Raw genomic sequence first — 72089 nt, 5'->3', positions numbered from 1 at the left:
TAGAGATGCTGGTGCTTGGGCTCAAAAGGAGGTCTCAGCGTCTGCATAAAGACACTGACGGAACAAAAGCTCGTGCCAGGATCCTTCGACAGATGAGGAAGGAGAAGGAGATCCTAGCTTCTGTTGTAGAACAGTACAACAGGTTGGTTCCTAGCGCAGAACACCTGAGCATGGAAACCATCATATCTGTTGATACAGCATGGCCATGGCAGCTTCATCACAGTGGTATGTACACTAGTCTGTTGACTGCTTCCAACAAATCTGACCCATAATTCCACATAATATACACACTTGCTTGTTGAGTTTGGGAGAGGCAACTTTGAGTGGTGTGTTTACAAGTGTCTAAGTGGCTAACACTGCTCATTTTCCCTGTGAATCTTTGTCATAAATGCATTCCAGATTCTGTCGATCTCAGAACAAAGAGACGGGCGTTATGACGTCATCATGGCAGGAAGGCGACTCACAGAGGAGAAGAAAATCCTGGTGACTGAGATGGAACATCACTGGAAAAGTCTTTCAGCGTATGACCATGACCTGAAGGAGCTGTCGTGCAGTTTTTCTTCTGGGCCAATGAGTATGTATTTGCAATAAATTATTTTTGTAACAACTGCTATGCATTCCATGTCTATAATTCATTATAAACATACTTCTAATATATTCTAATCTGCGTATAACACTGTATAATTATAATAATAAACACCCACAAAATAATCTTAATGCATTTTAACAGTTATCATAACACAAATAGCATTACATGATGACTTGGGGCTGATGCATATTCCACTTTTAGAGCCGAGTTTAAATCGGTTCGTTTCGGGTGTCACAACATCTCGGCAGCACCCTTCGAACCTCTGAATGACGTTGTTTGGACAGAGCCAAACCGATTTTAACTCTGCTCTAAAAGTGGAGTACGCATCGGCCCTTATAAGGTGACTTAAGGTCAAGTATTATAGGTCTCTATGATCTTGCATAGACAGTTATGACAGTATAATGGATTTTAACAAATATTATAATGCATTATAAGCGTGATTATAAAGCATTACTACTATGAGAATTAAGATGGGATTCTTAGGAAGTGTCATCATACAATGGTTTATGATTGCAGTTATGATTGCTTATAACTGTAACTATAGTTTTAGAAGCTTACTCCAATTAATTTTACATGGCCTTATACGTCATTATACAAATCTCTAATGTGTTATTGTTATTGTTATAAGGCATTATTCATGAGTGCTATACTTACAACTGTATAAGTATGTTTATAACACATTATAGGCATGGGATGCATAGCAAGTGTTACAATATTTCATGAATATAATACATACCACTGATGACTGTTACTAACACAGGTTTTGTCTTGTGTTCTACCCCAAGGCTCACCGTGGAAACTAAGTTTCGAGGGTCTGAAAGGACTGCAGTGCATAATCCTCCGTAAGCAGTGGGAAAACCGAAAAGGGATGATGCTGGCATGGGAACATTACATGCAAGTTGATGAACTGATGCAGAGAACGTCACCTTTTTGGACAACACAGATGATGCTGATGATGATGACAGTGACTCAGACATGTCTGAGGACGAATTGGAATAGGCAACCATTGCAGACCATTTCATTTGGCTCTCCTCTGGTCATGTCTATCTCGCTCTCTCTCAACCACTCCTACCTACAGGCCTTTTTTTACAGCCACACTGGACCACTTTGATGGACTACTTTCCCAATGTTGGATTACCACGATTTGTGTGGATTGTTCCCCTTTGCGGACTACTAAACTGCCCCTGGCAGGTAAATAAAACTTTCTGTCAGGTGGAGTTTGCTTTCAGGTTGCCCGACTGGGGACAGCAGGGCTGTGTTGTGTCAGATGGAGCATGGGGTAGGAGAAGGAGAGAGGAGGCCATTGACTCTGGCCCTCAGCAAGGAACACAATCCAACCATTTATGAAGAACGTATGAGGATGCAGAGAGCACGTCCCCTCTCCGCTGTTTGAGAGCGGACGCCAACGGAATCATCACAATATCTGCCTAAACACCTGAACGTGGCCAGAGCACTCTTTCTTCTGGTCTGTGGAATGTAAAATAAGAGCACTGTTTGCCTATAATGTGCTGTTCTCACTGTTGCTACACTTAAAAATATAAAATGGCAAGTGTGAACCCATAGTCATAGCTATGTATGTATTTTGCTTAAAGATTGAGGTATGACATTTGTTATCGCACAGCCCCAGAAAGTAAAAAATGAACGGTAATCAAAATGTTACGTATCATTCCATAATGACCTTTGGGAAAGTAGAACATGACCTGTCCTTGCCCGACAGGCAAATGCCTCTGACACCTTAGTGTCAACCCCTGAAATAAGATATATATTTCAAGAGCATGATATCATAGTAAACATCCATCTAAACCAGTGATATAGACGGATTTCCGCGCGACGTCATCACAGAGCAGAATGCGCAATCTGCGCATGCCTGGGGGAAAGGCGCGTTCGAAAATACAGCCCTGAGCGGCAGTGAGCGCACTGGCCAATACAAACTAATAGGCGAGTGTGCTCCGGTGCGTAATTTCCAAACGCACCCATAGGCTTACCCCCTCCTCTGCGCGGTCATATCCTCTCAATGTTTACAAACATGAAACCCGTCTATAGAACTGGAGTCCTGTGGGCCAAATGTGTAGTTTTCTTGTGGCCCTGGAACACATTCCATATACCCAAAATATATTTTGGATGGTTGGTTGTACAGGATGACAACGTTTTTTTGCTTTCCGTAACCGTTCACCAAAACTTGTTACATCAGCTTGCATGCTGACCACTGACCAGTGTTTTGTGCTATAGTACAAACGTATGTCGATTGCACAGTGTGTGCTGCAGGTAGGCCACTATATGACCATAATGGACATGGTTACATCCTGACTGCTTCATACATTTACGCATTTGATGTTTGAGAGGATAATGTCTGTGCCAGACCTTTTTAGTGCACAGGCTTAGAATTTGAGAAAATGGGAAGTATGCATTTGAATGTGTTCTGTGTGCGGGTCCCTTTGTGTCTTTGTGAGAACAGTAGCGGGGGCAGGTGAAATGCTTCTGAAGTGTTTGTATGTTTGTATGAATGGGTGAAGTGGTCCCTTTTCCTGTTAATACTTTTAACAGTACAGGCAGTACAGTACGTTTATGCTAATGTAATGACAAAAAAATAAAATAAAAAGGCCCAGGGGCTTCTTTTCCATTGTGCGAATGTGATCTGTGTTTTGCAGGGTACATGTTTGTATATATTGTATACTGTTTATTATTGATGGTACTTCTGGACCATATGAAGGTGTGATTCACACGGAAATGCTGTCTGATATATAGTTCTCTGCACCTTAATAAAAGGCAGTTAAACCTTCCTTGTTATTCCATTGCCTCCTCCTTATATTGGTCCTTCTGGAATGTATTCATCTCTATTGCTGTATCTGACAGTCCTTGTTGTGTATCTGTCATCTTGTAACTGCTGGCTGACTGTGCTGCCTCTGGGCAACTGACGTAATGATGTAACTGATGTAATGTGCCAATAACACTGATTCTGATTAAAAGATAGTTAAAGCTACTTATAGAACACCAGGAAATGCCTTCGTGTATTGTTTGTATTCTATGCAAGTAATACATTTTTCAGTAAATGTCCGTTGAATGTTCTTATGAAGCATTTTGTTCACAGAACATTTTTGTTCATACAAAACCGCAAGTCATGCTTTCATTCCCACTAGCTGAAGGACAAAATGTGTGGACATTCAAGGTGGAGAGTTGGGACATTTCTGGAGCACAATAAACATATTTTATGTGAATCATTGTAGACCAGCCTATTACCACATGATGCCAAAATATTACATTTAAAGGTGATTACTGGCTTTAGCTGGCAGTGGGAATATACTACAACAATACATTCCATGAATCTGTAATAGTACAGTGTAATAGTATAGTAGCACTCATAAGCAGATTATAATGCATTATAACTATGCTTATAAGACAGGGGTCTTATAAAGGGGCCCGGGACCCCTAGTGTGTCCTCAGAGTTACTCCAGGGGGTCCGGCAAATCTTTGTGATAGGATCTTTTTTTTTTACATTAATAACCTGAACCCTAGCATCTCTATTCTTATGAACATTAGCTGAAAATAGCAGATCTACATGCTCACAACGCCTCACGCTGCAAGGCGTTGTGAGCTTGTAGATCGGCTATTTTCGGCAAAGTGGTTTGGTGTCGAGGGCAAAAGAAGCAAATCAAGTACCAAGTATTGAATGTTTAAGTGGTTAAATGTATGAAATGAACCAAAAATATTAATTTACACAGCACTGATGATAGTCAATGAAGCTATCTATGAAATCTATGAAAACGTTTAATCTGCAACACAATTGTATGCAATGTATGGAGGTCCCTGCTTCATCTCTCTCTCAGCTAGGGGGTCCTTGGGATGAAAACGTTGAAGACCCCTGTTATAAGACATTATGCATAGCAAGTGTTACCAAGGTGGGTGTATATGAAAGTAATGAGTATCAGAAAGCTGGCCACATGGGGCCTGGGAATGTCAAAATACAGCTCTGTGTCAAACATGACACCAAGGTTAGTGTAATAGTGTAATAGTGTAGTAGTGTAATAGTGTAATAGACTAATAAAGTAATAGAGGGTATGGGGTGCGTGCTGGCTTAGCGGTCCAGGTGCATACCACATAGGCTCTGATGCCTGGCAGCGTGTCGCGGGTTGGAGTCCCGATCCTGGCGGCCTTTGCTGTGTGTCGCCCCCCATCTCTCTCCCCATTTCCTGTCAGCCTATACTGTCCTATCAATAAAGGCATAAAAGCCCAAAAACAAATAATTTTTTAAAAAGTAATAAAGGGTAGGCATCATATGCCACTCATCTACACTGAGTGCCAAAACATAAAGCATCATGAAGCATTGGAGTTTGGAAGAGCTCATTGGGAAACTCCTACTGACGCTGTATTTTGCCACTCAATAGACGTTCATGCATAACTTCCAGGTACAATGATGTCACAAGCATACCCTTGACCTGCACCTTAACCCTTAACCTCAGTAAGACTATGCCTAAACCTTACCATAACCCTAACCTCAGTACAACTAGGCCTGCCAAGGAGCCAATCAAGACACAGGTGAGGCGGGTCTATCCTATAACGTTGATGGGATCCATAATAACACATAGGACTGTGCCTGAAATAACCGATTCACACAAGCTCAAATGAGTAGCATCGGCAACCCGTTGTGATCTTGTAGATCGTCTATTGCCCTTTGAACAATGTTCAAAGGGCACCTGTGATGAGCAGGAACAACCCATAATATTTACAATGAAATATGTTTCTATGTAGGGCAAGGCCTTTCAAATTATGGATTTGCTGTTGACCTATGACAAAGTTTAATGTCCATCTCCTTCCAAGCTATGAGTCTAACAGTCATACATTCTCAGACCATTTCAGAGCCATCCTAGATAAAATCAGTCAAACAGATGTTTCAGGAATTATTTAGTAACCAAATGTGTTTGAGATATTGATGTGTGCCTTACTTACATAGTCATCCATTACAATTAGGAAAACTACATGTTGGAGCTGATACGTAGTTTAGGGTTAGGTTAGGGTTACCTAAGCCTAAGCCTCATTCCCCTGGCTAGCATGATGCAACTCCTTGCAACCAAACGGTTTCATGCAACTACTTGCAACTGCTCGCAACCATTATCCCCAATGGCAGTTCCAAGGAGTTGCATTGGTGTGACATGTCCATAAAACTGTTTAGTTGCAAGTTGCATCGCAAATCATTGGTGTGGTTTGGGCTTTAAAATGACAATCATTTTACCTTTTATCAAAAAGGTCCGAACACCTCTCAGTCTGTTCCTTGTTTGTTTGTGGGCTATGATGCAAAACAAATCTGTCAAACAGGTCATTCTCTGTAACACTTGTTGAGGCATCTTCCTCTTCTCCAGGCTTCAAATCCTGGATCCCATTCAGTTTATTGTCTACACGTTAACCCCTCAGGAATATAGAAATAACATTGATTTTCATGCATGGCTAGCAGTCTACACACAAAAGAGGGTATGAGGAGTCAGTAGGAGTGAGGAGTTAGGAGGATTTTCCAAACAAGCGCTTCCAAACTCCAGCTTCATGATGCTTTGTTTTGCCACAGTCTAGATGAGTGGCATATGATGCATAGCCTCTTATAGATAACTATCATCATTGTCTGAACCATTAAGTTATTGGGTGTATGGCTTTAAATTCTCATTGTTTCCATGGTTGGCAAATGATGTATTATCAAAAGTGTGTATCTCCTTGCATCACCTTCATTTCATTTTGTAAAACATATGTTTTCTTGGATAATGAGTCTGAATAAACAACTGTCCATACAGTTGTATAGTCTATCTGCAGCTGACACTGTATTGCCTACATACAGTATCTGGCTCATATCCAGTATATCTAGGATACATTCATTCATTGACAAAAGACAGTTAATATCACTGTTGATTGGTATAGATTGACATCTTGGAAGAAACAACATTCAAAGTGCAAAAGGCTTTTAATGACACCAAAGAAAGAAACAAAGAAAACATATTGCACAGAACAAAATAGGCAGTGGAAGAACTCACGTTTCACTTAAGTAAAAGAATCAATACAGCAATGTAGAAATATACTCTGTTAAATGTGACTTGAGTAATAGTGCAAAAGCATTGGCATGTATTCCAAAGTATTCCAAAACTAAAAGTGCTCATCTTGCAGAATGTCCCATTTCAAGTTTCCAAATGTAATATGAAAATAGCAGATCTACAAGACAGATCACAATGTGTCGCATCGCAACCCATTGTGAGCTTGTAGATCGACTATTTTCAAATGGCCGAAATAAGGCTGAAGTGGTTAATGTATGTTTTCTAATAATAAACAAAATCTCCAAAATAAATATTAACACAAAGTAAAAGTACAATATTGTCCTCTGAGATGTAGTGGTTTCAAAGTATGGCGTAGATGCTGGTTTTCCACCTCTGTCCAATCGGGTGAGACGAAGGCGGATACGGGGAGGGTTATCAGCTGGCAGCCATACTTTCATCGGACCGTACCCTTTAGGCGTGAGGTTACTGGTTGGCCCTGTCCTCTGGAAACTTCTTGGCTGGTTCCCATGTGTCTTCCCAGATTTTGTCACTGTAAAGTATAAATACATTATTTAGAGAAATTCATTTATCCCATGGGTCTTCAAAAGGGGCACTGGGACACCTTTTATTTTTATATTAACCACCTGAAACATTCTAAGAGAAGATCTACAACCTCACAATGCCTCGCACTGAGACGTGACGTGAGTTTGTAGATTATCAATTTTTGGTGACGAGATTTGGTGTCGAGGGGAAAAAGTGTTTGCATCAGTATCATGCAGCCCTAATGCACATGTATGTCTATTGCCTAATGCCTACATGTAAAAAAGATAAGACAAGAAGCATAGCGGCCAACATTCCACTTCTGGTAATTTCATTATTTTGATTTTGACTGATGTGAATTTAGATTAGTTCCTCATAAAACAATTTACTCTAGTACTGGTGACAGACAGTCCATATCTGAAGTCTGAAAGAGAAGTCATTAACAACATTAGTCGACTAACAGTCATTAATTACTAGAATCCAACAATGTGAATTTTGTAACCTTCCTGTACATTCAAGCTGTACAAGCAAATTACACAGAAGCTTCCAATTCAACTGCTGAGGCCGGTGGACTGCAGCTGCCAATCAAGCCCATACGCTGAGCTAGAGCTTTAATCGGGCCTAAATATGTGAGCCCAGCCCAACCCAGCCCGACAGAAACGATACATAATTGACAATTGGAGCCCAACACAGCCCGAAGCCTGACATTCTAAAGAAGTATAATTGTTGCATGCAGCCTTATATTTTTGTCATTACATATTGGTGATTCGAAGAACAGAGTCATTCTACCCTTTTCCAACTGTCTTTATATATAAACAAAAACCCAGCTTGTAGCAAGCACCGTCCTAATTAAGGAACAATAAACATCGGAGCCTCGCTGGAGAACACGGCTGACGGCCGCCGCTAAATCAGGCAACAGGTGTACAGGCTATTATAGCTACAAAGTTCACACGTCTATAATATTATTAGGATATACAAAAGTGACCGTGGATGGTTTCAACAATGTCCTCCGCTCCACTTGGGCACTGCATGCATGCAGACGCCACAGCGGCCACCACCACATACACACACGCTCAACTGTTGCGCCACAGCACACACAGTCACACATGCTCAACTGTATCAAGTAGCTCATAACTCACAGCCACAGTTATGAGCGCAGCTTACATAGTCACAGAGACATCATGATACCGCGCTGCGCTTGCCTGCCTGATAAAAACAAGACCAGGAGACCTGGTTCTGCCAGACCTAAGCCGGACTTCACATAAGGTGCTTTTCGTTAGTGAGGGAGACGAAAGTCTCCCTCAAGACGAAAGTGAAGTCTCCCTCACTTTCGTCTTTCCGTCTTTCGCCTTTCATCTCAGAGAAATCAAGGTGCTTTTCCTTGACGTTAGGGAGGTAGACCAAATCAACATCAACATCAGTCAAGGAGGTACCCTGTTCTATCTCTCTTTTCCTCTTCCTCTTAATGGACTCCATCGGCAAGGTTTGCTAAATGAATCGAACTTTGTTCGATATACTGATAGGGGGAACCCTAATTTATGGATAATAAAATGTAATTGATCGATATTTCAGGATATTTGACATTGAAGGTCTAATTGAAATATTTGTCTTACGTTTTATATATACCATCTGTATTTATACTTGTAACATAATAGTGATGTCATGAGTAGTCTGTGCCTATTTATTCATGCAGATGAAACCTAACCACAACCCGACAAAGAAACCTAACCACAACCAGACATACCATGTAGTCTGTGCCTATTTATTCATGCAGAAGAAACATAACCACAACCAGACATACCATGTATGGACAAAATGGTGACAAAGGCTCGTGTAGGCCATACCTTTCAGATCTGGCAAAAAGTGACCCAACCCAATGCCCGACAAATACGTGACCAATTGGGCCCGGCCCAGCCCTCGCCGCGCAGACCCGTCGGCCTCGGGCTGAGATCTTAAGCTCTACGCTGAACAGCACACAGCTGCACACAGCAGAGAGTGAGGGAGAGAGATAAAAGCACCTGGAAGTTAGGTCGTCAGCTTTTCATTTTGCCTACTTTAACTGGACACGTTGTACCAGCGTACTTTGATGTGAAAATGTGGGCCATCGGCAGGTCTGCAACACCACACAGATGAGGTGTAACCTTCCTAAATAGTAAGGCAAATTTGAGAGGGAAGAAAGAATTGTGGGATCAACCAGAAACAACTGCCTCTGGTAGGGCAAATAGTGTCAATTGAATAATATCAAAAATGTCTTACCATGCAGGACAAGGCGCCCAATGCACCAACACTTCTTTGTTGCCCTAAAAAACACACACACACACACACACACACACACACACACACACACACACACACACACACACACACACACACACACACACACACACACACACACACACACAGTATAAGAAATCACTGGGTAAGGTATACCATTATTTTTAGTACCTTTGCTTGTCTCAGTCATGATCAGCCTTAAGACAAATATACAAATTAACATGGTTCTGTGGGGCCGACAGCCAAGTGGTTATGGGAAATACTACCGCCTGACACTGAGTCCCCAGGTTGATTCCTGGGCAGGTCAGACCTTTGCTCCAATACTCTCCCTGCTTCCTTTATCTATACACTGTGAGACTATTAGCCTTGGACGATGTCTATTAAATCGCCATCTGCACATCAAACCATTGTGATGTGCGATAGCATCAGGACTTTTTGGAGTCTAGAGCGGGTACAGAAACGGCCTCTCTTTGTGTAGAACTGGTTTGTGCAAATTACTGGTTAAAGTAGTCTGAACAGGATCTGAGCACTGAGCAGTAAAATGACCTCACAGTTCCTCACACTATTGAAAAGCAGAAAGCCTGGTGACGTGAAGTTAACTTACTGGAACAGTGGGTTGTTTTAATAAACCCTTGTAGGAACCCTGACCCCCTGACTGATTTGTCACATTTTTAGTGGCCACAACCCATAAATGCTCATCCCATAATTGCATCTTCACTACAAATGGGGAACCATTTAAATAGTAAATAAACATGCGTCCCAACGGTATAACAGTTATTGCCAAGAACCTTTGTTACAATAGAGCAATAATCGACCAAACAGAAATGTCCCCTATGTGTGTGTATGTAGCCTGTGTGTGTGTGTGTGTGTGTGTGTGTGTGTGTGTGTGTGTGTGTGTGTGTGTGTGTGTGTGTGTGTGTGTGTGTGTGTGTGTGTGTGTGTGTGTGTGTGTGTGTGTGTGTGTGTGTAGAGAGAGAGAGAGAGAGACACACACAGACAGATAGGGTTCTATATTTTTTTACCTCATTTGTCCTTCTCCCTGTTATCTCCTTATATGGGTAGACCTGGGACCTTTTCATCTGGGAACATTTCTTGTAAACTTGAAGGATGAAAAGACAAGTTCATTAAGCCATGATGCTTTGTAAATGTCAGCAGTATTTTACATCTATCTATACATTTTCTGAATCTCTATGCATCTGTGTTTATGCCCATAGCCAATCAGAGAGGGGCTGTTTATGCCCATAGCCCATCAGAGGGGAAAAGGGTGGTGTCTCCTAGCCTGGTATCCAGCCTGCTTCGCTACGTTCGGCGGACTTTTTTTTCTCTCTTCGCTTCTCAGTCTGGAACGCACCCCATTGACTCGTTTTGCAGAACTACACTGGAACTACATATGTTACGTTAGGCAACGTCGTTGCTGATTGGATGTTGTTCAAACGAATGACGAATCACAACGATCCCACTGTTTTTTTTGTCCCGCCCCGCACCACAGACCAATCAGAAGCCACGGCACGACTCGAAACGTTTGTCATGTCCCGCCTCCCTTGGAGATAGGAGGCATTCCAGACTGATAAGCGGAGAGAGAGAAAAAAGTCCGCCGAACGTAGCGAATCAGGCTGGATCCCAGGCTAGGTGTCTCCATGATTGGTCAAGCCTTCACGTGACATCATAATGTCTTACTATAAAACAATGACAATGTGGGGTAATGCTGTTAAGTTGTACAACTATGCCAGAGTCACAACAAGCAGCACAAGATAAACGCCTAGCTGTGGACAAAAATTGGGCAAATTAGCCAAATCTATGTGTCTTTAGTGATGCTGTAGTGATTGGGTGTAAAGGGAACAAGTACAAATCCATGGGGGACTCCAGTCAACAAAGTATATAGGGTTTAAGTGCCTAACCACTTAAAACCTATACTTAGTTGATTCCAAAGTGCTCTATACTAGGCCCCCTCCTGTTGCCACTCTACACTACAAATCTTCGCTGACAATAATTATAGTTTGGCTAATTTCAATGAATGTACACAACCCATTCAGACCGGGATAACCTATATGTTCTCTGGGAACACGTCTAAGTCATTCATTTCTGAAACTCTTAAAAGCCTCATTTATACTACAACATATGACATACTTGGATGCAGAAAATACCAGATCTGCAAGCTCACAAAAACAAATAAAATAAAAACATTTAAAAGCCAATGTGGATGACACTAACACATTCATTTATATTCACATAAAAACAAACATTTAACACAGAATAGCAATATACAGGACAGCCAAGTATATAAGTCCAGCAACTTGTCCTTTGCAGAAATATGCAGAATATGATTCAGCTATTGTGGCATGTGTCAGTAGAGGTTAAGAGATGGAGTACAGAGGACTGGTGAACAGCTTTGTCAGGTGGTGCAAACAGAACCACCTGTTACTAAAATTGCCAAATAAAGCAGATGGTGGTGCATTTTAGGAAGATGGTGGCTCCCCCATTGTCTCCCATTTCCATCGAGGGAGATGTGGAGGTAGTCCAGAGCATCTGGGCATGCAATTGGACAATAAACTTGACTGTACTGGGAACACAGATGTCCTATACAAGAAGGGCGGGGGGCAGATTTACTTCCTGAGGTGGCTCAGCTCCCTGAGGTGGCTCAGCTCCTTTGGTGTGTAGGACTCTGCTGAACATGTTCTATCAATCAGTAGTGGCCAGCGCAGTACTGTATGCGGCGGTATGTTGGAGGGGTAGTATCAAGGAAGGCGACAGCAGGAGGCTGAATCAAGCTGGTTCTGTCCTCGGTACCACTTTGGATACTGTGGCCATCATGGACAATCCCTCTCCTTCCCTACTACTGTGGCAGGGCAGAAAAGCTCCTTCAGCAACAGACTGTTACATGTAACAGTCAGTCCCAAGCTGCAAGAAGGAGCGCTATAGGAGATATTTTCTGCCTGCAGCAATAAGACTGTACAAGTCCTCATCTGGTTGGCTTGATCAGGCTGATTAGGATGGGGGATGTGGGATGCAAGCCATCGGACTCTTGAGTAGTGTTTGGTCTGTCTTCTTAATATTGTAGGTTGACGATGCTTAGATGCATATTTATTTATTATTCATTTTTTTTGTTTCATCTAATGTGTTTTTATTGATGTCTCTATGAGAGCTGCCTTTCCCCTCGGGGAAGAATAAAGTACCTACCTACCTAGCTAAGACCATGTAATAAGCTGACAGCTGGGGGGGGGGGACACTATAAAGGCCACTGCACACAGGATGCGATTATTCACATGGAAAAAAGGCACCCTGTCTGAGCCAACCTAAAAATACTGTATTGAGTCCATAAATTAACATACCTTGAAGATGGTTGATATTTCTATATTATAAATTGTTTATATGATTGGTCTTATGTAATATTCTAATATTTTGAGATTTATTCATGAGCTGTATTGATATAATAATCATCAAGGTAAAAATATATATTTTCTTACAACTTTTACATGTTTTTTAGAAGGATCTACGTATAGTTTTACTTACTGCACATATTGTCCACTTGGCGAGACACATTCTTGTCTTTAACAATTCTTTTGGCCCACTCTGGGCCATACTTGAGTACTTTGGCAGCCACTGCTGGTTTTGATTGGAGAGAATAACATGTCCCACAGGACATCCTCCTGGCCTCCATATTGGCTTGGCATTTGGGACATGTCTTTTTCTTCGGTCGTGTCATTTTTGGAACTGTTGAGACAAAGAAAATAACCAGAATTTTACACAATGTATTTATTCATAATAATTGTAAGAATGTACAGAAGGAACCAAATACACTCTTCTGGCTGTGGCACCGTAAATGTTTAATGTCAAGGACCCCAAATTATATTAATTTGCTATTCAGAAATAGCAGATCGTCAAGCTCACAACATGTTGCATAGCAATGTGTTGTGAGCTTTTAGATCAGCTATTTAAGATAAAACCCTACAATAAAATTGGGTAAAGTGTTAATTCTCATTAAGTTAAAAACTTTTAATCCCTATCTAGATTGGATTTTGGGTAGTTCAAAACCAAAAAACAGGATTGGGAGCACTCTGATATCTGATGAGATCAGGAAAACCTACTCAAATCTGGATCAAAACAAAAAACAGGATTGGGATCAGTTTGATTAGAAAATAATAATAAATAAAATTAAAATAAATGCTGTTATTTGATTTGCTCATATAGCGTGCAACACCTACAGTACCATCAGCTCCCAGTACTTAACAGGTTGCAGAACAATGGCTGCACAAAACAAAACACTTTGTATGACAATGGGACTAAACTTGAAAGCAGGGTGTGTAGAACCAGTGGTGGATAAAGTACTCAAATGTTTTAATTAAAAACATATGTAAGTGAGAGTCTGGCATTCAAAACCTTTACAACTATTTTCAGAATGATGTAGCTTTCAAGTTTCTATCTATTTTCTTCACCAGGTTGACAAAAGCTACATCAATACATCTTCAACAGCACACCAAATGAGTTGAGTACAGTTGGTATTCATAGAGAATTATCCACGTGCATCCATTTGTAGCATTTACATTTCTGTGTTTCATTCAATCACTCAGAGTCAAATAGAAGTGTAGCTACTTATTTTGTAAGAGAGCTTTAATAAAGAATAACTTAGTAGAATAGAGTGCTACATTTGTTTAGTTTGTCCAACACTGAACACACATTATTCCAATTTCTGTCATGTATTTGCTGTGAGTTAAAGATGTGTGGTTGTGTTATTGTGTTTTAAGTTGTTGGTACTCACTGGAACAAGGTGATGAATGACAAAGAAAGAAACCTGTAAAGGGGGGAGGGAAATGAAGATATAAATGCATAATACTTAAGATCAAATATTCCAGTGGCCACCAAATGGACCCTTACAGTTCTGTAACTAAACAATATAAGCACTGATATTCAGGATCTCTTGGTCTTTATTGATTGATTGATTGATTGATTGATTGATGTACTTTATTTAGTAAGACATGAGAACAGTACATGGCAGTACATAACAGTACATGGAAGTACAAATTCGCAATACAAGGTCTACTAAACTGGATAGCTCAGTTAAGCACGTAGCTTGTTTATAAACAAACTTAGCACAGGGTATATGAAAAATGGCCAAACCCTTAAACCACAAGAAAGCACTATGGCTCAATAGGATCCTTTTGTATTCTATTCATAATAAAACATCCATTTGTACACTCAGAATGGGAAACACAAACAATGATTACATTTCGTTTTGCCTTTAGTGTTGTGCAAACAAACATGGCATATAGAATACATAACTAAACACAAATGAAGAGGGACACACACAAATAGCCGAGCTCATGTTGTTGTGTTTGTTTGTTATGGCTTGTTAGCTTAGGGATATGTCCACTGTAAAACAGTTTTAAACTTATACAGACCAACCAACTTGCTACTGTACACACCCTAACATGTTAGCAACAACCCTGTGTTGTGGTTCTATGATTTAGTGGTGGTGGGGGTGCAGATTTAACATGTATTTCTATTAAATAAATGAAAAAGTAACAAGACTTCACTTACCGCGATGTAGTTGAAAAACAATGCAATGCATCATGGGAGGCATAGACGCACATATGCATACCAGTGTTGCCAGGTATGCTTATTATAATTTCCCCCAAAAATGAATTTGAAAATAGCAGATCTACAAGCTCACAACGCGTCGCATCACGACACGTTGTGAGCTTGTAGATCTGCTATTTTCAAGCAGCTGACGTATATGTTTGAAGTGCTCATGAGTCATGTGGCCCATAGTTGCTTCTTTTGGGCTTGTTTTCCTAGACCAGTGGTTGCTTGTTTCTCTCACAGAATCTGGCAACGCTGGTAATGACGTTTTTGCTGCACAACTGCCCCTCAATATGATTGTTTACGTCCTAAATGTTACAAAAAACATGAAATCGTTTTGAGAAAAAATAAATGCTGCTATTTGTTCCTAAGCGACTGCAAAAGACTGCTGCTATTTGTTTCAAAAAGCTTTAAAAGAAGGCCAGAACCTTTACAGAACGTGAAATGTGCCTATAACCACATTTCCGGTTCAGAACGGATACGGAAACGTTATGTTTGTTTTCATGTATGTGGACGTGGTGAACATCCGGATGCAGTAGGCGGGATTTTATGAGTGCTAGGAATCAAGAAATTACAAATAATTATTTATTGCTAGAATTGTTCATACATTAGGCATTTAAGTGCCAGAATAATTGATTAGTGGACAAGCAGATCATTTATATAGATCTATTAGATTAAAATAAATAGTTTTGATCGGATCTTTACTACTGTCAATCAAGTCATACGGAAGTAATCTGACGTGACGTCACGGGTATACAAAAGTTAAATAAAAGTGTCGTTCTCAACAAATACTCATCGAAAAATGACCAAACTAGTATGTAAATACTCAGAATATTTACAGGTTTTTGTGGGTGGTGGCGTGTGGTCTGGTGCATTTCAAACAAGCTTCTTAGCGCACGTTTTGAAATGCCAATGCATTATCAATGGCCCGCCTGTGACGGCGCAATGTGTCGTCTTTGGACCTCAATGAATGTCTATGAGTGACCGTGGAAGGCACATAATTACGTCGCTGGCGTCCAGCGACGGCATTCGGCTCCGTCGCGGGGTTCTGACAAAAAGGCAACCGGCTACGTTTTCGGAGTGAGACCGTGTTGTTTACAACATGTACAGTACCAGTATGTACAATTTTAAAATATTTACAACTATGTACAATTTTAAAATATTTACAACTATGTACAATTTTACAATATTTACAACTATGTACAATTTTAAAATATTTACAACTATGTACAATTTATAATATGTACAAGTATGTACAATGTAGAATATTTACAAGTATGTACAACTGAAAATATGTACAACCCCTGGGGCGGCAGGACAGCCAGACGCCATCCGCCGCTAAATGCCCGGGCGCAAGGCGCTACCCAGAGCCCGGCCCCGCAAGACGCTAAGGCCAGTGACCACAGGGGTGAAGGGCCGCTCAAGCCGGCCCGCCAGACGCAAGGCCGACTTGACTGGTGAAGGTGACAGTGACACCTACCGCTGAGCCGTACGCAAGACCGACTCCCCAAAGGGAGCGGATGCCGCCACGTTCAGCCGGTAGAACCGGGTGAATGTCGATGGAGTCGACCATGTTGCTGCTGTGCAGATCTCTGACAGCGACGCACCATTCCATAGAGCCCAGGAGGCCGCCATCCCACGGGTGGAGTGTGCCCGCACACCAAGCGGCACTGGTACTCCTGCCTGCGTGTATGCCTGCTGGATCACTTCTGTGATCCAGTGGGACAGTCTGGCCTTCGACAGCGGTCTACCCATGCACTCCTGCTTAAAGCACACGAAGAGCTGGTCCGTTACTCTGTGGGCACGTGTGGCCCTGATGTATGACTCCAGTGCCCTAACAGGGCAGAGAGGGGACCGATTCTGTCCCCGTACTCCATCTGTCTGTATGTCAAAGAGAGGACCGAGCTCGATCACCTGGTTGAGATGTGCCTCTGAGATTACTTTGGGGAGAAAGGCCGGGTTGGGACGTAACACTACTCCTCCATCGTCTGGCCTAAACCTGCAAAGCTCCTCATGGACTGACAGAGCTTGCAACTCCCCTATTCTTTTTGCCGACGTGACCGCCAACAAGAATGCTGTCTTGAGTGACAGCCATTTTAGACTCGCTGACTCCAGGGGTTCGAAGGGGGCTTGTTGTAGAGCCTCCAGGACCAATCCCAAGTCCCAAGGTGGAACCAGTGGGGCCCTAGCCCGAGCTCTGAGTCTCCGGGCGCCCTTCAGGAAGAGTGTAACCAGGTTACAGCATTCTGCAGAAAGCCTGCACTCCCCTACACGGGCAGCCTTGATGGCAGCCACCATACCCCTAAGGGTTGAAAAAGCTTTTCCTTTGTCCAACTGATCCTGCAGGAAAAGCAGGATCTCTCGTGACCCACACAAGAGTGGGTCTGCTTGGTGCTCCCGACACCATAGCTCAAATAGCCCCCATCTGTATGAGTATATGGCCCTTGTAGATGGAGCTCTTGCCCCTTGCAGGGTTCGCACCACCGTGTGTGGCAGACCCATTGCCAGAAGGCCGGCCCTCTCAGGGTCCAGGCCCAGAGCCGAAGTCCCTGCTTCCTGGGAAAGGGGTGACAGGCTCTGTGACGGGCTGAGGGGACAAGGGGGAGAGCCGGATTCCTGCTGGCGTCAGGACGAAGGCGACGTCCCTCGGGGGCCTCTGCCCCGAGCTCTGCCACCACGCCGACCGCCGCGCCTCCGACTACTCTGCCTAGAGGCATCCAATATAGTCCTCAGGTCGTCCGAGAGCCCCTGAGGGTTCCCATCCTGCTCCCTGCCCGCAGCCGCTGGTGTCCTACGCACACCCCTGCGGCGGCCGAAGGAACCGGAGACTTCCTGTGCACATCTACGGGCTTCCTGAGCCCGTTGCAGCAAGACACTGGCTCCTTCGCCAAACATGGCCGATGGCTCAACGGGCAGCTTCATCAGACAGGCTCGGTCCTCCTGCTGCAGCCTGGACTGGGACAGCAGCAGATGGCGCCTCACCGACCAGAGAGCAGCCAGCGCCTTGCCCGCTGCCGCTGCCTGTTCTTTGAACAGCTTGGGGAGTATGCCTGCTAGTTGCTGTAGCTCTTCAATAAGGTCGGGGCTATTCTCGTCCCCCAAGCGCCGTGTGAGCTGGCGCTGGTATAGTGACAGAATAGCCCCTGTGTTAGCTAGCCGCGTCTGGACCGCCATGGCTCCGTGCATCTTGGCCAGTAAGGCCTCCATCACCCTACAGTTCTTACTGGGGGCACCTGCCACGCCCAGAATAGATTTTGAGGGCAAGATCAATGCGGCCAAGGTCCTGTCCACAGGGGGCAGCCGGTCACAACCGATGTTCCCCCCATCCTTGGTAGCAGCAAGTAGCCTGCCCTCTTTGGAGAGGCGGAAGGGCCGGGAGGGGTCAGCCCACTGCCCCCGGATCAACCTCTCGAAATCTTCAAGGATAGGCACTGAGAAGGGAGGTGCTGCAGCCTCCCCGATGTCGTCGAAGAGGGAGGGGGCAGAGACTTCTGCTGAGGTAACGATCCCCAGGGTCCTCGATGCCCTTTCTACCAGACCCTGAATGATGGGGGACAACGGAGTGCGCTCATCGCCCTCTTCATCCTCTGTATCCTGTGGCTGGGCAGAGGGAATGGCCTCCTCATCTAGGACTGATACGACATCAATCTCCTCATCCTCGTCGTCTTCGTCAGCCTCTTCCGACCAACCTACACCAGGCAGGGCGAGTAACTGGGGGGGGGCATAGCCCGAGCTTGGCTCCCCCAGCTCTGTCTCCCTGGGACGCTTAGTCTGCCGGGCTGGAGTGGGCACGGCTGGCTTTTGTCCTCCAAACAATAGGCACCTAGCCTCCCTAGCCCTAGCTGGTAAAATGAAGCAATTCATACAGGAGGCGGGATCCTTACGAGCTGCTATGGCGTGGCCAGGTCCCAGGCAGGGCGCACACTGGTCATGGCCATCCTCCGGGGGCATACGCACCCCACATGCAGCACAAGAGAAGCCGCCTGCTGTCGCCATCTCCAGCCTCTTTATTTATTTATTTATAAAGAAATATATCTATATGTATATATGTATATAAGTAAATGTATATACATATATATCTACACATACATATATATATATATATACTTCTGTTTGGCCGTGCTTAGAATAGGGATTTATAGGAATTGAGCAATTTGCCACAATGCAGAGTCGCACCTATGTGTAGCCGGCTCCGCCGTACAACACACCATATATGGTGCGCCCCGCTTGGCCCCCGGCAGTATGAATGCTCTCCGCTGGTATCACCAGCGAAACTACGCCACAGCCGCGTAAACCGACACAGTCGGCGATACACTGTATAGCGCGCAATGACTGTCCAGGGGACCCCTGGCCAACCAGCGTGTTCTGCCTAGTGCCACTGCCACCAGCTCCACAGACAGAACTCCGCCACGAACGCGTGAACCGACACGATCGGTAATACGCCGTATAGCGGGCTATAATGGCCACCCAGGATATATTTTGGCAGACCACCAGCGCGCCCCGTCAAGTGTTCCCACTGACGAGACTCCGCCACGAGCGCGTGAACCGGCCTCGCCGGTAATGCGCCGTATAGCGGGTATAATGGCTGCCCCGTTTGTTATGTTTACAAACAGACCACCAGCGCGCCCCGTCAAGTGTTCCCACTGACGAGACTCCGCCACGAACGCGTGAACCGGCCTCGCCGGTAATACGCCGTATAGCGGGTATAATGGCTGTTTTAAGTGTGTTTAATCAGACCACCAGCGCGCCCCGTCAAGTGTTCCCACTGACGAGACTCCGCCACGAACGCGTGAACCGACCTAGCCGGTGATACGCCGTATAGCAGGCTATTAGTGACTGCACACTTACTTACTTTGTTTGTTTGGACTACACACGAGCGGTGACAGCAACCCCGAGAGGAGCGCCTTGACACCGGCTCTCTGACTGCACCTTGCAGTGGATTTCAGCGGCTGCCAACCCGTGAGTAGTCTCTACTAAAAATGTGATAATAATATATTGTTTTACAAAGATACTGTTGTTAATGTTTTCTGCTCCTAAGACCACGCTCTTGACTGCTTGGTGGAGATCAAAAAATCAGTGCAATCACGCACAGCCGGGCCTTATATAGGGCTGGGCGTGCCAGTAGGACTGGTGTGTCTTAAAGAAATATCCACGTTCTATGCGAGGTGGGGTCATTCCCCATACATATGAAATATGTTGGGTGGAGAGATAGTCTCGATACGATAGAGAACACTTAGACCCTCTATATACTTATAAAATAAGCTACAATACAAAAGTATGGTAGTTATAATATGCTGTTCTTCTAAGCATAATGTAATTTGACCAACACTGAAAATACTTCATACACCTTGTTATAAGTTGTTATGTATCATTATAAACATGTATAATGAGTGTAGGAAGCCTTATAATGCATTGTAAATATCATTATAATGAATTATTGACCCAACCTTTAAGTAAAGCATTACACAATACACCTTGCTTTGTCTTTGCATGCATCTCTTTATTCATAACGATGTTTACAACATCTTGGATTATGTATTCATTTAAAAGCCCTGACAGGTCACCACTGTAATAATATGTGATACAATACAGATATCTATTGTATGAGTTTAGGATTAAACAGAGTCCCAAAGAGAGAAAAAATTAAAACTATGAAAAAGAGTAAATATTGCATCATGCCTTTTACACCACGGCTGTGCTTTTCAAAAATACATGCATGCAAACCTAAACATGTTTAATGAACACGTCTGATCTTCATCGCTACAGCCTTCAGGGAGTATTTATCACCCTTCCAGTGGTACCAGATTACACCTGTTCCATAATGAGCCGTCTTTCCCCAAAGGTAAACACCATTGGGACTAGCATAGAAACAGGCCTTGTGCCAAAATGCACCGTAAAACTGACTTGCACAGTTCAATCTCGACGTGTCCTGATCTTTGTCAAAGGTTGAGAATTTCATTCCATGGGAGCGTGGGGTCAGTGAGTCTCCTGCTCCTCCATTCTTGAAGCCAGCAACATGCAGCTTGTAGCCATCAGCCTCAGAACCCACAGAGAAAGAGGAGTAAGAGGCAAACGCTGTGTTTCCCTCAAAGTCTTCCATGTCCACCCTCAGCTGATACTTTTTGTTCTTGGTAAGGAGATGCATGTTCTCCAGTCCCAGCCAGTACTCGCCTGATGCGTCTCCAAACCCAGCTTGGTACTCTGCCCAGGGTCTGTAGAAGTTCACAGAGCCGTCCACTCTTCTCTGGATGATTGTCCACTTCCCTCCATCGGTGTGCATGTCACAGTAGACCTTCGCAGGTAAATTACTGGGGTAGATGGTGTACACACCACTCTCTGTGGGGACAGGCCTTTTGTAGATTTCGTCACAGTCCAGAACCAGGCCGAGATCACAACGAGGAGCAGAGTGGACTGTTACAGCCAGAAACAGAATTGCAACGACAAGTATCATCTTGAAGTCTTTAAGTCGCACCTTGTAGTTCAGATTAAAGGACGTCTGAGTGTGTTGAGTGTGTGTTCAGCTCCAGTAGAAGGTTCAATGCAGTCTGAGTTTGAGACCCTTCTTTTATAGTTAAGAATGATGACGTGTTGATACTGAAGAGATCGTACGATAGCTAAAAGTAATCCGCCACCAGACCAGTCTGAGCATTGTGGCTGCCATTTGCCAATAGACACACACGCGTACACACACACACACACACACACACACACACACACACACACACACACACACACACACACACACACACACACACACACACACACACACACACACACACACACACACACCAACCAACCGTATCATTCAAAGCATGCGCGGCACAAGGTGCGGCCATAGTTGAATGATTAGAGAATGATTTTATCGCCTTGGGTTCCTTTTATCGCCTTGGAACCCATAGGTCTCAGGTTCAATTCCAGGCCCCAGCAATATGTTGAATTGTCCCTGAGCAAGACACTTGACCCCCAACTGCTCCCCAAGACACTGCCCCCTAGGGTTAAATGCAGATACTGTTTTACAATATATCTAGTGACAAATACCACAAATGTGTGTGGACTGCATTATTATTATTATTATTAAATATGTTCTGAATAAACATAAAAATGCAACAATGCATGACCGTCTGCCTAGGATTCTGTTTAAACAGTCTCTCAGTAATAAAGCTATGCACGATTATGCATTATGTGAATTTATTTTGAAAATGAGCTTGGTGAAAAGAAAAACATCCTTCAACTTGTTAAAACCGGATAAGCATCTGTGTCATTTGAACGATTTTATCTTTGGCTAATACAAAATAGCAGATATACAAGCTCACAGCGCGTCACTTCGTGCCACGCTGTGAGCCTGTATATCTGCTATTATTGAACATTTTTGAAATTTTTATATATATTTTTTTAACACAAATCTTCTCTTCTGGGGGTCCCTGGTAAAAAACATTTTCAGATGGGGGGTCCGCGTCCAAATACATATAATTGTGGGGGTCCTTGGCACGAACACGTTTGAGAACTATACTGATTCAGAAGGCATTTGTAGAATCAACCTCAAGTCTTAAAGGGTTAATAGTTCCTGGCAACACAACATGTTTAATATATTTAATGAACTTCCTTACTGGAAACTAGCTGCTGTGTTTGGAATGTGAACTGACAGAGGATTCCTGTAGACTGACAGGAACCAGGATTGACAGCTCATCACGTTGCATTGTGACTCGTTGTGAGTTTGTAAATCGACTATTTTTCAGCAAAGATACAAGTACAGACCCCTGGGGAACTCCGGTCAACCAAGTATATACAGTAGGGTTTAAATGGTTATAAAGAAAACATCACATGGATGCACCTGGGACGTGTCATCAGTGTTGTAGCCTGGGGTCATCGGGTGTTTGGGGTCAAGCAACAACATACACCCTCGCCCAGTGTCGTCACTCTCATAGTTATATCACGCTGAGTATGATCAAGTAGGGCGTTAATATACGCAAAAACATAAAAAGTTATTGTCTATGGAATATGGAGTCAAGCATTTTCTGCCCGACAACAGTGACATCATATTTCACTGCCTATCATGACTGTTGAAAAAGCACTGAGCCTTCCTGTCACCAGGCTGTCCTGAAGACACAGGATTAGGTACTACACACACACACACACACGCACGCACGCGCGCGCGCACGCACGCACGCGCGCGCGCACGCACACACACACACACACACACACACACACACACACTGTAAATATGTGTTGTTATGGTGCTTGTGTGCACATGAGTGTTGCATGTCTAATTGTCTATCCAAAACTAGATATTCAACTTGATGGAATGATGGATATTCACACGTGGAACAAGATGCAACTTTTGGCAAATGTATTTGTTTCCTTGTCACGCAACCTCCTCAACATTCTACTGTCAATCATGGCTCACACAGATCAAGTTCTCTCTCTTGACAGACTGGCTATTCAACATGATGTTCAGTTGATAGATAGAGACAGAGGGGGAATTACATTTTATTTTTTGCAAACTTGTTTCCTTGTCATTCAACCTCCACCATCAGTTTGATATTCTTCCTCATACCTTCACCTTTTGTTCACCTCAAACTGTGATGTATTTATCAATGCCAGTTTACGTCTCTTTTCCACCAGCTATAAAACACCAGTTTATTGTCTCCGCCAGGCCGAAAGGCATGGCGAGAGAGTATGTTTTCCACCCCGTCCGTCCGTCCGTCCGTCCGTGTGTGTGTGTGTCCGTCCGTCTGTGACCAGCTAATCTCCGGCACCGTTGTCTTGATCGCAGCGAAACTGTGCACACACACTCCCTGGATGCCAATTCAGAACCTTTACCCCACTTTTTTCTCATGGGCCTTTTATAGCGCCACCAGGAGGCCGATTTGTGCAAAACATATTTTTTGACAGTACTCCTACAGATTTTGTCCAAAGATCACGCAAATCGGTACACAGTATCTCTATTGTCATTAAATAAAACGGGTCTTTCAGATTTCTCATATTCCATCCTGATTGGCTAAAAATGTCTTCCAAAGTTTGCAGGAGTGCTCTGTTTTGAACAAAATGCCTCAAATCATGAACACAAAATGCAATTTCCGTGAAATGTTGCACGCTCATTCCCATTAGGCCAAGGAAGAACTACCATTTGAACATTTTCAAATCAGCCTCATGGTGGCGCTATAACAGGCCGATTTGTGTTTTTACCTATAATTGCACCGATCTGTGTAAAACTTTGTATGCACACTCCCTAAAGGTCAAGGAAAAACCTTTGCCCTGCATCTGCCTTTTATAGCGCCACCAGGAGGCCGACTTATGTAAAACACATTATTTTATACTACTCCTTTTTTTGAACAACATTCCGCAAATCATGAACGCACCGTCCAATTGTGCTCAAACTTTGCACGCACATTCACACTATGTTGAGGAACAAATGCCACCCTTTTAACATTGGCCTGTTATAGCGCCACCAGCAGGTCTAATTTAGCAAAACCAATGTTTTTAACAAAATGCCTCAAATCATGAATGCTGTCAGGGTCCAATTGTCGTGCAAGGCCTAAGAACAAATGGCACCCTTTCCACATTGGCCTATTATAGCGCCACCAGGAGGCCACAATAGCTTACCTGACCTGGCGGAGACCTGTGCTCCGAGGAGCACTTTTTCTAGTTTTATTTTATTTTATTTTATTTGATGGAGGTACAGGACAACAGCTGTAGCAAAACAGCAGATATTTACTTGACAATTGGAAAATCAAAGCACAGTGCCAGAACCGGCTACAGTATGTCTGTTGTGGCCACCTTGCAACACACACACGCACGCACGCACGCACGCACGCACGCACGCACGCACGCACACACACACACACACACACACACACACACACACACACACACACACACACACACACACACACACACCAACCGACCACATCATTCAAAACATGCACGGCACAAGGTGCGGCCATAGTTGAATGATTATAGAGATAAACATGCCACCATGTTTAAACACATACCACACAAACTGGCACGACACTTTGAATATCAAGACTGCACACACAACCATATGCACACATACATGTACATACTCATATATTAATGCACACAGAGTGCGCACATGCACATGCTATTTGCATCCATATTCATATTATCTATATAATACCAGTACGTGCTATTTTTCTTTACCTTCTAGTTTACTATTGACTTTTGTCTTGTATTTTTGCTATTGCTGCTACAATGTTACTCTCCTGTACTCGTATAGAAGACGTAATACAAATCTTGAATCTAATAAGCTGATGAAGACAAAAACAACACAGTTGTTTGGCAGTTGTTCAGATCTTTTGAATTGCATCAAAATAGTAGCCTGACACTCAGCCTGAATTTTCATTTTGTTTCACTCCATTATTCAGTCTGAAAGCCCTCTCAGTGCAGCCGATATCTGAGGTGGGGGCGTGGCCAAAGTTGGACTCTTTGGCCATTGGTTCATACTGGATTATCCCGATCCCGATTTGTCGTACAGATTTTCAACCGAGAAACCCCCACCTTCGACAGTCACCAGACCCTGAATGCGAGGCAAGCGATTCAGGGGGTGGAGCCAGGCTATCAAAATAAAGCTTTATAAGCTGAAACCATAAGAGTAGGCTATACGTAAAGCCAACTATAAGTTGGTCAAATAATCATTTGATTAAAGTAAATAGCAGCTCATATTGTACCTCAGTGGTTCCCAAACTGAGGGTCCGGATCCCCAGGGGGTCCCCCAAATTATGTTGTGGGGATCCTGCCAGATGATCATCATAGTTTTCATTCAACATACAGTGTAAGTGTATACAGGGTATCTGCATATCTCTAAAGTTACAATGTAATGACTGTTAAGACCTGCTGTTTGATACCAAATTGGCCAAGTTGTCAAATATTACGTAAGAAAGAGGCATACGTTATGCATTATGTGAAATAATATTTTGAATATGAGCTTGGTGAAAAGAAAAACATCCTTCAACTCGTTAAAACCGGATAAGCTTCTGCGTTATTTTAACTATTTTATCGTTGGCTATTACAAAATAGCAGATAAACAAGATCACAGCGCGTCACTTCGTGCCACGCTGTGAGCTTGTATATCTGCTATTATTTAACATGTTTGAAATTCTGATGTCTTTTTTTTTAACACAAATCTTCTCTTCTTGGGGTCCCTGGCACAAAAAAAAATCATATGGGGGGTCCACGTCCAAATACATATAATGTTGGGGGTCTTTGGCACGAACACGTTTGAGAACTATACTGATTCAGAAGGCATTTGTACACACACACACACACACACACACACACACACACACACACACACACACACACACACACACACACACACACACACACACACACACACACACACACATCATTCAAAACATGCACGGCACAAGGCGCAGCCATAGTTGAATGATTAGAGATAAGCATGCCTCCATGTTTAAACACATACCACACAAACTGACACATGACACTTTGAATATCAAGACTGCACACACAACCATATGCACACATACATGTACATACTCATATATTATTGCACACAGAGTGCGCACATGCACATACTATTTACATCCATATTCATATTATCTATATAATACCAGTACGTGCTATTTTTCTTTACCTTCTAGTTTACTATTGACTTTTGTCATGTATTTTTGCTATTGCATTCAACATACAGTGTAAGTGTATACAGGGTATCTGAATATCTCTAAAGTTACAATGTAATGACTGTTAAGACCTGTTTGATACCAAATTGGCCAAATTGTCAAATATTACGTAAGAAAGAGGCACACGTTGTGAAAATAGCCGTAATACAAGCTCACAGCGGAGGTTGTAGTTCGGCTATTTCGATCGATCTGCTACTTTCAGCGAAAGCCATTAAGAGCTGGAACGCATCTGTGTCACTAAAAAGCATTATTTTACACTTTGGCTATTCAAAAATAGCAGATCTACAAGCTCATAGCTTGCAGATCTGCTATTTTTTGTGCCCAGGATAGGTGTCCCTTGTTTCAATCTCTGGGAGTTGGCATCCCTAACCTTGCCGTACCTTAGCTTTTGCTGACGCCACTGGACATACACACAAAATAAACAGGTACAGTGAAAAGAATATGATGTAAAAATGTCCATTTTCTTATAACAATAACAATGTGTAGTGTGTTACAAAATCGAATCGGCCCTTGGACTTTTTGGTATTTTGCTGAGTGGCCCCTGAGCCATCTTAAGTTGAGTAGCCCTGCTCTAGAACGATCCATAGCTCACAATGCTTGCATCTGCTATTGTCTGTGATCAACAATAATAGCTACAACTAGAAAATGTTATCCTCGGAGCACAGGCCTCCGCCAGGTCAGGTAGGTTAGTGTGGGCCAGAAATGTTGGGAATTGGCAAATCAGGCTGGAATGTGAAAAATCTGAGGGATCGGACGGATCCGTCTTGATCACTTGACTAAAGATATAATACCGATTCGCGTGATGTTTGGACAACATTTTCAGGAGTAATATAAAAAAAACATCGGCCTCCTGGTGGCGCTATAATAGGGCAATGTAGAAAGGGTGGCATTTGTTCCTCAACGTAGTGGGAATGTGGTGCAAAGATTCACCGCAATCGGACGCTGCGTTCATGATTTGCGGCATTTTGTTCAAAACGGACCACTCCTGCAAACTTTAGATGTCAATCTTAGCCAATCAGGATGGAATATGAAAAATCAAACAGATCAAACTGTCTCGATCACATGACTATAGTATCATGTGTATCATGTGTCTCGTCCTCTCTCTTCTCATTCTCCCTTTGGTTGTGTGGGTTTGTGTCCCAATGGTACAATGGTACAATCGTAATTAACCCTGTACGGATTCACGCTTTAGTAAGGCCTGCCACTAATTCTACAACCGGGGACCCGCTCCCCGGAGTTTCTTTTATTTCCCACGTCGCAGGTCCATGGACTGTCACTACGGACCCCCAGCTGCGGCTCAAGACTGTGACTGCGGACCGGGCCTCTCCATGGAGCACGACCGTGGATTTCGACTACACTGCACTATACCACTATACTATATATACTGTATATTATCTTAACATTCTTATATTATACCATTATATACTACATACACATTACTGCTGTACTATATCATACTATCATATATATCTTACACTATTATATGTGCTACTACTGTTGCTGTTACTACCTGCACTGTATCTCTTTCTGTCTCTCCTCTGTCTCTGTATCTCTCTCTCTCTCTCTCTCTCTATCTCTCTCTCTCTCTTTCTCCTTTCCCCCGACACGGTCGAGGCAGAAGGCCGCCACCCTAGAGCCTAGGGCCTGCCTGACGTTTCTTCCAGTTAAGAGGGAGTTTTTCGTTGCCACTGTCGCAAAAATTGCTTGTTCAGGGTGGGATTGTCGGGTCTCTTCTCTACATGTAAAGTGTCTTGAGACAACTTGTTGTGATTTGACACTTTAATAAAATTGAATTGAATTGAATTGAATTACCGATTTGCATGAAATTTGGATAAAATCTATAGGAGTAATATCCAAAAATCAGTTTTACAGAAGTCGGCCTCCTGGTGGCGCTATAAAAGGCAGTGAAAAATGCAGGGCAAAGTTTTTTTCTGGTTCTCTAAGGAGTGCACATACAAAGTTTTACACAGATCAGTGCAGTTATAGGTAAAAACAACGAACCTGTTATAGCGCCGCCATGAGGCTGATTTGAAAATGTTCAAGTGACATTTCTTCCTCGGCCTAGTGACAACGTGTGTGCACAATTTCACGGAAATTGCATGCTGTGTTCATGATTTGAGGCATTTTGTTCAAAACGGAGCACTCCTGCACATTTTGGAGTCCATTAGTCAATCAGGATGGAATATGCAAAATCTGAAAGACCAGTTTCGTGTAATGACTATAGATATACTACATGATGTTTGGATACAATCTGTAGGAGTACTGTCAAAAAATGTGTTTAGCAAAAAGCGGCCTCCTGGTGGCGCTATAAGAGGCCCATATAAAAACTTGGGGCAGAGGTTCTGAATTGGCATCCAGGGTGTGTGTGTGTGCACAGTTTCACTGCGATCAAGCCAACAGTGCCGGAGATAGACGGAGGGCGCGACAGACACACACTCACACGGACGGACGGACAGGGTGCAAAACATAGTCTCGGCCATGCCTTTCGGCCTGGCGGAGACAATATTCTACCCGCTCACAACAATAATATGAAGCAACGTTTTGGACTGCCTCCAAACAGAAAAGGCCTCACAAGTGTGGGACTGATAGAAAAACAGGCATATTGCTCTTCATTTGGGGATAAAACATGTTGCAGTTGTGGAGTTTTTTTAGGATTTGGGGATTTTAGAAAGCTGGTTTGTTTGGGCATTGCTTCACAATGTGCGTTACATTCACACATTCACACTCCGGCGGTGGAGGAAACCATGCAAGACACCATGCACAGTTGGGGGCAGTTAGGGGTTCAGTGTCGTGTCAAGGACACTTCGACACTAACCTGAGTGTTGTATGTCTATCCAACCGAGCAAGACAGGTTTCTACAACTGCATGACTTTATCAACCAACAATGAGAGCATGAACGCCCAGACTAGATATTTAACTTGATGTCGAAAAATATAGAGAGAGGGATTTTTTTCTGCAAATGTATTAGTTTCCTTGTCACGCAACCTCCAATACCCAGGGGGCAAAACCCACCTTTTTTTAGGGCGCTGCATTTGCCCTGCCATAAAAGGTTGGCCACCAGAAATAATATCTATGACCCTCTAGGATCACAATCTATATGGACAACCCGGTCAATTTTCCAGGAGGGGCGAGATCCAAATGTGGCAGTGGCGTGCGCCGCGGCGGCCGCCGCGTCCGCCACGACCGCCACGGCGGGTGGCGGCCGTCGTGGCGGCCGCCACAACCGCCGTCACGACCGCCACGGCGGGTGGCGGCCGTCGTGGCGGCCGCCACAACCGCCGTGGCAACCGCCGCGTCCGCCAGATCCTCCGCCAAATGCACGGGAACAGTTTTTTTTGGCAGCCTTTGATACAGCTGCATGATATTGCCTTGTTCATTGACACAGGCCAGGCTGGCTCGGTAGATGCAAGGGGGACTGCATTGCTAGCACTGAGAGACAGCTCTTCTCAGGTGCAGGTCAAAGGCATTCTCTGTCGGGGGCAGCAGCTTTAAGAGGGTTGATCTATTATTGAGGAACTTGTACACTCTAAGCTTACTCAGGTCAAAATCCTCCTGGTGGTCCTCTTTGGATGTATATACAGCAATTGTGAGGTCTCGTGCCGGATTTATGGACGTCATCTGAGAGGGAATCATAAGAGTTTTCACCAAACTCCTCAAGTGCAGAGATCCAGACGCATGATGGCCTTGAACCATGCCTTCTTCCCAGTGAAGAAGGGATAGCTGGTGGTACAGTATCTCTGCCACTTAAACTATGGATAAAGGGCAGGGCACGACACTGTGCGAGCCCCAGTGCTGATACCATTTGATGGAGAGGAAGGTATGAATTTTGCTCTGTTCTCACCCACAGCTCTGGAAGACATCTGAGATGGGTTGCTGCATAGTAAAGGCACATGATGATGTTGTCTGTGTCATTGGCATGGATGAGAACTCTGTCAACTTTGTCATTCTGGACGCTGTACAGGGTGTGGAGTATTATTCTTCTATCAGCCTCCTGTTGTGTGGATTCTAGTGCAGGGACATCTTCAATAGACCCCTCATTGATCACCACACTCCTTGTCTCTTCTTTAACCCCCCCACCCAGGTAAAGATGTGTTGGACCAAGGGCCGCCTTAGGTTTCTCATTTTCACACCATTCGTCACAGAGGAAACTCAATAGGTTTGCCTTGTTAGCTGACACAGCAAAAAACTCCTGAGGATCTGGAGCTGTGTAATGCATACTGACTTCATATTCTTTGGCAGGTTTTGGTCAAGCATATCTGTGTTCTTGCTCAGCTGTCTTAAGACTAGGTCCACTGTACCGGTCAAAACAGAAGTGAATGATCTCTGTGCCAGCAGGCACATCATTCAACAGCAGACGTTGGTATCGTTCAGCGATTGTTCCAAATGCTTCACCTTTCAGGAACGACCAATGGCGCATGGCATACATGGCATCAATAACTACTGCTGTTTTTATGTCTTCTGTAGGCAGGTCAGGGATGCATGCAACTTTGGTCTCCTCTTTCAGGACCTTAACAAGGCTTGCCTTGGTACCTGTTCTCATCCTGCCATCTTCCTGGAAGAGGGAAGGGGGGAAGTCACTGCACTCGTGGTTGCCTATAAAGACAAGGTTGAGTTCTCCACCACTGGCTATGATTTGGGTCATGCGCAGGAGGGCAGTAATTTCATTGCTCTTGCCAGGTGCTGAGGTTTTCCCCTTAGATATTTTAGATGATGTGTTTTGAGTGTAGAAAGTGTTAAGCTTCATTATGCTTGTCTTCTTCTGTTCACTGGACAGTGACTCACACAGTGCCTTCAGTGCCTCCCAGTTCTTTCACACTCATCAAGTTGTCCTTGACTGTGGAATCAGCACACTGTCCTGTAGATATGTTGATCATGGGTTAGTCTCCACTGCTGCCATGACCTTGACTACCATCTCTGTGTCCCGGATTACACGACTCTGACCAGACTCATGGTGTGGGTCTGCCATATTGACAACATATAAATTAAAGCTCAAACTGACCAAATGTGTTCATATTGCTTAAAAAGCAGACTTGTTGCCATAACAGTCAGCTGTCACTGTAAAAGTTATAGTAAAACTCATTTTCGCGTGGCGTCCATCTTGGAAATATGCAAATGAAAGGTCCAGACACACCCAATCATAAAGATAAGTATTCCATTGAGTTTCTCATGCTCTGAAACCATGAAATAGACACCAAGTTTTTATTTCTAGCCCATCTGGTTCAAAAGTTATTGCCAAAGCTACTTTCTGATAATATTGAGGCGGCCATATTGGATTTCCAGCAGCAAGGTGACCGGGTTGTCCATATAGGTTGTGATCCTACTGGGTCATAGATATTATTTCTGGTGGCCAACCTTTTATGGCAGGGCAAATGCAGCATACCCCCCTTTGCCCCCTGGGTATAAGTTTTTACTCTACTGGATGTCGGCCATCTTGAATTTCGGAGTCAAAACAAGGTCTTACAATTAAAATTGTGTCAGATTTGGAATCCTCATGGTTGACTTGTATGGAAAAGTGCCTTCATACATGATTCTAGGTCATTCAGATCAAAAGTTAATTTTTAGAGATGGCGCCGGGCGCCATTTTGAATTTGGCTGTCTAGCAAAAAATGCCAGGATTTTTGGGAGGGACCTGGGGGCTAAATCTTTTCTAAATGGTCCATAGAGGTCAAATCAATCGTCAAACCTTACTTGCCAAAGGATGGTCACGGAACCTCCATTTTTGACTCTACTAATATAGTCAATAAGATGGTTATTATTATTCATATTATTATTAGAATGACAAACAGTGAATGTCTGACGGACAGAAAGCCTTCTCGAATGATGCCCCGTGAAAATAGCCGATCTCCAAGCTCACAACGCCTCACGCTGCAAGGCGGTCTGTCTGTCTGTCTGTCTGTCTGTCTGTCTGTCTGTCTGTCTGTCTGTAAGTCTATCTATCTATCTATCTATCTATCTATCTATCTATCTATCTATCTACAGTGTCGGCCCTATGGGGGGGCATTGGGGGGCAATGCCCCCCGCAGGTTAGACTTTGTGCACCCCCAGTTGCACCCCATTTTTTTTTAAGCAGCGCAGCGCAGCGCAGCGCAGTATAGCCTGCCTTTTTTTTCTCCCGCTGTGGAGTCTGTGCCTGTGGAGATGCAATGCCGACATTACATTAAAGACATTATAATGCTATAATTGTATTTGTTGTTGGTGCATATAGGGGCAAGGTAAATTAACTGAATTAACCGAAATAGAGTTACAAAGCACCCCAAAAATAAAATATCCATCCAATAACCGAAACAAATCGCGGACAGACAGGTGCCCCCCCTAGAATAATTAATGCCCCCCTGCTTATTACTGTCTGCAGCCGGCACTGCCCGTGATAACTCTTTTCCCAAAATAGCCGATCTCCAAGCTCACACTCCGCGCATATAGTCAATAAGATGGTTATTATTATTCATATTATTATTAGAATGACAAACTGATGCCCCGTTGAAATTATATCAAAACGAATTCATGAGTGTGCTCCAACGGCCTGGTTCGGTCTGTCTGTCTGTCTGTCTGTCTGTCTGTCTGTCTGTGGGTAAGTCTATCTATCTATCTATCTATCTATCTATCTATCTATCTATCTATCTATCTATCTATCTATCTATCTATCTATCTATCTATCTATCTATCTATCGAGTTCATGTCGGAATTAAATGATCATATTATTATCTATAATATTATAATTATTAATCAGTACTGATAAATGTGCTACGTTTCTCTGAACCAACTAAGATCTAAATATCAATCTAGCAGCTAGGGGATACATTAAATTCACGTTAATTTAGTCACTTTACCCAAATAGCTTTCTCTCTCTCTCTGTACAGACACATGCTCGCTCTACCCTAGTGCGCTCTCTCTCTGTGTAGAGACACATGCTCGCTCTATCCCAGTGCGCTCTCTCTCTCTGTACAGACACATGCTCGCTCTACCCTAGTGCGCTCTCTCTCTCTGTACAGACACATGCTCGCTCTACCCTAGTGTGCGCTCTCTCTCTGTGTAGAGACACATGCTCGCTCTATCCCAGTGCGCTCTCTCTCTCTGTACAGACACATGCTCGCTCTACCCTAGTGCGCTCTCTCTCTCTGTACAGACACATGCTCGCTCTACCCTAGTGCGCTCTCTCTCTCTCTGTAGAGACACAACTAAGATCTAAATATCAATCTAGCAGCTAGGCAGTGGTGTGTTCTACCGTCAGATGCTGTGTACGGCGTATACCTTGAGATTTTTTTCCGTCGCCACCGTATACCTTCAAAAACTGTTCAAAACAGCGTATCTGATATGTTGATACGCATCTGATACGCTGCACCCAGGAGTGGCTGCTGGCTGGGCTGGGGGGCGCAGCAATACAAACAGCAAAAGTGTGGTCTGACCATCTGACTAGTCTAACTCTGAGGTGATGGCTTATCATGTGCGTGGCTATTGTTCTTGAGGTGATAATTAATGGCTACTGGCGAAGGAATTCACACATTTCAACGACCTGCCATTCACTTAATTGAATAGGTCACTGAATTGAGTACTTCATTAGCATTCAAATTGCGCGTCATAGCACAGCAAAACACAGTTTTGTCAATACAGTTTGTGTCTTCAATGCCAAGTTAATTCTGTAATAGATACAGGAAGGCTCGCTGTTAACACTGCTATTATATTTGATAAGCCTAACCATCATTTATTTATAACAATCATTGCACTTCTATGGTAATATATATGTATTTTTTAAATGCATCCAAGGCTAAAAGCAGCTCCGAAGTGGTTGAGTTACAGGGTGATTAACATTAGAAACAGTAGAAAATCAGTACAAAGCATATTGTAAGTGTAGGCTACTCAGTGTTACTGTGAAACTGGGCCTGAGTGGGCCTGGCCGAGTTTGTTGCATTGAAAATGCATCTAAGCTTGGAAGTGGTTGAGCTCAGGTGATCAGACATCAGTAAGAAAAATCAGTACAAAGCATATTGCGTGTGGGGAAAATTTTCACATTAAATATTTTTGGGCCACACGCGCGTGCACATTTTTTACATTTAATTAATTATAGACGCGCGCATGCCGTGCGTGTGGGAGGCAGGGAATAATCATATATATATTACTAGAGTTTCGGGGGGCTACGCCCCCCTCAACCCCAGCCGCGCACGGGGCCCAGCGTGGCCGTGTGTATATTGGGGGACCCAAATCGCCGGAGTGAAACTGTGGAAAAAAAATTTTGAAAAAGGAAAAAATTTGAAGAAATATTTGTTATGTTTCAGGGGGTCCACAGGGGGTCCGCGGACCCCCTGATGGTCCACTGACCCCCTGTGGAGTGTTGGGACGCGCGGGGACACCCCTGGAACATTGCGGACCATTTCGGTGTTTTTTTTTTTTTCATGAAGGTGGTTGCTTGTTTGTGGCGCAGGCTGTGCAAACCTGGCAACCCAGCGCATGCTGCCGCACGTTTAAGTGGCGTAGCGTCATGAGGGTCAGTGGGGCCGTGGCTCGGTCAGTGAAGACCCTGTAGTGCGGATGATATGTGGCATAGAGGGGCAGATTGTAAATCCACAGAGGAAACATCCGTGGGCTACCATTGGTTCAGCGATGTGTGCGGTCGCCCTGCGGCCCCTCCTCCTCCACCAATGTGCAGTATTGAGAGCCCTGAGGTCACAACAATTGGAGCGATGGGCACTGCACTGTGGTTGGTTAGGGTACACCTAGGGCCCAGGTAGAACCCAGTGAAAGCCTGCATGGGCAAACCCAGTTAGGACCCGCCTTGGTCCCACATAAACATGGCTAGTTGGGGCCCACCTAAGGGCCAGGTAGAAGCTACTTATAGCCTGCATGGGCATCGCAGTTGGGACTGAAGTGGATGCCGCTGACATTGCTGACATGGGGTCCATATGGTTTAGCCCAGCTTGAAAGCATATGGGAACTACGCTGGCATGCTGGCTGTAATGCAAACGCTGCATCATACCTGCAGTGTGTAGTTTGATGTTGTGTGTGTAGCAGATATACCTGCAGTGTGTAGATCAATGTCCATAGGAAAGTCAATGCCCAGCAGTGTTTTTTTTCCCCAGCAGAGTTTCTAGTGTCTCTGTGTCTGTCTGGAAGAGGTTGCACATGAACTCTGCAGCCGCACTGAGGCGCTCCAACACAAACACTGACATTAAGCTGCTTCACACAACAAACATCAGCACCACGCTGCTGTTTGTCCAAAAGACACAATATCTCCTCTCCCACCGACGTCATGTGTTCATTTATCGACAGCCGTACAGACTCCTTTTGACACATTTTACGTCGTTTATCCAGCTCTCACTGACTCTCCACATCGGGCTGTTATTTTGCTGCGATCAAGTCAACGATGTGAGAGATTAGCTATCACAGACGGACGGACAGGGGGTGAAACATAGTCTTGCGCCATGCCTTTCGGCCTGGCGGAGACAATAAAAAACCGAAAGTAAAGGAAATGGCCATTTCTGCAACAGAAGTAGTCAATAAACTATGCTATGAAAACATGGGCCACATTGGCAAAGAATGTAAGAAAGAGGCAATCATGTAGAAAATAGCCGATCTCCAAGCTTACAAAGCCTGTCAGCGTGAGGCGTTTCGAGCTTGTAGATCGGCTATTTTCACAATATTTACTTGTGGAACGGAGTCAAACAGAATGGGGGGGTCCCAGATGAAGTACGTGTATTTGGGGGGGGGACGAACAGAGCAGCAATATAGACATTCACCACACGAACGTGCATTGTTGACAAAGTGATTGCACAGCCGCTGCAGGCATGACAACCAGGTTAGCGTTAGCGACATGGCAGCTATCACAGCGCCCTGTCCGTCGTGCTGCAACTGCCTGTTATGGCTACAGCAGTAACAGCAAGGTGTCTGCGATGCCATTGTCTGGAGACTGCTCTTAGCGTGACACGACCAATGAGAGTGAGCGCTGTAGTTGTTGCTAAGATACGGTGGCGTCTCTGCCCCATAGCTTGTAGATCTCTCACACATGATTGGCGTAGGCTGCGTTGCCAGGTCTGACTTTGTGTCTAAGCAATGGTGGGCTTATTTTTGCGCGCCTTTGGGCTCGTGTGCATTGTGCGCACGGCAGCGCTTGTTTAGCGTACGTCAGCGCGACGTGGCAACGGACGTGGCAACGTGAAAGGTGATTGGCTGGTGAAAAGAAACAGCCGACGTTACAGCAGAAATGGTGCCTGGAGAAAATGGTGACCAAAAAAAAAGTTTGGAAAAAAAGGAAAAAAACCCCGCAGCGGCTGCGTGCTGTTGTGGTGATGAGGTCGTGCGCACGGTAAACGGTACGAAGCTGGCTCCCCTTCCGTTTTGTCCGACATTTGGTGAGTAGAATTAATTATGTTGCGCGGTGGAAAAGGTGTAGTGACCAGTGAGATGTCCCCTACGCGAGGCGTAAATTCAGCGCGGCCGCCGTGGCGAGTCAGTTGGCCACATGTGGTCTGGCGGTGCGTTGTTTAGTCGATAACAGAGCTGTGGGGTGTGGACACCGAGGGTGCGGAAGTTGGTCGGCATTTATATAGTTAGATTATATATATACTGTCTGTGACACTTGTGCTTGGGTCCTTTGGATTCTTATATTTTTGGTATGTTGTTCTCCTGAGGCATGCTGTTTGTCTGATGTCAGCCAGTCCACCATGGACCACAGAAAACATACGCCGACATAGGCTACTTTAAAAAGTTTACAGTATGTTTTGTAAACTTCTCCAAAGATCTCCACTGACGGTGTCTACAAGGCACAGCTCCGCTGCGCCTCGTATCTTAGCAACGTGAAAGCGCTATTGTCATTGGTCGTGTTTTGAGTAATGAGCCAATGAACTGCTGAGCACACTCCCAGACAATGGCATTAAAGCCAGCGTTGCCAGGTCTGCTTATTTCCTGCAACTTGTGGACAATTTTTTGCCTTGTTTTTGCCTTGTTTTTGTAGGTCGCCTGGCTCATTTCTCTCACTATACTTGGCAACACTGACTTACTGCGCTCCCAGTCTCCCACTCTCCCAGTAACACAGCAGAGAGACAGACAGCTCATAAATCGCCCTGTCATTCAAATAAAAATCAAATTGATTCCCCGACCTTAAAATACGGGACAAAGTGCGTCCCGTATCAGTTCAATACGGGACGCGTCTTTTAGTTTCCAATTACGGGACGATTCTGTATTTTAAGGGACGGGTGGCAACCCTAGCGCCATGGTCAAGTTCAAGACCATGCACTACGCAGCATAAGACAATTGCATAAACAGCAAGATGGAGAGACATACCTGCGCTAATGCGTGATGAGAACACAGGCGGGCCCAATAGGCCAGCCTGGACTGCTAATAGACCAGTGTGGAGACAGACAGACAGCTAACTGTGTTTGGAGGTGCATTGCTTTAATACTGTTGCCAATCAGCCCACTGATGAGTGAGCGGCAGCTAGGGGGTCCTTGGACTGAAAAGCCTTGTGACAGACGATTGATTGATAGACAGACAGACAGACAGACAGACAGACAATGTTACGTGCGTAATTACGCGCAAGAGAGAGAGATGCTTTCAAAAACAGCAGATCTACAAGCTCATAGCATGGGATTCGACTGACTTGTTAGTCTCATTTGTAGAGGAAAGATGTCTGTCTGTCTGTCTGTCTGTCTGTGCGCGCGCGCGCACACACACACACACACACACACACACAGACAGACAGACAGACAGACAGACAGACAGACAGACAGACAGACAGACAGACAGACAGACAGACAGACAGACAGACAGACAGACAGACAGACAGACAGACAGACAGACAGACAGACAGACAGACAGACAGACAGACAGACAGACAGACAGACAGACAGACAGACAGACAGACAGACCGACCGACCGACCGACCGACCGACCGACCGAACCAGGCCGTTGGAGCACACTCACTATGAATTCGTTTTGATATAATTTCAACGGGGCATCAGTTTGTCATTCTAATAATAATATGAATAATAATAACCATCTTATTGACTATATGCGCGGAGTGTGAGCTTGGAGATCGGCTATTTTGGGAAAAGAGTTATCACGGGCAGTGCCGGCTGCAGACAGTAATAAGCAGGGGGGCATTAATTATTCTAGGGGGGGCACCTGTCTGTCCGCGATTTTTTTCGGTTATTGGATGGATATTTTATTTTTGGGGTGCTTTGTAACTCTATTTCGGTTAATTCAGTTAATTTACCTTGCCCCTATATGCACCAACAACAAATACAATTATAGCATTATAATGTCTTTAATCTTAATGTAATGTCGGCATTGCATCTCCACAGGCACAGACTCCACAGCGGGAGAAAAAAAAGGCAGGCTATACTGCGCTGCGCTGCGCTGCTTAAAAAAAATTAAAGAAAATAAAAAATCTGGCCAATCTGAACTGGGGGTGCACAAAGTCTAACCTGCGGGGGGCATTGCCCCCCAATGCCCCCCCATAGGGCCGACACTGTAGATAGATAGATAGATAGATAGATAGATAGATAGATAGATAGATAGATAGATAGATAGATAGATAGATAGATAGATAGATAGACTTACAGACAGACAGACAGACAGACAGACAGACAGACCGCCTTGCAGCGTGAGGCGTTGTGAGCTTGGAGATCGGCTATTTTCACGGGGCATCATTCGAGAAGGCTTTCTGTCCGTCAGACATTCACTGTTTGTCATTCTAATAATAATATGAATAATAATAACCATCTTATTGACTATATGCACTGTTTGTCATTCTAATAATAATATGAATAATAATAACCATCTTATTGACTATATGCGCGGAGTGTGAGCTTGGAGATCGGCTATTTTGGGCAAAGAGTTATCGGTGTAGAGGGGGGAGAGCAGAACACGTGCGTAATTACGCACGGAAAAAACTTCTTGCTCTGTCTGCGGAGGCTGGCAGAGGCTTGCTTGGCACTCGTGCCAGAAGGGCGGGGGAGGATCTGGCGGGCACGGCGGAGGCGGCGGTTATGGCGGAAGATCTGGCGGACGCGGCGCCGGCGGCGGAGGCGGCGGTTATGACGGAAGATCTGGCGGACGCGGCGGTTATGGCGGAAGATCTGGCGGACGCGGCGGTTATGGCGGAAGATCTGGCGGACGCGGCGGTTATGGCGGAAGATCTGGCGGACGCGGCGCCGGCGGCGGAGGCGGCGGTTATGGCGGAAGATCTGGCGGACGCGGCGGTCATGGCGGAAGATCTGGCGGACGCGGCGCCGGCGGCGGAGGAGGCGGTTATGGCGGAAGATCTGGCGGACGCGGCGGTTATGGCGGAGGATCTGGCGGACGCGGCGGTTGCCCCGGCGGTTGTGGCGGCCGCCACCCGCCGTGGCGGTCGTGGCGGACGCGGCGCCCGCCGCGGCGCCCGCCACCGCCACATTTGGATCTCGCTGTCTCTCCAATTTTTTGCTGGAAATCCAATATGGCCGCTTCAATATTGGCCCCTATCAGAAAATAGCTTTGGCGATAACTTTTGAACCAGATGGGCTAGAAATGCAAACTTGGTGTCTATTTCATGGTTTCAGAGCATGAGAAACTCAATGGAATACTTATCTTTATGATTGGGTGTGTCTGGACCTTTACTTTGCATATTTCCAAGATGGCCGCCACCCGAAAATGAGTTTTACTATGACTTTTACAGTGACAGCTAACTGTTATGGCAAAAAGTCTGCTTTTTAAGCAATATGAACACATTTGGTCAGTTTGAGCTTTCATTTCTATGTTGTCAATATGGCTGCAGTCACAAATAATGTATGGTATTACATTTTTGCTCAGATTCTATCTATAGTTGTGGGGATGATTGCAGTGAAAAATCTGAAAAAAAGCCCACAATGTATCTTATGTATCATTTTAATAAACTAACTACAATATAAACAGACACATGCACACTCCAAGACTTGCCAAAAACTTCAACTTTAGGGCTATACAAATTAACATAGTGGTATGCATTCAAGTAACATAACAAAATATAGACTACTTAGTGACAAACAGAGTAAAAGCGGATTTGAGGTTGCCTACAAAAGGTTCATTTTGACGTCTATGGTGCTGTCTTGCCTGCTTCTAAAGCCAATGATACTATGGTACAATGCTATTCACTGTCACTGTTGTCACGTGTTGCACTGATCCTGCTGCATCGTGTCTCCAGTCCCTGGCAACGGCATCCTAAGTAGCATGGAATTGCCTTCTTTCCACAGGAACAGTTTTTCTGGCTGCCTTTGATACAGCTGCATGATATTGCCTTGTTCATTGACACAGGCCAGGCTGGCTCGGTAGATGCAAGGGGGACTGCATTGCTAGCACTGAGAGACCATCCATACTCTGCGAAAGAGGGAATATCCGGCTTGGCGATGTGTGCACATTTATCTATTACTAGAGTTTCGGGGGGCTACGCCCCCCTCAACCCCAGCCGCGCACGGGGCCCAGCGTGGCCGTGTGTATATTGGGGGACCCAAATCGCCGGAGTGAAACTGTGGAAAAAAAATTTTGAAAAAGGAAAAAATTTGAAGAAATATTTGTTATGTTTCAGGGGGTCCACAGGGGGTCCGCGGACCCCCTGATGGTCCACTGACCCCCTGTGGAGTGTTGGGACGCGCGGGGACACCCCTGGAACATTGCGGACCATTTCGGTGTTTTTTTTTTTTTCATGAAGGTGGTTGCTTGTTTGTGGCGCAGGCTGTGCAAACCTGGCAACCCAGCGCATGCTGCCGCACGTTTAAGTGGCGTAGCGTCATGAGGGTCAGTGGGGCCGTGGCTCGGTCAGTGAAGACCCTGTAGTGCGGATGATATGTGGCATAGAGGGGCAGATTGTAAATCCACAGAGGAAACATCCGTGGGCTACCATTGGTTCAGCGATGTGTGCGGTCGCCCTGCGGCCCCTCCTCCTCCACCAATGTGCAGTATTGAGAGCCCTGAGGTCACAACAATTGGAGCGATGGGCACTGCACTGTGGTTGGTTAGGGTACACCTAGGGCCCAGGTAGAACCCAGTGAAAGCCTGCATGGGCAAACCCAGTTAGGACCCGCCTTGGTCCCACATAAACATGGCTAGTTGGGGCCCACCTAAGGGCCAGGTAGAAGCTACTTATAGCCTGCATGGGCATCGCAGTTGGGACTGAAGTGGATGCCGCTGACATTGCTGACATGGGGTCCATATGGTTTAGCCCAGCTTGAAAGCATATGGGAACTACGCTGGCATGCTGGCTGTAATGCAAACGCTGCATCATACCTGCAGTGTGTAGTTTGATGTTGTGTGTGTAGCAGATATACCTGCAGTGTGTAGATCAATGTCCATAGGAAAGTCAATGCCCAGCAGTGTTTTTTTTCCCCAGCAGAGTTTCTAGTGTCTCTGTGTCTGTCTGGAAGAGGTTGCACATGAACTCTGCAGCCGCACTGAGGCGCTCCAACACAAACACTGACATTAAGCTGCTTCACACAACAAACATCAGCACCACGCTGCTGTTTGTCCAAAAGACACAATATCTCCTCTCCCACCGACGTCATGTGTTCATTTATCGACAGCCGTACAGACTCCTTTTGACACATTTTACGTCGTTTATCCAGCTCTCACTGACTCTCCACATCGGGCTGTTATTTTGCTGCGATCAAGTCAACGATGTGAGAGATTAGCTATCACAGACGGACGGACAGGGGGTGAAACATAGTCTTGCGCCATGCCTTTCGGCCTGGCGGAGACAATAAAAAACCGAAAGTAAAGGAAATGGCCATTTCTGCAACAGAAGTAGTCAATAAACTATGCTATGAAAACATGGGCCACATTGGCAAAGAATGTAAGAAAGAGGCAATCATGTAGAAAATAGCCGATCTCCAAGCTTACAAAGCCTGTCAGCGTGAGGCGTTTCGAGCTTGTAGATCGGCTATTTTCACAATATTTACTTGTGGAACGGAGTCAAACAGAATGGGGGGGTCCCAGATGAAGTACGTGTATTTGGGGGGGGGACGAACAGAGCAGCAATATAGACATTCACCACACGAACGTGCATTGTTGACAAAGTGATTGCACAGCCGCTGCAGGCATGACAACCAGGTTAGCGTTAGCGACATGGCAGCTATCACAGCGCCCTGTCCGTCGTGCTGCAACTGCCTGTTATGGCTACAGCAGTAACAGCAAGGTGTCTGCGATGCCATTGTCTGGAGACTGCTCTTAGCGTGACACGACCAATGAGAGTGAGCGCTGTAGTTGTTGCTAAGATACGGTGGCGTCTCTGCCCCATAGCTTGTAGATCTCTCACACATGATTGGCGTAGGCTGCGTTGCCAGGTCTGACTTTGTGTCTAAGCAATGGTGGGCTTATTTTTGCGCGCCTTTGGGCTCGTGTGCATTGTGCGCACGGCAGCGCTTGTTTAGCGTACGTCAGCGCGACGTGGCAACGGACGTGGCAACGTGAAAGGTGATTGGCTGGTGAAAAGAAACAGCCGACGTTACAGCAGAAATGGTGCCTGGAGAAAATGGTGACCAAAAAAAAAGTTTGGAAAAAAAGGAAAAAAACCCCGCAGCGGCTGCGTGCTGTTGTGGTGATGAGGTCGTGCGCACGGTAAACGGTACGAAGCTGGCTCCCCTTCCGTTTTGTCCGACATTTGGTGAGTAGAATTAATTATGTTGCGCGGTGGAAAAGGTGTAGTGACCAGTGAGATGTCCCCTACGCGAGGCGTAAATTCAGCGCGGCCGCCGTGGCGAGTCAGTTGGCCACATGTGGTCTGGCGGTGCGTTGTTTAGTCGATAACAGAGCTGTGGGGTGTGGACACCGAGGGTGCGGAAGTTGGTCGGCATTTATATAGTTAGATGGTTGCTAGAGCAGCTCTTCTCAGGTGCAGGTCAAAGGCATGCTCTGTCGGGGGCAGCAGCTTTAAGAGGGTTGATCTATTATTGAGGAACTTGTACACTCTAAGCTTACTCAGGTCAAAATCCTCCGGGTGGTCCGCTTTGGATGTATATACAGCAATTGTGAGGTCTTGTGCCTGATTGATGACGTCATCTGAGAGGGAATCAGAAGAGTTATCACCAAACTCCTCAAGTGCAGGGAGATCCAGACACATGCTGGCCTTGAACCATGCCTTCTTCCCAGTGAAGAAGGGATAGCTGGTGGTATCTCTGCCACTTAAACTATGGATAAAGGGCAGGGCACGACACCATGCGAGCCCCAGTGCTGATACCATTTGATGGATAGGAATTAAGGTATGAATTTTGCTCTGTTCTCACCCACAGCTCTGGAAGGCATCTGAGATGGGTTGCTGCATAGTAAAGGCACATGATGATGATGTCTGTGTCATTGGCATGGATGACAACTCTGTCAACTTTGTCATTCTGGACCCTGTACAGGGTGTGGAGTATTATTCTTGTATCAGCCTCCTGTTGTGTGGATTCTAGTGCAGGGACATCTTCAATAGACCCCTTCTTGATCACCACACTCATTGTCTCTTCTTTAAACCCGCCACCCAGGTAAAGATGTGTTGGACCAAGGGCCGACTTAAGTTTCTCATTTTCACACCATTCGTCACAAAGGAAACTCAATAGGTTTGCCTTGTTAGCTGACACAGCAAAACACTCCCGAGGATCTGGAGCTGTGTAATGCATACTGACTTCATATTCTTTGGAAGGTTTTGGTCGAGCATATCTGTGTTCTTGCTCAGCTGTCTTAAGACTAGGTCCACTGTACCGGTCACAACAGAAGTGAATGATCTCTGTGCCAGCAGGCACATCATTCAACAGCAGACGTTGGTATCGTTCAGCGATTGTTCCAAATGCTTCACCTTTCAGGAACGACCAATGGCGTATGGCATACATGGCATCAATGACTACTGCTGTTTTTCTGTCTTCTGTAGGCAGGTCAGGGATGCATGCAACTTTGGTCTCCTCTTTCAGGACCTTCACAAGGCTTGCCTTGGAACCTGTTCTCATCCTGCCATCTTCCTGGAAGAAGGAAGGGGGGGAAGTCACTGCACTCGTGGTTGCCTATAAAGTCAACAAGGTTGAGTTCTCCACCACTGGCTATGATTTGGGTCATGCGCAGGAGGGCAGTAATTTCATTGCTCTTGCCAGGTGCTGAGGTTTTCCCCTTCGATTTTTTGGATTTTGTTTTTTGAGTGTGGAAAGTGTTAAGCTTCATTATGATTGTCTTCTTCTGATCACTGGACAGTGATTCACACAGTGCCTTCAGACCCAGTTCTTTCACACTCATCAAGTCGTCCTTGACTGTGGAATCAGCACACTGTCCTGTAGATATGTTGATCATGGATGATGTGCTCACTGTAAATGGGTTAGTCTCCACTGCTGCCATGACCTTGACTACCATCTCTGCATCCCGGGTTACACGACTCTGACCAGACTCATGGTGTGGGTTGGAGGAGTGGAGGTGGAGCATAGACTTGAGCTCTGCAGAGACAGCTGCAGTGAGTGGTTTTGTGTAGACCCATTTTGTCCGGGCAGCAGGGCTGAGTGTAACGCCATCCAGACCGCTTGCTTCCTTGGCATCAGCATTATAGGTCTGCTCCAGTAGCATGTCAAGAGCAACACTGTTGTGGCTGCCATCTGCTCGTCTGCCAACAAATACACCTGCCATCAGTGCTTCATGTACCTCTGAAGCTGTTTCTGGTAGTTTCTTCATCTCAGCCAAATACAGAGGTAAAGATTGCTGCCCGTACTTGTAGTGGCCTGCTGCAGTGAGGTAGGGTAGCATTCTTGCTGATTCACAGAGATGTCCTGTCCAGTCACCTTCCCGATCGTAGTAGATAAACCTTTGGAGAATATCTGACATCTCCAGGAAGGTTGCCCAGAGGACTGCAGTTGGTTGCCCATTCAATGATTCCTGAAAAAGCAGCAGCTGCTCTCCTAGGACTGCCATCTCTGGACGCCTCGCCTGGATAGCAATGCAGTCCCCCTTGCATCTACCGAGCCAGCCTGGCCTGTGTCAATGAACAAGGCAATATCATGCAGCTTTATCAAAGGCTGCCAGAAAAACTGTTCCTGTGCAAAGAAGGAAATTCCATGCTACTTAGGATGCCGTTGCCAGGGACTGGAGACACGATGCAGCAGGATCAGTGCAACACGTGACAACAGTGACAGTGAATAGCATTGTACCATAGTATCATTGGCTTTAGAAGCAGGCAAGACAGCACCATAGAGGTCAAAATGAACCTTTTGTAGGCAACCTCAAATCCGCTTTTACTCTGTTTGTCACTAAGTAGTCTATATTTTGTTATGTTACTTGAATGCATACCACTATGTTAATTTGTATAGCCTTGAAGTTTTTGGCAAGTCTTGGAGTGTGCATGTGTCTGTTTATATTGTAGTTAGTTTATTAAAATGATACATAAGATACATTGTGGGCTTTTTCTCAGATATTTCACTGCAATCATCCCCACAACTATAGATAGAATCTGAGCAAAAATGTAATACCATACATTATTTATGACTGCAGCCATATTGGCAACATAGAAATGAAAGCTCAAACTGACCAAATGTGTTCATATTGCTTAAAAAGCAGACTTTTTGCCATAACAGTTAGCTGTCACTGTAAAAGTCATAGTAAAACGCATTTTCGGGTGGCGTCCATCTTGGAAATATGCAAAGTAAAGGTCCAGACACACGTAATCATAAAAATAAGTATTCCATTGAGTTTCTCATGCTCTGAAACCATGAAATAGACACCAGGTTTGCATTTCTAGCCCATCTGGTTCAAAAGTTATCGCCAAAGCTATTTTCTGATAGGGGCCAATATTGAGGCGGCCATATTGGATTTCCAGCAAAAAATTGACCGGGTTGTCCATATAGGTTGTGATCCTACTGGGTCATAGATATTATTTCTGGTGGCCAACCTTTTATGGCAGGGCAAATGCAGGGGGGTACCCTTTGCCCCCTGGGTACAACGTCATAGTTCTTCCTTCTTTACCCCCCCAACATACCACTGCATACAGTATTGCGCAGGGGTTCTCATACTTGTCAGGTTGTGACGCGCAAAATGATCATGTTTGTACTGGACCTAAGTGAAGTTAGCACCCCATATGATAAAATATGAATACAAAATGTGTCATTCTTTAGTGCTGGATTTGTGCTGCATAGTGCCGTAAATGTTTGTATTTGTGCTGGATACATTTTTTTTAAATCAATATTTATATGGTTTTGAGCTTTGCTGGGCCCAGCACCCCCCAGTTGTTTTCTCCAAATCGACCAAACATTGTCTCATTCTTTAGTGCTCATTGTGCTCTAATTTGTGCCAACAATTGTGCTATTTGTATTTTTTTAATATCAATATTTATATGGTGCAACAAAAAAAATCCTGCCTGCCCTAAATGTAATTCCTGGGGACGCCACTGGGTGCTGGGCTCACATATCAGCTATTTTCTGCAAAGAAAAAAGAACAGGCCAAGTACAGAGCCACAGGTCAAGTCACTAAGTATTGAAGGTTTAAGTGGTTAAACGTGTGAAAAAACACTCATATTAATAAAAAAGACAACAACAAAAAAAAACATGTATTGACACAACACTGACCATAGTGCTGTCAAATAAGTCTATGAAGCCATCTATAAAATCTATAAAAAACATGTATCTGCAACATAATACAATATGCAGTAGGGGTCCCTGGTTCTCAACTAAGGGGTCCTTGGCCATAGCTGAATGGTTAGAGAGCAAGCTGGAGGTCCCAGATTCGATTCCAGATTCGATTCCAGGCCTCAGCAATGTGTCAAAGTGTCCCTGAGCAAGACACTCCGGCCGCTGACACTCCAGAAGCAGCCTATTGAAAGAGGGGAAGAGGGGGGAGGGCCGGGGAGGGCTTGCGTGCGTGATGGCCCAATCATAATCACTTGCTCGACACGGGAAGAACGTCCCCCACCCCTCCCCTACCTGTGTGTTTTCACAGCATGCTGGGCGCTGGTTTCAGTGGCTTCAAACTCAAATCTCAGTCAGACGGTCACTAATGCAGAGAGACAGGAGTCAAGGCACAATGCCACCGAAGTTACAAAAGTAAGGGTGGTGCTGAAAAGCAGAGGGAGAAAAACGCTTAATAAAAAAAAATGAAAAAACGAGTTGAAGATGCCACATGTTTTACAATAAAATGTTTGCTGATGCTTGTGTCCCTGAAAAAGTAACTCCCCGGCCGGCCGGCCCCAGTCTGCTGCAATAACAGCAGTCAGCAGAGTGAAGCGAAGCAGGCACAGAGGCTGCTTGCTGAAGTTGCCATGCCCTCCAAGGCACAGAATCAGACTCAGTTGTTATTAATATGTTTCATATCAGTCAGTTGGATAATAAAGCCATGTCTCTGCCTCCGGTTTAAACTTTATATAATCTTTACAATATTGCATTTGAAGAGCCAAGGCAAGGCGATCATCAAAAATGAACAGGTTTCTAGCGCACACTCCAATAAGGTTGAATAAAGTAGGCCTAGTATTTGTCTTTGGTATGAATATGTGTAAAAAAAAAACATATTTAATTTGCATTGTGGTGATATTAGGCTGGGAAATTGTCATGTGTAAAGATAATTTCGGTCTGCTGTCTGCTTAGCCGACTGGCTGCAGCACAATGCTTCTACCTGGTGGCCAGAGAAAGTCATTGTCAGTGCATTTCTGCTATGTCCACAGATACAGTATAAACACATAAGAATTCTATAAACTGCTGAGTGTTGACCTGCTGGTCACTACTGAGCACCCTGTCCTGATCTCAGGCTTATATGCACATCACATGCACATCACATGCACATCACATGCACATCACATGCACTCATAAGCAGCACAATACTGGTATGCAGGGATACACCGGTCTGTGTTCTTTCAGTCTTGACCATACAGCCAATGACAGAGATGTCCAGTACAGCGAAGACTGAAATAATCAAAAAACTATTAATAATTTAAAAGATCACACCCAGTGTGAAGTGGGCGGTGTGTGGTCATCACAACATGACTCACTTTAAAAAAAGGATAAATGACTTTTTTCCATACTGCTATTCATAGGGCTGCACATGTGTCATGTGTTTCGCTAGCCAATCACAGTCCTGAATTTGCAAAGTCAGCCAATCACATTACAGTTAGTGGTGATGACACTAGCTGTAATGTGATTGGCTGATATGAAAAAAGTATCGATTTGCATTAACAATGGAAGGGTTAGGGAGTACACAAATTTTTGGGTCGGTGTCCAAAACTCACTTATAGGGGGCGGCTACACCGCCCCAAAAAGGTTCTACCATAGAGCCCAGGGGGACACAGGTCAACTAAAAATACAGGGTTTAAATGGTGAAATAAATAGATCTACCATCGGACCTATCTGGGAGTGTGTGTGTGTGTGTGTGTGTGTGTGTGTGTGTGTGTGTGTGTGTGTGTGTGTGTGTGTGTGTGTGTGTGTGTGTGTGTGTGTGTGTGCGCGCGCGTGAGTGTGAGTGATACTTTAAGAATATTTTGATGCCAATACTGACTACATACTATGACATGTCTTTTATAATCTGCTACATTTAAATGCCTCATTTTATTATATTCTTTCCTTAATCCAGAGGTCTTCAACGTTTTCAGGCCAAGGACCCCCTAGCTGAGAGAGAGGTGAAGCTGGGAGCCCCTCTATATTTTATGAAAATTGTGTTTCAGATTTAACTTTTTTTGTTTACTTGGTCTGTTCTTTTTTCCCTCTACGCCAAAAAACTCTTTGCCAAAAAATTGACGATCTACAAGCTCACAATGTCTTGCGCTGCGAGGCGTTGTGAGCTTGAAGATCTGCTATTTTTTGGCTGAAGTTCTCCTCAGAAATAGGATGCTAGGGTTCAAGTGTTTAAGGTAAAAAAAAAATCTTTCACACGAAGATTTGGCGGACCCCCTGTAGTAACTCTGAGGACCCCCTAGGGGTCCCGGACCCCCTGTTGAAGACCCCTGCCTTAATCCATGCACCTTATGTACATTATCTGTCATTACGTCTAACTGCCTGATGCCACTGCAAGTTTTTCCACCACACACCTTATATGTATGTAATGCACCGTATGTATATTTATTATGTATGTGTTTCTGTTTCTTCCTTTCCATATCTCTTTATACCTTTCTTAAAACTACAATGATGGGGTTTGTGCAACAAGTAATTTCACCCACTTGTACCATCTGTAACCCTGTGATGTGACGATACATATGAGTTGAGCTGGGATACAAATTATAGACTACATTACAACTTACCATTTTAAACTTTCAGCAATGTAGACATTTATTTTTGTATTATTATTTTTGTACTGAACACGCCAGATTTGAACACACAACTGGGATCTTTAAGTGAGCTAGGGTTGATGTGTGGATGTACTTTCTCCCTCAGATGTCTCTGCTACAACAGGGAATGACGACACTCTTTAGATATTGTCACTCACTGATAGTATTGCTGTTCTGATGTGGTTCTATATGACATTAAGTAAAAAAACTTTTACTCCACTACAATTATTTGAAAAATTGAGTTACTAGTTACTTTGCAGATGTAAATGATTACATTATAAAAAACACTTTAGCCCCATTTTATACTTAGGCTATTTGAAAATAGCCGATCTACAAGTTCACAACGCGTCACATCCCAACGTGTTGTGAGCTTGTAGATCGGCTATTTTGAAATATTTCAGTACTTTTACTTTTGGTACTTTAAGTACATTTTGACACCAATACTTTTGTACTTCTCCTCAAGTAAATTTTGAATCCCGGACTTTTACTTGTAACTGAGTACTTCTACATTGCACTATTTGAGTACTTTTTCCACCACTGCCCTGTGCGTATTTGTAACAGCAAGCTTATTCTGTAAAGGAGTCTCTCTGCATAACATACACTCTAAACACTTAAGGTTGTTACACACCGGCGAATATAGCGAATATACGCAACATTCGGACTCGTTCCGAATAATTAAAAGACGCTTTTTCGCTTCGCTTTTTCGCTTTTTCGCTCCATGTACGGAGCCATTGACTTTATAAGTTTTTTTTTTTTTAAAACGCATTATTCGCACGAAAAAATCACCCCGGTGTGTAAGGACCTTTAGACCCTCTATGTCTATATACTTATAAAACAAGCTACAATGCAAAAGTATGGTACTTATAATGTGCTTCTAAGCATAATAATGTAGTTTGACCAACACTGAAAATACATCTTAAACCTTGCTATAAGTTGTTATGTATCATTATAAACATGTATAACGAGTGTTATGAAGCCTTATAATGCATGGTAAATGTGATTATAACAAAGTATAGACCCAACCTTTAAGTAAAGCATTACACAATACACCTTGCTTTGTCTTTGCATGCATCTCTTTATTCATGACGATGTTTACAACATCTTGGATTATGTATTCATTTAAAAGCCCTGACTGGTCACCACTGTAATAATATGTGATACAATACAGATATCTATTGTATGAGTTTAGGATTAAACAGAGTCCCAAAGAGAGAAACCCCCCCAAATTAAAACCATGAAAAAGAGTAAATATTGCATCATGCCGTTTATACCATGGCTGTGCTTTTCTAAAATACATGCAAGTTAACCTAAACATGTTTAAGGAACACGTCTGATCTTCATCGCTACAGCCTTCAGGGAGTATTTAAGACCCTTCCAGTGGTACCAGTTCACACCTGTTGCTAAATGATCCGTCTTTCCCCAAAGGTAAGCACCGTTTGGATCAGCATGGAGACAGTTATTGTACCAAAATGCACCGTAATAAACACTTGCACAGTTCTTGGCCGACGTGTCCTGATCTTTGTCAAAGGTTGAGAATTTCATTCCTTTGTGATAGGTCAGTGAGTCTCCTGCTCCTCCATTCTTGAAGCCAGCAACATGCAGCTTGTAGCCATCAGCCTCAGAACCCACAGAGAAAGAGGAGTAAGAGGAAAACGCTGTGTTTCCCTCAAAGTCTTCCATGTCCACCCTCAGCTGATACTTTTTGTTCTTGGTAAGGAGATGCATGTTCTCCAGTCCCAGCCAGTACTCGCCTGATGCGTCTCCAAACCCAGCTTGGTACTCTGCCCAGGGTCTGTAGAAGTTCACAGTGCCGTCCACTCTTCTCTGGATGACTGTCCACTTCCCTCCATCGGTGTGCATGTCACAGTAGACCTTCGCAGGTAAATTACTGGGGTAGATGGTGTACACACCACTCTGTGTGGAGACAGACCTTTTGTAGATTTCGTCACAGTCCAGAACCAGCCCGAGATCACAACGAGGAGCAGAGTGGACTGTTACAGCCAGAAACAGAAATGCAGCAACAAGTATCATCTTGAAGTCTTTAAGTCGCTCCTTGTTGTTCAGATCAAAGGACGTCTGAGTGTGTTGAGTGTGTGTTCAGCTCCAGTAGAAAGTTCAATGCAGTCTGAGTTTGAGAACCTTCTTTTATAGTTAAGAATGATGACGTATTGATACTGAAGAGGTTGTATGATACTTAAAAGTAAATTCCGCCATCAGGCCAGTCTGAGCACACACGCACGCACGCACGCACGCACGCACGCACGCACGCACGCACGCACGCACGCACGCACGCACGCACGCACACACACACACACACACACACACACACACACACACACCAACCAACCGCATCATTCAAAACATGCGAGGCACAAGGTGCGGCCATAGTTGAATGATTAAAGAGCTCGCCTTGGAACCCAGAGGTCCCAGGTTGAATTCCAGGCCTCAGCAATGTGTTGAAGTGTCCCTGAGCAAGACACATGACCCCCAACTTCTCCCCAAGATACTGCCCCCTAGTGCCCACTGCTGTTCTTGACATGGAACATTTCTCTGCTTTGTCAGTGTGAATCCATCTGAAATGATTCATCTTGTTGTTTACTTACTGTTAGGAAGTATGTCTCTACCACATAGTTCTCTCTCTCTCTCTCTCTCTCTCTCTCTCTCTCTCTCTCTCTCTCTCTCTCTCTCTCTCTCTCTCTCACACCCAAAAGCAGGCAAAGGACGGAAATATATTGGGTACTGACTTCCTGGTCAACACCAACAATGTGGGTCCATTTGAAACCTATTCAACACCAGTGGTGGAAAAAGTACTCAAATTCTGTACTTAAGTAAAAGTACCAATACTGCAATATAGAAATACTCTTTTACAAGTAAAAGTGCAGAATTCTAAGTTTACTTGAGTAAAAGTACAAAAGTATTGGCATCAAAATGTACTTAAAGTTGCAAAAGTAAAAGCACTAAAATGTTTGTAAATAGAAGATCTACAAGCTCACAACGCGTCGTGATGGGACGCGTTGTGGGCTTGTAGATCGGCTATTTTCAAATAGCCTATGTATAGAATATGTCTAAAGTGGTTAATGTATGTTAATATCATAATTTATGTCTGAAAAGTAGGCTAACTAGTGAATTGTAGTAAAAAAAAGTTTAAGTATTGGAAAAACTCAAGTAAAGTACAAATACCTCAAAATTGTACTTAAGTACAGTACTTAATGAGTTTGAGAACCTTCTTTTATAGTTAAGAATGATGACATATTGATACTGAAGAGGTTGTATGATAATTAAAAGTAAATTCCGCCATCAGACCAGTCTGAGCACACACACACACACACACACACACACACACACACACACACACACACACACACACACACACACACACACACACACACACACACACACACACACACACACACACACAGTGTCCAATAATGACATTAACAACTATAATAACACTCCACAATCATATTCCATGGAAACCCTCCATCCACAGCCTAGGACCTCCTGCAACCTAAAAGTTAGCTCACCTCTGATCAAAGTTAGGTGCCTTCGCATCAAACTATTGTGACACTGCATTCAAAAATCCTGGCATGCTCTTCATTAATCACTCATCATGTCAATTATCTTTTGTGTCTCTCAAGTTTACTTGTTCCAGTGTTCCATTGGCATTTTATCCTTGACGTTTCCGTGAGAGGCATTTAACATCTAATTATTACGTCTAATAAATCAAATCAAATCAAGTGTAGCTTGCAGTGTGTGTTTTTTTGTCCATTGTTACAGGTGCATGCCTTGGACTTTCTCATCAACAGAGAATACCTGATCACCTTAATGGAATCCACAACTATTCAAGCTACCTTGCCAAACCAAACAAATGGTTTAGCTGGTAGAACGTGATCTCCTTCTCTCCTCAAGTAACACTGTCCTTTGAAAAGCCGGCAATCTCTTTAATAGCCATATGATGTATAATAAATACGCACCCACTCACCTTTGCAGCTAAGTGACCCTTTAGCGATGTCTGCACTGTCTGTACTGATGAGACTCAATTATTATTATCCAAAATAATTAGGATCCCCCCCTTTTTTTGGTGGTTAAGTGCATCGCTCAATATTTAATGCAGACATACTATTGTTTTAAAATGTGCAGCACATTGGAATAGACCCTATGACACATTAGGAGTCCATTACATTTAGGGCTAGGCCAATGTGTTTTTGGTCAAATTATTAATTTTGCATGTCCGTGGCAAAAATGAAAAAAATGATGAAAATGTCCATCAGGAGCTGTCATGGTGAAGACCCCTGATGTACTATACATAGAATAGGAAATAGAACAGGAAATAAAAAAGAAGCAGTAGTAGAGGACTATTATGAATTATTGAAGTATGAACATGATTACATGCAACAATGAGTGTGCATGCAATCAGAACTTTTGGCTAGTTTGCTAAAGTATAGAAAACAAGAGTATAGGCTATTATGATCTGAGAATGCATCTGTTATAGGCTAGATCTATAGGCTATATGAGGATGGCATAACAGGACATTCTTAACTTATACACAGTGAAGGCTGTAATGTGTGTACTGTGTGTATGCAAATGCGTTGTTTTATTGTAACAGCAAAGTCATTCAGTGTTTTTAATAACAGCTGTGTATGTTTGGGGGTCCTTGATTTGAAAACGTGTGAGAACCACTGGCATACACAGCACTCAGTTGAGTAGTTTTGGTGTGGCAGCACTTTGGCAAGCAACACTGAATGAGTGATGGTGGTGGATGCAGCTGCAGCAGACTTCTATTGACCCAGCCCTATCTATCTAAAGCAGACCGTAGGGGTGCATTTCTCCTTTCCGACATGTCGCCTTTCCGACGTTGACGAACCCTATACCTAACCCTAACCCTAACCGCACGCGGAAGCCACTAGTCGGAGTGGTGAGATGTCGGAATGGAGAGTGAACACCAGACCGTAGACATTGTCCGCCTTCATATCTACCTCAGGCAAAGCTAATCTGACCTGCTATCTAGCTGTCTTCATCACCCGCCGGCAGTCCTAATTCCTATAGACGACTGCGAACGACACCCTGTCGTCCCCAAAAGGACAGTAACAGAAACACAGGACACTTTTATCTTCTCAGCTGCTTTAACACAGGTGTTGTTTGATGGTGTGTTTATGAAACACACCTGTAGTCAATTAGTCAATCACAGAGTCCATGCTCACCCTCCACCCAATTGAATCCCCAAACTCCATCCACACACACACATGCACGCACGCACGCACGCACGCACGCACGCACACACACACACACACACACACACACACACACACACACACACACACACACACACACACACACACACACACACACACACACACACACACACACACACACACACACACACACACACACACACACACACACACACACACACCACAATGAAACCAAGGGTGCCGTTCCAGACCTATACATACCATATATAAATATATAACAGTTGAAAAAGTAACAGTTGACTGCAAACAGGCTGTCTGCTTAGCCTACTGCTGCACAATGCTTCCGCCTGGTGGCCAGAGAAAGTCATTGTCATTGTGCGTTTCTACTATGTCCACAGATACAGTATAAACACATAAGAATTCTATAAACTGCTGAGTGTTGACCTGCTGGTCACTACTGAGCACCCTGTCCTGATCTCAGGCTATATTTGTGTGCACATCACATGCACATCACATGCACATCACATGCACTCATAAGCAGCAGAATACTGGTATGCAGGGATACACTGGTCTGTGTTCTTTCAGTCTTGACCATACAGTCAATGACAGAGATGTCCAGTACAGCTAGGACTGAAAAAAAAAAAAAAAACTATTCATAATTTAAAAAAGGTTCTACCATAGAGCCCAGGGTGACACAGGTCAACTAAATATACAGGGTTTAAATAAATAGATCTACCATCGGACCTATCTGTGTGTGTGTGTGTGTGTGTGTGTGTGTGTGTGTGTGTGTGTGTGTGTGTGTGTGTGTGTGTGTGTGTGTGTGTGTGTTTTACTTTGATACTTTAAGTATGTTTTGATACCAATACTTTAGTACTTTTACTCAAGTAAATTCTACCTGTAACAGAGTATTTTTTATATAGTGGGATTGCTACTTTTACTTAAGTAAAAAACAAAAAAAAGAGTACTTCCACCACTGATCCGTGGTACTTTTATATCGCTGTTTTATAAGTTTTTGTGTTAACCCCTACTTGATCATACTATAGCGTCACACAAAAGCATCAAAAGTAGCAGATCTACAAGCTGAGCTTGAAGATCTGCTACTTTTAATGCTTTTGAAAAGTAAGTTTTGGACATATGAGGTTTCCACCCGACAGAGACGATATATATTATGACTAAATACTATGACACGTTTTTATAATCTGCTACTTTTAAATGCCTCATTTTATTTTTCCTTAATCCATCACCTTATGTACATTATCTGTCATCACTTCTAACTGCCTCATGCCACTACAATTTTTCCTCCACACACCATAATGGGCAACGGGCGGCCCGGGGGCCACATGCAGCCCCCACCTTCACTTAATGTGGCCCACAGGTTAATATCAGAATACTGATATATTATTGATTTCAGCTGTTACGATTCCAAACATGACCCGCTTTAATTACTTTAGTCTATATTAGTAGCTTAATGGCTAGTACTAAAATTCGAGAGAATTTAGTATAACTAAATGCATTTGAAATTAAATAAAATGTTACTTTTCAGGATTCTAATTCAAAAATAGCTAAAAGAAATGCAGGATTCCAATTCAAAAATAGCGAAAATAGCAGATCTACAATCTCAAAACGCGACACGTTTTGTTTGAGCTTGTATAGCTGCTATTTTTGCTATTTTTGTATGACATAGAATGGTGAAGTACTGCATTAATTTACGAAAAAAGTTAAAATACAGGGATAAGAGCTGTCTGCCCTCTGACAGTGTATGCAATGTGGCCCTCTGGAGTGAGTGTGGAAATACAGTGTCTCTCTCCATCATCAAAGTTGCATCACCCCTGCCTTATATGTATGTAATGCACCGTATGTACATTTAACATGTATGTTTTTCTGTTTCTTCCTTTCCATATCTCTTTATACCTTTCTTAAAACTGCAATGATGGGGTTTGTGCAACAAGTAATTTCACCCACTTCTACCATCTGTAAACCTGTGATGTGACGATACATATGAGTTGAGCTGGGCTACAAAATAGACCACATAGACATGTTGTATGTAAGAAATGTTACATATATTTTTCATTTACTGAACACGGGCCAATTATATTCGTACTGGGATCTTTTAAGTGAGCTAGAGTTGATGTGTGGATGTACTCAGATTCTCCCTCAGGTGTCTCTGCTACAACAGGGAATGACGACACTCTTTAGATATTGTCACTCACTGATAGTATTGCTGTTCTGATGTGGGTCTAGAAATTAAACATGGCAAATATGTATATTCATTATATGACATTAAGTAAAACATTATTAGAATAAACTAAAGATCAATCCCACAATAGGAATGAAGTAGCTGTATACTATTGACCCTGTGCCCATGGTGTAAAGTAACTAAGTAGATTTACTCAAGTACTGTGCTTAAGTACACTTTAGAGGATTTTTTTCTTTACTGTAGTATTTCCCATTTTCAGTACTTTTACTTCTACTCCACCACATCTCAGAGGCAAATATTGTACTTTTACTCCACTACAATTATTTGAAAACTTTAGTTACTTTGCAGATATAAATGATTACATCATAAAACATACATTAACCACTTTAGCCCTATTTTATATATAGGCTATATGAAAATAGCCGATCTACAAACTCACAACGCATCGCATCGCGACACGTTGTGAGTTTGTAGATCTGCTATTTTCTAATATTTTAGTACTTTTACTTTTGGTACATTAAGTACATTTTGACACCAATACTTTTGTACTTTTGCTCAAATACATTTTGACACTTTTACTTGTAACTGAGTTGCGGTATACTTTTACTTGAGTAAAACATTTGAGTACTTTTTCCACCACTGCCCTGTGCGTATTTGTAACAGCAAGCTTATTCTGTAAAGGAGTCTCTCTGCATAAAATACACTATAAACACTTAGACCCTCTATATACTTAGTAAAATAAGCTACAATGCAAAAGTATGGTACTTATAATGTGCTTCTAAGCATAATATTGTCATTTGACCAACACTGAAAATACATCTTAAACCTTGCTATAAGTTGTTATGTATCATTATAAACATGTATAACGAGTGTTATGAAGCCTTATAATGCATTGTAAATGTGATTATAACAAAGTATAGACCCAACCTTTAAGTAAAGCATTACACAATACACCTTGCTTTGTCTTTGCATGCATCTCTTTATTCATGACGATGTTTACAACATCTTGGATTATGTATTCATTTAAAAGCCCTGACAGGTCACCACTGTAATAATATGTGATACAATACAGATATCTACTATATGAGTTTAGGATTAAACAGAGTCCCAAAGAGAGAAAAAACCCAAATGAAAACCATGAAAAAGAGTAAATATTGCATCATGCCTTTTATACCACGGCTGTGCTTTTCAAAAATACATGCATGCAAACTTAAACATGTTTAAGGAACACGTCTGATCTTCATCGCTACAGCCTTCAGGGAGTAAAGATAACCCTTCCAGTGGATCCAGACTACACCTGTTGCATACTGAGCCGTCTGTCCCCAAAGGTAAGCACCATTGAAGTTAGCAGTGAGACAGGCCTTGTGCCAAAATGCACCGTAAAAATGACTTGCACAGTTCTTGGGCCACGTGTCCTGATCTTTGTCAAAGGTTGAGAATTTCATTCCATTGTGATAGGTCAGTGAGTCTCCTGCTCCTCCATCCTTGAAGCCAGCAACCTGCAGCTTGTAGCCATCAGCCTCAGAACCCACAGAGAAAGAGGAGTAAGAGGCAAACGCTGTGTTTCCCTCAAAGTCTTCCATGTCTACCCTCAGCTGATACTTTTTGTTCTTGGTAAGGAGATGCATGTTCTCCAGTCCCAGCCAGTACTCGCCTGATGCGTCTCCAAACCCAGCTTGGTACTCTGCCCAGGGTCTGTAGAAGTTCACAGTGCCGTCCACTCTTCTCTGGAGGACTGTCCACTTCCCTCCATCTGTGTCCATTTCACAGTAGACCTTGGCAGGTGGAGTAGTGGGGTAGATGGTGTACACACCACTCGCTGTGGAGACCTTTTCGTAGATTTCATCACAGTCCAGAACCAGGTTGAGATCACAACGAGGAGCAGAGTGGACTGTTACAGCCAGAAACAGAACTGCAACAACAAGTATCATCTTGAAGTCTTTAAGTTGCACCTTGTTGTTCAGATCAAAGGACGATCTGATTGTGCTGAATGTATGTTCAGCTCCAGTAGAAGGTTTAATGCAGTCTGAGTTCGAGAGAACCCTCTTTTATAGTTAAGAATGATGACGTATTGAAACTAGAGAGATCGTATGATAGTTAAAAGTAATTTCCCACCAGACCAGTCTCACCATTGTGGCTGTCAATATTATTAATTGTAGTTAAGTACACACACACACACCCACACCCACACACACACACACACACACACACACACACACACACACACACACACACACACACACACACACACACACACACACACCCACACCCACACCCACACCCACACACAGACACACACACACACACGCACACACAAAATGTGTCAGACAAACTCTTCCAATGGTAGAACCTTAAACAAATCAATGAATTATTGTCTCCGCCAGGCCGAAAGGCATGGCGAGAGAGTATGTTTTCCACCCCGTCCGTCCGTCCGTGTGTGTGTGTGTGTGTGTGTGTGTGTGTGTGTGTGTGTGTGTGTGTGTGTCCGTCCGTCTGTGACCAGCTAATCTCTGCCACCGTTGGCTTGATCACAGCGCCACTGTGCACACACACTCCCTGGATGCCAATTCAGAACCTTTGCCCCAAATTTTTCTCATGGGCCTTTTATAGCGCCACCAGGAGGCCGATTTGTGCAAAACATATTTTTTGAGTGTACTCCTACAGATTTTGTCCAAAAATCCTGCAAATCGGTATACAGTATCTCTATAGTTATTAAACGAAACGGGTCTTTCAGATTTCTCATATTCCATCCTGATTGGCTAAAAATGTCTTCCAAAGTTTGCAGGAGTGTTCCGTTTTGAACAAAATGCCACAAATCATGAACACAGTATGCAATTTCCGTGAAATTTTGCACGCACATTCCCATTAGGCCGAGGAAGAACTACCATTGGAATTTTTTCAAATCAGCCTCATGGTGGCGCTATAACAGGCCGATTCGTGTTTTTACCTATAATTGCACCGATCTGTGTAAAACTTTGTATGCACACTCCCTAGAGGTCAAGGAAAAACCTTTGCCCTGCATTTTTCACATCTGCCTTTTATAGCGCCACCAGGAGGCCGACTTATGTAAAACACATTATTTTATATTACTCCTTCCAATTTTATCCAAATTTCACACAAATCGGTACACATGATCTCTATAGTCATGTGATCATGACGGATGTGTTTGATTTTTCATATTCCATACTGATTGGCTAAGATTGACATCTAAAGTTTGCATTACTGGCCCGTTTTGAACAAAATTCCGCAAATCATGAACGCACCGTCCAATTGCGCTCAAACTTTGCACGCATATTCACATTATGTTGAGGAACAAATGCCACCCTTTTAACATTGGCCTGTTATAGCGCCACCAACAGGTCTAATTTAGCGAAACACATGTTTTTAACAAAATGCCTCAAATCATGAATGCAGTCAGTGTCCGATTGTCGTGCAAGGCCTAAGAAGAAATGCCACCCTTTTCACGTTGGCCTATTATAGCGCCACCAGGAGGCCACAATAGCCTACCTGACCTGGCGGAGACCTGTGCTCCGAGGAGCACTTTTTCTAGTTTTCGTATTATTCTATAAAAAAATATAAATTGAATTATTGTCCTATTATTCTAGCTTATAAGTCCTAGCTGCACATCTTTGTCATTGACTGTATGGTGAGTCCATCACTGATTGCTGTGTCCAACTGGTTTCTCTCTAGACGGACATCACCACAACGTGATGTGCAACTGTAGTGCACTTGTTGGGCATGTGAGTGTTGCATGTCCTCACTGTTTCACATGGATTATTGGATTATTTTTTAAGCTTCACACATGCACCATGGACATTCTACTATCAATCATGGTTTACACAGAGTTCTCTCTCTTGACACACTGGCTATTCACTACAGAGGGGGATTTATAGTTCATTTTTTGCAAATTTGTTTCCTTATATTATAGTCTTCCTCATACATTCACCATTTGTTCACCTCAAACTCTAATGTATTTATTAGTGCCAGTTTACGTCTCTTTTCCACCAGATATATAACACTAGTTTATTTTATTTCATCTGATGGAGGTGTGTGTGTGTGTGTGTGTGTGTGTGTGTGTGTGTGTGTGTGTGTGTGTGTGTGTGTGTGTGTGTGTGTGTGTGTGCGTGTGCGTGTGTGTGTGTGAGTGTGTGTGTGTGTGTGCATGTGTAATTGTCTCCGCCAGGCCGAAAGGCATGGCGAGAGAGTATGTTTTCCACCCCGTCCGTCCGTCCGTGTGTCCGTGTGTGTGTCCGTGTGTCCGTGACCAGCTAATATCCGGCACCGTTGTCTTGATCGTAGCGAAACTGTGCACACACACTCCCTGGATGCCAATTCAGAACCTTTGCCCCAAATTTTTCTCATGGGCCTTTCATAGCGCCACCAGGAGGCCGATTTGTGCAAAACATATTTTTTGACAGCACTCCTACAGATTTTGTCCAAAAATCACGCAAATCGGTATACAGTATCTCTGTAGTCATTCAACGAAACAGGTCTTTCAGATTTCTCTTATTCCATCCTGATTGGCTAAAAATGTCTTCCAAAGTTTGCAGGAGTGCTCCGTTTTGAACAAAATGCCTCAAATCATGAACACAGCATGCAATATCCGTGAAAATTTGCACAAACATTCCCATTAGGCCGAGGAAGAACTACCATGTGAAAATTTTCAAATCAGCCTCATGGTGGCGCTATAACAGGCCGGTTCGTGTTTTTACCTATAATTGCACCGATCTGTGTAAAACTTTGTATGCACACTCCCTAGAGGTCAAGGAAAAACCTTTGCCCTGCATTTTTCACATCTTCCTTTTATAGCGCCACCAGCAGGCCGACTTATGTAAAACACATTATTTCGTCGTGCAAGGCCTAAGAAGAAATGGCAACCGTTTCACGTTGGCCTATTATAGCGCCACCAGGAGGCCACAATAGCCTACCTGACCTGGCGGAGACCTGTGCTCGGAGGAGCACTTTTTCTAGTTTCCAATTGTAATATGGACGGCCACCTCTATGAAAACATTATTGAAACATTGATGGTTTCGGAGATTAGGTTAATGTCCATCTTTCCATCCAGTAAATAGCAGCTCATATTCTATTGTAGCTGATCCTGCAGGTTGACATGGATCATCTCTCTGCTTCATCAGTGTGAATCCATCTGAAACGATTTACCTTGTTCACTTACTGTTAGGAAGTATGTTTCTATCACATATAGAGAGGATACTTGGGCTCTCTCTCTCTCTCTCTCTCTCTCTCTCTCTCTCTCTCTCTCTCTCTCTCTCTCTCTCTCTCTCTCTCTCTCTCTCTCTCTCTCTCTCTCTCTCTCTCTCTCTCTCTCTCTCTCTCTCTCTCTCTCTGCTGTGTCCAACTGGTTTCTCTCTGGTCAACACCACATTTAAAACCTGTTGAAAATCACTGGTCAAGATTCAAACTAAGAACACTGACCAGTGTATTCCTGCATATCTGTATTGTGCTGCTTATGAGTGCGTGTGTTGTGCATGTGATGTGCATGTGTAGTTCATGTGTTGTGCACGTGAGTGTTGTATGTCTATCCATCACCCCAGCTAGACAGGGTTTCTACAACAGCATGACGTTATCAACCTACAATGAGAGCATGAACACCCAGATTTCTTCCTCATGCCTTCAATAATCCTTCCACATGGGTGTGACTTATTTATTGGTGCCATTTTCCTTCTCTTATTGTTAATAAGATAAACAGAGAGAGAGAGAGGGGAAACTTTTGGCATATGTATTATTTTCCTTGTCACGTATTACTCCTCCATCATAGTTTAGTTCTCTCCCTCATACAGTACCTTCACTGTTTCACAGTGCAGGACATGGATTATTGGATTATTTTTTAAGCTTCACACATGCAACATGGACTTTCTACTATCAATCATGTTTTACACAGAGTTCTCTCTCTTGACACACTGGCTATTCAACATGATGTTCAGTTGATTAATAGAGACAGAGGGGGAATTATAATTTATTTTTTGCTAATTTGTTTCCTTATCATTCAACCTTCACCACCAGTTTGATACTCTTCCTCATACCTTCACCATTTTGTTCACCTCAAACTGTGATGTATTATCAGTGCCAGTTTACGTCTCTTCTCCACCAGCTATATAACACCAGTTTATTTGATTTGATTAGATTTTATTTTATGGAGGTGTGTGTGTGTGCATGCGTACGTGCACGTGTAATTTACAATTGTAATATGGACGGCCACCTCTATGAAACGGTTATTGAAACATTGAAGGTTTAGGAGATTGAGTTTATTTCCATCTTTCCGTCCAGTAAATAGCAGCTCATATTGTAGCTGATCCTGTGTGAGACACACACCCACCCACCCACCCACCCACCCACACACACACACACACACACACACACACACACACACACACACACACACACACACACACACACACACACACACACACACACACACACACACACACACACACACACACACACACACACACACACACACACACACTCACACACTTCCAATGGTAGAACTAACTCAATTAATTATTTTCATATTTCCTATTCGAGCGGTTCTAGCTATTCTTATTATTTTCAGTCAGCTGTAGGCTACATCCCTGTCATTGACTGTATGGTGAGTCCATCACTGATTGCTGTGTCAAGATTTAAACTAAGAACACTGACTGGTGTATCCCTCAGTATTGTGCTGCTCATGAGTGCACGTGTTGTGCATGTCATGTGCACGTGTTGTGCATGTCATGTGCACGTGTTGTGCAGGTGTTGTGCACGTGAGTGTTGTATGTCTATCCAACCCAGCTAGACCGGGTTTCTACAACAACGTGACGTTATCAACCTACAATGAGAGCATGAACGCCCAGACTAGATATTCAGGACAGAGGTGGGGAGAATGTTTTTTTTTGGGGGGGGATTACGATTTCCTTTTGTCAAACCTCCACCAGTATTACAATATGTTTCAGTTTTCTTCCTCATGCCTTCAATAATCCTTCAATAATCCTTCAATAATCCTTCCACATGGGTGTGACTTATTTATTGGTGCCAGTTTCCTTCTCTTATCCACCAGTTCTTTAACAACAGTCATTTTATGGAGGTACACGCAGGGACGGATTATGGCTTGTGCACATTGTGCACGTGTACAGGGGCCCTTGAGCCAAGGGGGCCCTGGCACTGCCACCTGAACATCAACATTTTGATTAGTCAGTCGGAGACCCCTCCCTCGGTACATAGGGGGGGTAGAGGGGACCCGTGGTGATTGTGTGCATATAGGGGCCCATTTTAACTTCAATCTGTCCATGGGTAAATGACTAACAGCTAATAGCAAATAAATAGTAAATATATATAAATGATATGCATAGTGTATTCAGGTGTCTGTCTGTCTGTCTGTCTGTCTGTCTGTCTGTCTGTCTGTCTGTCTGTCTGTCTGTCTGTCTGTCTGTCTGTCTGTCTGTCTGTCTGTCTGTCTGTCTGTGTGTGTGTGTGAGTCTGTGTCTGTGTGTGTGTGTGTGTGTGCGTCAACAAAAAATCATAGAATATATTTATGAATGGATGATTGACTTGTCATCAAAGGTCACAGTCAAAGTCAAGGTCCAAGACCAGTGTGTTATTCATATTATGCAACTAGAATCCAGCTGCCCTGAAACTAATTGAGCCACATGATTGCACGCACCCATGCACACACGTACGCACGCATGCACGCATGCACGCAGGGCTGGCCCTCCCATTAGGCAGCCGCCAAGAGCTCCATCTGGGGGGGGGCAGTCGCGTAACTAGCGTGACGCAGACAACTCAGTTGCGTTGGGGCCCAGAGCCATTTGGGGCCCACCCGTAGAATAAAATAATACAAAAAATACAATTTCATAGACCTGGTTGCTTGTTTCTCTCGCAAAATCTGGCAACACTGGACGTCAGAGGTCAAAGGGCAGAAGGTTGCCCTCTCCTTACCATTTGGTAAAGAGAAATACCACCAATCGTGAGGCAGGGCGTGCAAAGAATTTGGTTGCAACAGTTTGGAGTTTTGGCTGGTTACATTGTGGCAGGGAGGCACCCCAAGGATGGCTGGTAAGTGCTATCCACACACCACAGCTCACAGAGAAGAATACCAGCACTCACTTAAGTCCATATAGGCTCTTATTTATTTAGGTCATGTCAACCCAGCAGCAGCAATCATATGATGATTACAGCTATCTATAAAGTCACTCTACTAGATGGCTGGACATGAAGTAATTTCCATAGTAGGCAGAAGCAACACTTCCTCATTAGGGGGAATGAATAGATGTTTGTTTTCTCTGTGTTTATTCTTTTTGAGGGTTGTCCGTATGGTTAGCAAAAGTTATGTCTCCAGTTATATCTCCATGAATCCTCAATCCTATTTAGCTGACCTTGTATTGTGAACTGTACTTCCATGTGCTTTTTTCTCTGCAAACTTCTAAATAAAGTATTCAATCAAGCAAAAATCAAGACTGTCATACATTTATTTGATCGATTCTGACAATTGAGTACCTATGACCTATGTCTTCCTTGGACACTTCCCCAAATAGTGTTTGGAGTTCCATGTTTAAGGCCCGTCCATCTCCATAAATAATATAAAGTGCTTACCCGGTAAGCACTTTATATTTGTATTATTATATTACCCCTGCAGTAACAGAAGGAATGTTCATAATTCACCAGTGAACTAGAAAGGAGAACTAAAGTCTATTGACTTTACTTTACTGGCTATAAATAATGACTATAAATAAAGTCACTCCTACACAGAAGGTTTGTGTGTATCTAAGGCTAAAGGATACCTTTATGCAGTGGTGTGTTCTAGGATTTTCCGGAGGGAACCGAAAATCATTCCCTGCACGACATGCGCGTGGTCGCGGAGATACGCTAGCGTGTTTTCAATGGATGAAATCCAGGTCATAGTAGATGGCTACGCTTGGCTATGAAACGTTTCTGCAGATCACTCTACGTATATAGCGTAACACGGCAGAACACACCACTGCCTTTATGGCTTCCTAATCGTTTCCTTTATAGCTGTGTTTGTTGTCATTTCAATAGACACTGTGAATAGACTGTGCTGCACAGATACATTGCTTTTTTCCTATTTTCCGTGCTTGTTTATAAAAGGGACAAACAATATGAAGGGGACGTGTAGGTAGCACTGTGCCGGTTAGTTTGCGTCCTCTTTGGGCATACTGTAGATGTTTGACAGTGGAAACTCATCACACTTTCTGTGTAGGATTGACTTTATTTATAGTTATTTATTAAACAGTGTTGATAAGATTTATCTAATGAACAGCCAATAAAGCAAAGTCAATAGACTTTAGTTCTCCTTTCTAGTTCACTGGTGAATTGTAAATGTTACTGTAGGATACAGTTAGTTAAACTATACATGACAAAATCTTAATAACATTGCTCTGTTTTATCATTGCCTGGGTTTAGTGTTAACCACTCAATGTGGCGTCCCTATTTTGGGGTCATGTCATTATAGGTGAGCATTTTCAAAAATAAAGCAAATGTATAAAACAGTACTTAATTGATTTGTATGAGCCTATTGTACCTAGCTACTGTACAATCTTGCAATTATTTGGCAACATAATAGTAGGCTATACATTGTCAGAATGTAACATAGTTGGATTTTAAAACAATTTATTTACATAATAAGAATCTACATGTATATTTATACTTGTATGTCTAATATGGTCTGAGCAATCAATAGAGAATTCTGGAAATTTGAGTCTGGAAAAGTATAGAATTTTGAAAAGGAAAATGTGTAGGAACTCTGTTTTACCATAAAGTGACAAACAACCCGTTTAGTAGAGCATGTTATCAATTATGCTTACGCAGTGATTCACACCACGTATATACTGGGTCAAGTAGATAAAGGTCATAATTCATGACAGTAAGTAATACATGTAAATCATCATCATCATCACACACACACACACACACACACACACACACACACACACACACACACACACACACACACACACACACACACACACACACACACACACACACACACACACACACACACACACACACACACACACACACACACATATGCTGTCTTTGGACTGTGCGCTGTGACTGTCAGTCTTTTAAACTCACCTGTACAACACTGTTGTGAGCTCGTAGATTGTCTATTCTCGGCACAGATATATATAACTCTAATTTCCTACAAAGGAAGGTGTGAGAGACGGACAAACACCAACAACACAAGAGGTAAACAAATATATTCATATTATTACTATTTACAATGTGCATATAGCAGACACTCTTAATGCAGAGTTATTTACAGTAAGCAAGGTAAACACATACATCCAATGCAGAGAGACAGTGCTGTGCCTCAGTAGACTAGGATCAACGCAAGAGGCAAACTAATTCATTCATATTAAAATAATCTGATTGATACTCATATAGCAAACATGATTGATTATTGGTGAAAATGACTAATTGAGTGTGACGCCATTACAGCGGGGGTCTTCAACGTTTTTAAGGCCAATTGGACCCCCTATAGCTGAGAGATAGATGAAGCAGGGACCCCCACTATTGTATACAATTGTGTTGCAGATTAAACCTTCTCATAGATGTCATAGATAGCTTGCATAGACTTGTTTGACAGCACTATTAGTGTTGGATTCATGTTAATGTGTATTTTCAGAGTTTGAATGAATATAGAATTATGTGCAGGATGTATTTTGTATAGATGTGAGGGACTTAATTTAACTGAGAAACCTTTTTTGGAATATTGGCCAGTGCCAATGTTGGCACCCGTGCCTATAGGGTTGCCCACCCATATGCCAGGGTTCCCCAATAGGCGCCCCGCGGGCCATTTGCGGCCCGCGAGAGGCAACTGTGCGGCCCGCGACGACTCATGTTTTGGGGGGAAAATAATAATATCTGTAATACTGTTCAAGCAGACCAACAAACACATCTGTAAGTCAATTGTTGATTCTGGACTTATTTTGATTTTCAGTATGTACAACTGGCTGCTGTTAATCTGTATTACTTTTCAAGCAGACTTATTTTGTTTCCAGAGTGCATTTTTTCCTTTTGTGACCCTCAACACAGGATTTAAGAATCCCAGGCCTAAAATAATACAGTGTCAAATTAGCTCGATTAGAGAAAAAAGACAAATAAAAAACTAAAAAATGTGCGCACGCGGGCTTCGCGCGCGTGCACTCTTTCAGCACAATGTCACTGGCCCTCGGCTTCGTACCCGAGACATAATTTGGCCCTTGGGGAAAAGTAATTGGGGAACCCTGCCATATGCTGTAGGGCATTGGTCTCTATTTTTGAATAATTTTGAATTCTTTAACAGAAATCTTCTCTTCTGGGGTTCCCTGGCATCAAACATTTTCAGATCAGGGTCCGCAGCCAAATGCATATAAATGTGGGGGTCCTTGACATGAAGAAGTTTGCGAACCTGTGCTGTATAGGGGGATCTTTGCTCAATGTCTCTCACAGGCCACACAGTAGCTGGAAAGATGTGTACTTTCTAAGACATTTTTTAGATGTAAACTTTACTTGAACCCCATATTTTTTTCTTCTTTTACCTTTATTTAACCAGCCAAGTCAAGAAGAACACATTCTTATTTACAAATGGTGTCCTGGAACTGTTCTCTTTTTTTCTCCCCCTTTAGAATGGGCAAGGCAGTAATCATCATTCACCACCCGACTGACCTGTCAGCAAACATTAACCTGCAAAACGGCAAAGTAGTGGAGAAAGGGCCCAACATGATCCAACTGGAAAAGTTATGGGGTTCCACGTATGGCTGTGGTGGGACCATCACATTCAAGAGGGACGTGCAGGCGGCCGGAACAAAGAACACGTCCACACACAGTTCTCAAATTGCTCACAATGTAAATTTGAAAAGTGGCGGTGTTTCTAGTAGCTCTTTGGAAAGCGAAGCAAAAGCGAATGAAATGCAAACCAATTTCATTATATCGAGTCGAAGCGAAGTCTCCCAGCTGAGGTGCTTTGTCAACCAGAAGGCAGGTGGAGAGTGCATGTGGATTAAGAATGAACTCAGGCTCAGCATTGAGCAAAAATGGAGTGCTGACAAAGAGATGTCCATCTTTATCAAGTAAGACGATTATGTTTCTTATTACTGTCTGTTTTCTTATCCACTTTACCAACCCCAGCATCCGTAGTGTGGGGAAAGCTTTCTCTGAAAGCAGATCGACAAGTGAGCTTGTCGATCGGCTATTTTCAGCCAAAGCTGGGGAGGGTGGAGCGTGCCGTCGGGATAATCCATTCCATAGTTATGGGCAGTTGAATGTGGCTTGTTTTCGCCAAAAACAACAGAAAGCAGAGGAAATGTGGCTTTTACAAATCATATAATCTATAACGAAACCAGCTTCATTTTGTTGTGATCACGCGATTTCTGGGTGTACTCTTTCTTGGGTGATTCTGGGATCACTCACAGTCTGCGGAAGAGCGCCCTCTATCGTAAAACCACTGGAAACACAAATCTCGTTATTCGACGAGAAGTCTCATCATTGGCAGTCAAAGAGTTAACGTAAAACTGAAAAGACACCAGCATAGAGCCCTGAGTGACTCTGCTCAACCATATGGGCTTTAAGTGGTTGTTTGTACTCATACCTACTATTCTGGATAGCATGTGGTAATACATTGGTCTAATTGATACAGGTCCTTCGTACCCGCAGCAGCGCCATACCCCGCAAAACCCGCAGAAGCGCCATACCCCGCAAAACCCGTAGAAGTGCCATCTCCCATAAAACCCGTAGAAGTGCCATCCCCCGTAAAACCCGGAGCATGGGGGTGCCCGCTGGCCTAGCGGTCCAGGCGCATACAGATTGACAGCGTGTCGCGGGTTCGACTCCCGATCCCGACGTCCTTTGCTGTGTGTCACCCCCCCCATCTCTCTCCCCATTTCCTGTCAGCCTACTGTCCTGTCAAATAAAGGCATAAAAGCCCCCAAAAAATATCTTTGGAGCAACCTGGAGCATGCAGTAAGATCTAAAGTGAAGTTGTGAGACCCATGCTCTTGGTCCCAGCAAGTAATGCGACCATGCAGACAGTTAAAATGTATATAAATCTGTAATTTAGGAGACAATATGTGCTCATTAGAGATGTTAGCTCTGCAACAATTAAACATATTTACTATTTTTGTTTTGGTATACTTGTTCAACCTGTGGGCCATTTAGGGTGGGGAAAGGAGTAGGGGATTCTTTTTAAACTGGAGGGACAAATAAGAACCCCTTGTTGGGTATTTGACTAACATCAAAGGTGTGTTGGAATTGTCAAATATTTGTAGTATTGTGCAGCTGATACGCTAGTCCAAACCTCCAGCTATGTAAACATAAAATGAAATACTTCATCACAAAACAAATTAATTAAGCATATACTGAAACAATGATTAACAAGGATAATTGTATAATGTGTTTGTTTTAATGTAATCATAACAGTAACATTTATATGTTTTAATGTAATCAGAACAGTAACATGTATATGTTTTAATGTATTGATGCAAATAAAGATGTATTCACAACAGTAACATGTGTATGTTTTAATGTAATCACAACAGTAACATTTATATGTTTTAATGTGATCAGAACAGTAACATTTATATGTTTTAATGTAATCACAACAGTAACATTTATATGTTTTAATGTAATCAGAACAGTAACATTTATATATTTTAATGTAATCTCAACAGTAACATTTATATGTTTTAATGTAATCACAACAGTAATATTTATATGTTTTAATGTAATCACAACAGTAACATGTGTATGGTTTAATGTAATCACGACAGTAACATTTGTATGGTTTAATGTAATCGCAACATTGATTATTTCATGTCTGCACTGAAGAGACACTTGTTCACACAGGCTTTTGGCACATAGTTTGTTTATTTTTGTTGATGTAAAGCATCCTTGGGTTTTTGAAAGGTGTTATATATTATGAATACAAGTTATTATTATTATTATTATTAACACACAGCCATGTAATTGATTGTAACACAATCGCAACGTCCATGAATCATCCTTCATCCATGAATTCAGACTAGGCTGACTAATCGATAGAAAAAAGCCTTTTTGGGGGTGAACTATCCGTTTAAAGCCAAAAAGTAGTCGTACTGTATCAGTATAAAGGTTTGGAGGTGAGAACCTAAATGTCGGAGGTGAAACTTGAGAGGGCCTCCGAGAGCATGATGGTGGTTACACAGAGAATAGAGCAGCCTCTCTGCAGCCTGCCTCTAGGCCTACAGCAGCAGAACATGACCCCTACAGGCCAGTCCACGCCAATGCAACTACTTGCAACATGCAACTACTTGTAACTACTTGCAACCATTATGCCCAATGGCAGTTGCAAGGAGTTGCATTGGTGTGGACTGGCCAGGGCTCTATAGGCTACTTGGGCCACTCCTTTTCCTCTCAAATCTCTCTTCACTGAAAACAGCTGCTATATACTGGGTGCGTTCAGAAATTGCGCACCGGAGCGCACTCACCTATTAGTTTGCATTGGCCAGTGCGCTCAGTGCTGTATTTCCGAACGCACCTGTGGTAATTGGTCTCCACACGCTCATACCCACATGGGACACTTTAAAAGTTTCTTGGTTAAAATGAATTAATTTAAAGTAGTTTAGTCTTCATATTTAATGTGTCATATGCACGTACAGTACCTAATACACGAGACACCCACTGTACTGTATGTAACCTGGTGTGTCAAGGAATTTGCTGTTAATAATAAATGTCCGAAAACGTCACCTTGAAGATATTATATCAAGGAAGAATGAATTAAAGTAGAATTTCAATACATTGGGTTCCCCAAAAACAGATAATAGAGACATTCAGGTTGCTTCTTGAGGACTGACTGCACCTGTTAACACTATGTTTATTTGCATCTGTGACAT

General features: G+C 43.5%; 5 protein-coding genes across 5 annotated transcripts in view; 1 reads left to right on the top strand and 4 right to left on the bottom strand.

Moving 5' to 3' along the window:
- LOC311054821 (uncharacterized protein) overlaps nucleotides 1-3562 on the top strand; it is a gene marked incomplete at its 5' end in the record, with an annotated part of 4026 nt that extends 464 nt beyond the window's left edge. The window contains 3 exons of the mRNA XM_084070823.1: nucleotides 1-225; nucleotides 400-574; nucleotides 1375-3562. The exon at nucleotides 1-225 is cut by the window's left edge and continues 45 nt beyond it. Of these exons, the coding sequence (XP_083926949.1) occupies nucleotides 1-225; nucleotides 400-437 (263 nt within the window). The 3' untranslated portion in view covers nucleotides 438-574; nucleotides 1375-3562. The remainder of the gene's footprint in view (nucleotides 226-399; nucleotides 575-1374) is intronic.
- Nucleotides 3563-6511: 2949 nt separating this feature from the next.
- On the bottom strand, nucleotides 6512-14953 carry LOC311055437 (uncharacterized protein). The gene is made up of 6 exons (XM_084071628.1): nucleotides 14947-14953; nucleotides 14168-14200; nucleotides 12922-13122; nucleotides 10434-10510; nucleotides 9394-9437; nucleotides 6512-7147 (listed from the first exon to the last, which is right to left on the bottom strand). Exons 3-6 carry the CDS (start codon nucleotides 13112-13114, stop codon nucleotides 7081-7083), a joined length of 381 nt encoding a protein of 126 aa, XP_083927754.1. The 5' UTR covers nucleotides 13115-13122; nucleotides 14168-14200; nucleotides 14947-14953; the 3' UTR covers nucleotides 6512-7080.
- A 5525-nt stretch (nucleotides 14954-20478) lies between these two features.
- On the bottom strand, nucleotides 20479-21521 carry LOC311055426 (microfibril-associated glycoprotein 4-like). The gene has a single exon (XM_084071618.1). The coding sequence runs from the start codon at nucleotides 21437-21439 to the stop codon at nucleotides 20723-20725; it is 717 nt and encodes a 238-aa protein (XP_083927744.1). The 5' UTR covers nucleotides 21440-21521; the 3' UTR covers nucleotides 20479-20722.
- A 29443-nt stretch (nucleotides 21522-50964) lies between these two features.
- Nucleotides 50965-51966, bottom strand: LOC311055427 (microfibril-associated glycoprotein 4-like). Its single transcript, XM_084071619.1, has one exon. The coding sequence runs from the start codon at nucleotides 51868-51870 to the stop codon at nucleotides 51157-51159; it is 714 nt and encodes a 237-aa protein (XP_083927745.1). The 5' UTR covers nucleotides 51871-51966; the 3' UTR covers nucleotides 50965-51156.
- Nucleotides 51967-58187: 6221 nt separating this feature from the next.
- On the bottom strand, nucleotides 58188-59236 carry LOC311055430 (microfibril-associated glycoprotein 4-like). The gene has a single exon (XM_084071622.1). It carries the CDS (start codon nucleotides 59157-59159, stop codon nucleotides 58449-58451), a length of 711 nt encoding a protein of 236 aa, XP_083927748.1. The 5' UTR covers nucleotides 59160-59236; the 3' UTR covers nucleotides 58188-58448.
- Between the last annotated feature and the right edge of the window lie 12853 nt (nucleotides 59237-72089).

The sequence above is a fragment of the Gymnoscopelus microlampas genome, assembly GCF_963454915.1.
Source record: "Gymnoscopelus microlampas genome assembly, chromosome: 11".
Lineage (NCBI taxonomy): Eukaryota > Metazoa > Chordata > Actinopteri > Myctophiformes > Myctophidae > Gymnoscopelus > Gymnoscopelus microlampas.
This window is presented reverse-complemented; position numbering and strand designations above follow the sequence as displayed.

Excerpts from the sequence above, each read along its gene's own strand:
- LOC311055437 (XM_084071628.1), bottom strand. The coding sequence starts at position 13,114 with ATGACACGACCGAAGAAAAAGACATGTCCCAAATGCCAAGCCAATATG. Across the intron at positions 10,511-12,921 it reads CCAAGTGGACAATATGTGCA|TTTACAAGAAATGTTCCCAG; the intron begins GTAAGTAAAACT and ends TCATCCTTCAAG. Across the intron at positions 9,438-10,433 it reads CAGGGAGAAGGACAAATGAG|GGCAACAAAGAAGTGTTGGT; the intron begins GTAAAAAAATAT and ends TGTGTTTTTTAG.
- LOC311055426 (XM_084071618.1), bottom strand. The coding sequence starts at position 21,439 with ATGATACTTGTCGTTGCAATTCTGTTTCTGGCTGTAACAGTCCACTCT.
- LOC311055427 (XM_084071619.1), bottom strand. The coding sequence starts at position 51,870 with ATGATACTTGTTGCTGCATTTCTGTTTCTGGCTGTAACAGTCCACTCT.
- LOC311055430 (XM_084071622.1), bottom strand. The coding sequence starts at position 59,159 with ATGATACTTGTTGTTGCAGTTCTGTTTCTGGCTGTAACAGTCCACTCT.